The sequence below is a fragment of the Haliotis asinina genome, chromosome 1 (assembly GCF_037392515.1).
Source record: "Haliotis asinina isolate JCU_RB_2024 chromosome 1, JCU_Hal_asi_v2, whole genome shotgun sequence".
Classification (NCBI taxonomy): Eukaryota; Metazoa; Mollusca; class Gastropoda; order Lepetellida; family Haliotidae; genus Haliotis; species Haliotis asinina.
In genome coordinates, this window is record NC_090280.1 from 74813696 (window position 1) to 74885784 (window position 72089).

The following is a 72089-nucleotide window of genomic DNA, read 5'->3' on the forward strand; positions in this document are numbered from 1 at the left end:
GGAGTGACGGGTCATCGCGCTGACCATTAGACTAAAGCACCGCCCTAGATACTAGGCTTTTTTTCTTTGAGTTGTCATCTGTCTATAAGCCACAAAACCAATTCCGTCATCATCATAGGAAATGGACGCTGTGTTTCTAGTTGCAATAATAATGAAAAGATTTGATTTTGGCAGGATGAGGGTCAGATCGTATTATCCTGCAACCCCTCCTCCCGGATACCCGGGGTAGAATGCCCATGTGACGAACAGGGTTATATATAGAGCTGCATATACACCGTCAACGAACTTGTACGTACGACCCACATAGCTAGCCTTGTTCACACTGAGCTAGTTGTTGACAAGTGAAACTTAAAAGAAACGGGCACAGAGAGCGCCCTTGCTGTCCACCCAGCGCAGGATACAACCAAGAGGAGATATTGTATTGGCAGTTTGGCGTATTCCAAACGATGGCTGTGAGCAAAACGCTGAAGGACCTATGGAAAATTAGGACATTACTGATACTTTTTCTCACCCCAATTCTGCTTTTGCCTCTTCCAATATTGATACCTACGAGGGTAAGTATTATTCCATTATTTACTCGACCGATTTAATCAGTTCGATGTCAAGCGATGTCAGGAGTTAACATACATTTTCAATACGCGAATTTATAAACATGTTTCCTGTGTAGACTGTTTGTGTCATGTATGAGTATGCCCTTGTGTATATTTCGTAGGCCGGTGTATAGTTGTCATTCCTTTTGGAGGGTGACGCATAAGCCCTGTCTTTGTCACTCAAGCAATAACGTACAAGCAATAACGTGTTGACAGCATGGACAGATGTTGGATATTCATGTAGCATAGTTGAAAGTAAGCCCGTTTGAAGCCACGAATATATTTCTATTTGCCTCTTCTATGGCGATTTGTCTTTGGTGTTAACACTGTTGCGTTATATTCCGGGACTGGCAATCTATACTTTTGTCATCGCATTCTGAAGTACGCACAATACTAAACACAAATAATATAATGCATATTTATGAACACATTTAAGTAGGCTCTAATGAACAAAAGGTATGTTTGTGATCTACATTTATAAAATCATTCCTATCTGTTGGCTAGCAGATGGCAAAATGTATGTTGTGCGTCGACCAGCTGTTAGAAGCAACAGTGTTTGACGAGCGTAACATGGGTCTGCATAAAGTCTCTTTTTTGTTGTTCTTGTTTAAACGGCGATCGAGTAGATTGATTGTTGGCGTTTATGTCTGGCAACCGCTGATTATCCCGATCCAGACTTGATTATCACTCGCCACTTTGTAAATGTTTGGATGACGTGGATCAGCATTTAACATCAACCGTAAGATTCCACATCTGATTTATTCTGTACTGGGCAGAGTATGGTTATCCAGGCAATTGCTTTATGAATTTGTTTAATGCCAGATGACAATTTGCTACACGTTGGTTATTATATAAATCGCCTACTTGACTGTTAACTGAATAAAAATTGTTCAAGAAATGACATAGGGTTCGAGCGAACAGCCCTTTAACCACAGACTCTACCATGTACCACCTTCATTAACACTATACATCTGCGTCATTTACAGAGATTCATTTACAGAGAGGCAAAATTAAGATGTAAATCAATGCCGCAAAATTACTATAAAGATAATTTAATTCCAGATCGTGTGTCACATTATTCTCTGTTATCTACACACGCATTTAACTTCGGCGTTCAGTCAGCGTTATGCATAAATGTCTGACTCAGAGATATCGTAAACATCTGATGACAAAAGCTCGCTCTACCGTGAAGGAGCGTGTGTCCGGCTAGATTTGATAAAGAACTTGTCATGCTGTATTTCAGCTTTTAGTACTGAGGCTATAACAAGAAAGCGTGGTGTCTGAAAGCAACGAACCACATACCTGCGTAGGGTACTTATATTCAAAGCTTAGTGCTCAAATGAAACATCGTTTATGTCGAATGGAACATATGTGGGTAATAAAGGACTCATACATCTCCCGACCTTTACAATTCATGATCTTTGCACTAGGCTCTCAGCCTCTGATTTTATTCAGCTCATCGTTCACCGGATCAGATACGCTGAGATCAGAAACTTACCACGCTGGGGAACCTGTTACGTTTGATCAGATGTGATGTTAATTTGCCGTACGTGTAAAGTTTGAAGTCTTAACGAAATATGTTATTATCATTATTACATTATAGGATATTTATATATCGCACAAATCCACGCAACCAGTAACTAGTACATACTCAAGACGCTTCAGTGTTCCGTTGATCAACGGATTATTTTTGGCATTCTTTAAACGGACTCAACTCCCTGCGGAGTATTCAACTCATGCAGCCTGTTATAACTGTAAAAGTCAATCTGTTTATTACAAACCTTGTTTTTATCGTTGTTGCTAATTTTACAAGTTTGCGACATTTCGTCACGTTGACATAAGAACCTTATGTGTAAACACGTGTAAACTATTTTCCCAGAGCATAAATCTTGCACAGGTCAGACATGAACGTTTACGTATATTTCGACAGGCCCGAAGGAACTATTAAGAAGCACTTGACCTACATATCGTCATGTACATAAGGATACTTTATACTTTATCCTTTCGGCGTATAATGCAAAGTAAACATTGTTATATTCTGCCTGTGTACTATTCGCTTTTGGTGAAGGTTATTGTGACTCGGATGAGGACAAATAATGTCCTTGAACTTACCCGTGTTTTGAGATTAACGTTGTACAATGCAGCTGCATCGCTATGACCTTAGTTTGTGTATGTCTTCCGGCTCCCCAACATTTGGGACAATATTTGTCTTAAGGATCATGAATGGGTGCACATACATATTCACATACGCGCGCGGGCTCACATACACAGGTAGACAATTTTGTCTCGCGTGTTAGAGTCAGTGCATGGCTGTTTTAACACTTGGCAGCATGCATTAACTTGTACGCTACATCTCTACCTGTAACAGTTTCACCACCTGGCAGAGCATTAACATTACTTAAACATTACTAACGGCCTGCAGCAACTGTTCCCATTGTTTACTTCGTTGTTTGTGGTTGGTTGTAGTCGCTACATTTGCATTTTCTATTGTCTCTGCTATACATTATTCTCAGCAATATGGCAGCTAAATCACCATGGTGTGTGAATATTCAACAGGAACAAACTATCTGTTGACAACATCATTATAATTATACGATGACATATACAACAACAACCACCCGATCCTATTACCCCTGTGTTACAAGCATGAGCTGATGATTCTCCGCAACGCACTGGACGCAAACACACACCTAACACCACAAACACTTCAAAAAACCCACTACACGGCACTCAAACCTTCAAAGTCTGAGGTATTTGTTTTCTTTTCAAAACTGGTCTTTTGAGTCGCATATAAACGATTTGTGCTAACAAAACAAATATCAACCAAACGATCCCACAGTCCATCCCCTAACAACTAGCAAATTTCCAAATTCTAAAAAACGCGTCACAATTTAATTCTGGACTCACAAAAGTCCAGAAACTCTCAGCACTGTGGCCACCCTCTCACAAGGGATTTCGCAAAATTAAACAGGCAGCTGTTATGTATATGTGCTAAGGATGAAAAAATGAAAAATAAATTTTCGAAAACTCAAAATTTAAACTCGCTCGCCCATAGGCACGCCCATGGGCGAACATTGGCCAATGGGCGAAAGTGTTTAATTTCATCCAGAATAAATGTTTTGGAGGTTGTAAATGAATGAAAAAATGTTAATAAGTATCATGACACAAATTTCAGCGTGTTGTGACTTGACTCTGCTAACTGACAGCGATTTTTAAAAATCTCGCCCATGGGTGAAAAACATATTGGCCCATGGACGAGAATAATTAATTTAATTGAAACTACATGTTTTTTTCCAAGCTTTGCAGCTTTTCAATGAATGAACTTGTATTTATTATTGTCTTGACACGAAATTAAGCTTAGTTTGACTTAATTCGGCTAATTAAGAGTGATTTGGGCGAAAACCATTTGGCCCATGGGTGAGAATATTTACTTTTACTCAAAATACACCTTTTCCCATGTTTTGGAGGTTGTGAATGGATGAAAGTATGTTCATAAGTATCATGTCACAAAATTCAACTCATTTTGAATTAATTCCGTTAATTTAGAGCTATCTAACAAAATCTCACCCATGGGCGAAAAACATTTTGGCCCATGGGCGAGAATATTTCCTTTTACCCCAAACACATCGTTTCCAATATTTGGAGGATGTAAATGACTGAAAGTACATTTATGAGTATCAGGACAGAAATTTCAACTCATTTTGACTTAATTCCTCTAAATGAGAGCAATTTTGAAAACTCTCGCCCATGGGAGAAAGACATTTTGGCCCATGGGCGAGAATATTTGCCTTCACTCAAACTACATCTTTTCCTGTGGCTTGGAGGTGTAAATGAATTAGGATATATTTGTAAGTATCATGGCACAAAATCCAACTCATTATGACTTAATTCTGCTAATTGAGACCGATTTTCAAAAACATCTCGCCCATGGGCGAAAAACATCGGGCCCATGAGCGAGAATATTTCCTTTTCACTCCAAGTACATCTTTTCTAATGTTTTGGAGGATGTAAATGAATGAAAGTGCCATTGTGAGTATCATGACACAAAATTCAACTGATTTTGACTTAATTTTGCGAGTTCAGGAAGATTTTTAAAAAATATGCCAGAATAATCACTTTTACTCAAAATACATCTTTTCCTGTGTTTTGGAGGTTGTAAATGAATGAGGATATATTTGTAAGTATCATGGCACAAAATTCAACTCATTTTGACTTAATTCTGCTAATTTGTAACAAGTACAAGAATCTGGACTTCCACATAAATTTTCATAGGTTTTTTTATTGTCTCAGGGGTTGTAAATTTATAAATGAAAGTGTGTTTATAAGCATCACGACAAAAAAAAATGAAATCATTCCGGTCTTAATTCGACTAATCTCGCTCGCGGACGAAAATATTTTCGTTTGCTTGTTTTCTTTATTTTGCAAACATGTGGTTTAAAAATAGATGAAATTCTAATGACAATTCAGTTTAATTTCGTGAGTTTAGTTTTATGTCGCACTCAGCAATATCCCAGCAATATGGCGGCGGTTTGTAGATAATCGAGTTTGGATCAGACAATCCAGTGATCAACAGCATGAGCATCTACCTGCACAATTGGGAACTGATGACATGTGTTAGCAAAGGTCAGCGAGCCTGACCACCCGATCCCGTTAGTCACCTCTTACGACAAGCATAGTCGCCTTTTATGGCAAGTATGGGTTGTTGAAGCCCTCTTCTACTCCAGATCTTCACGGGTCCCGAACACAGAGCTTTACTTCCAGCAACATATACAGTACACTTAGAATACTAAGCCTTGAGATTCTTTTGAATTTAGGTATTCTATAAATATAACAAAATTCAACCTATATCTATGAAGTTGAAGTTATTTGTGAAAGCCCTAATCAACAGTGACCAAACTCCAGTGACTATGCTGGGACACATTAATAAACGGTTTTGTGAGATCAACTGTATTGAAATATGTCTTGCCAATTCCACTGACATTCGCCAAATGTACCTACCTAGTACTTTTAAGTGTACCTACCCAGTTTAGCATGTTTCGTTTTAATAGTGTCGTCTCCATTTTAGTAATTCCCGTTTGCCCGTCCCGGCTTTTCTTTGTCCGAGGTTTTATGGGGTATTCTCCTATTTGGCAGACCAGAAATTATCTACAACAGGGGTAGGTCAGTCGCTTGTTTTCTTTACCATTTGTACTAATTAGTATGCGCCTCCTCATGCTCCAATGCACACAGTGACCTGATTCGTCTCCATCGCAACTTAGGCTGCGTTTAACAGTACTTCAGCCAGTTTACTGTATCAGTCGAAATCTTACAATGAATGAATGAATGAATGAATGAATGAAGAGCAAGAAGTATATGTAAATGAATGAAAGAAATGATAAAAGAAAGAAGTGCATATGTGAATGAATGAGAAAGGAATAATAAAAGAAAGAAGTACATATGTGAATGAATGAAAGAATAAAAACATGCTAAAGAACGCAAAAGTATCGTTAGATCACATGTGTTAACATCAGCTTGTTATTGTCTCCCTGGTCAGACGTAACAATTGTCAGACAGGTTAAAACAACCAACTATCTGGTTGACTGCACAGCTGCCTGTTGACGTAGTATACCCACATCACCTACTTTTCCTGCGTAACCTTCATCTACATCACCATCCTTAATATATTGAGCAGAGAGCCCAGAAGGCCCTATAGCTGTAACCACTGAACCGTGGCGTCTCTCTGCTCCCAAGTTCCCAACTGGGGGGTGTCCTTTTCTACCTATTCCATTAATCTTTAAAACATCTAACAAGCTCAACGCATGCATTTTTTTACTCAAATGTGATGTTATAGATATCATAAGAGTATTTTTTATGTATTATTCAGTTGATGAATTATTATTGATGATACATACATGATACATATATGTACAATATTTTGCTTCGATTCTGTAACTACCCACATTATGACATTGAGACCATTCTGATTTATAGAGTAAAATACGATTGTATAGTTTTGAGTTTGAATCTTGGCATATTTTATCGGTTTGCCACTTTTGCACTCTGCCCTTTTAAAGGGGGCGTGCATATTTTGGTGGTTTTTAGTATTCCATCTATTCATTTGGATTTATTAATTTATTTGTTTTTGTTTTGTTTTGTTTTTTACTGCTAGTGGGTCTGTTAGTCTTCTTTGATAACTGTAAATTTATTCTGACGTTTTACGAGCGGAACATGAAGTGTTGTTATCATGTATGTTATGTAATTATATTATTGGTATGGAGCGGCAGTGATATGTATGTTTACGCTTGCCAATCCAGTCCCGATTACTTGACGGAGATTAGTTTAAACTATAGATTAACGTATCCATACTATTAATGTGTAATCATTATATCGGGCTATGAGGAATACGTAATGTAATCAAGATTGACTTTGCGTTTACTTTTCTATTTTTTAAATATATTTTCGCTATTTTTGCTACACTCGAAAAGATTTACTTTGGCTTTCGTGGTTGTGGTCTCTAAGTATTTTAGAAATTATGTTGTTGAGACAACTAGAACTGTTGATCTGCAGTCTTTCAAAATTCATTTTCACGAGATATATTCTCCCTTTTTACCACTTCTCAAAATGAACCTATAATCGTTTACACAAAGGTATCTTCCCGTAACACAAGTAGGACGAAAAGTGAAGTATAGCAGCGCATTTGCCATAACTGAAGTTGTTAAAATGATCCTGAAAAATGTCATTTTCAACATTCACCTTGCAAGCAATTTTATCAAGAAACTAAATAACTCATTACTAATGGAAGGAGTGAACTGAAAGCCCATTTTATTAACTGAAGACACTGATTGAACTCGCTAACATCGATTCACTTACATTCTGGTACACGTGTCTTATTTCGTATCCTGAGGACACACATTTTACTTTTTTTATGTAGAAAATCCGTGTCTAATCCCATAAAACAACACCGTTGTCACTACACCAAACGATTTTGACCTCGACCTAAAACAAAGGTTTAACTTACAGGACTACCTGTAAGATATCCCTTTCTTGATAACGAGTTTAACAGCTACGCCGAAATGCTGCTTACCTTATAAGAAGTTGTATATCCATAGAACTTTCGTGGTTTTTTTTCCAAATGATCATGACCTGAACAGATATTACTTTGTCAAAGATTCATGAGTGATTTTCAAGTTCTAATCTACACACAGATTTCCACTTTTTCATCATTTTGACTTTAATCTCAGTTTGTTGAGTATCTCAGCATAACTTGCAAAGACAATGGAAACTGAGCGGAACGATGACGCTTTCTGTTTCTTCCGCGTAATTTCCGCAAAGCGCCTACGACAATTTGCGCCGAAAAAGTCATGTCTCGTCCGCTGGTTTGTTTATTGGAGTAAAACAGCTGCCGCTTTCAAGTGTATTTTACTTGTCATATACAAAATTCATCCATGGATCACATTAGGTCATTAGGGGACACCAGCTTTGAAATGAACAGGTGTTCGTGAGTGTATATGGATGAAAAAGACTGATTGCGCAAGACGCGCAGCCAAATATCTCACATTCAAAGGAAATCTCGAATTGATTGTTTTATAAGGCGTCGAGCTGACCAGTTGGTTTTGGTGTTGTGTATAAACCTCCTTTGCAAGAACTTTGTCAAGCATACCTGCTTTGTCCTTTTGCAAGACCTGCACATATTAGTGTTTGAAAGACATTGACATTTATGTGCATGTGCTCTGGAAAACATTGTCCGGCACGATATTCCTTCCAATTTAGTTATTGTGTGCATGCTGCAGTTCAATTTTGGAAATGTGCTTAAAACATATTTTGATTCTCAAAGAATGTGGTTCGTTTAGCAAGTAAAATATTGCTTTGATTAACACTTCACCAGTACTATACAATATTACAGAATACACAAAACCGGATACACAAAAACGACAAATTATAGCATTGTGATTAGGGGTATATGGGGTTATAGGAGTCCCTTTTTATCCACCGAGACAAGCCCTACACATTGCTTCCGATAGGGCCGATGTGTTTCTGTTATTACCGCTAAACAACCGATATCGCTGCAATTGTTTCGCGAGTGGGCTGCGTTTGTTTACATTTGAGATGCAATTCCTTCAAATATGCTGTAATTCCTTCAATTTCTTAGGGGGGCCTGAAATAGATGGAATACTAGAAACCACCTAAATATTAGTATGCACGCCCCATTTAAAAAGATAGAGCGCTAAAGGCAAGATTCAAACTCAAAACTATTCAATCGTATTTTACTCGATAAATCAAAATGGTCTCAATGTCATAATGTGGGTAGTTACAGAATCAAAGCAAAATATTTTACATGTTTATGTACGATTTATTTAGCAAAGCCAGAAGAATCCCCGACAAACACGGCCGCTTCTCCTCAATATGTGGGTTTGTGAGAGGGTACTCCCTACAAGGCTCACTCCCATTAGTTAACAAGGCGTCCTCCCATTTTATGTATTTTTAACTCGATTGAAGGAATGACAAAACTCTGTGATAGATTAATGAGTGTCTTTTTTAAGCATTATGAAAATGGTAATGTTAAATTAGCACAAAATGCCCTAAACCTGTCCAGCGTGTCATATATATATACTGGGCTCTCTGCTCAATATATTAAGGATGGTGATGTAGATGAAGGTTACGCAGGAAAAGTAGGTGATGTGGGTATACTACGTCAACAGGCAGCTGTGCAGTCAACCAGATAGTTGGTTGTTTTAACCTGTCTGACAATTGTTACGTCTGACCAGGGAGACAATAACAAGCTGATGTTAACACATGTGATCTAACGATACTTTTGCGTTCTTTAGCATGTTTTTATTCTTTCATTCATTCACATATGTACTTCTTTCTTTTATTATTCCTTTCTCATTCATTCACATATGCACTTCTTTCTTTTATCATTTCTTTCATTCATTTACATATACTTCTTGCTCTTCATTCATTCATTCATTCATTCATTCATTGTAAGATTTCGACTGATACAGTAAACTGGCTGAAGTACTGTTAAACGCAGCCTAAGTTGCGATGGAGACGAATCAGGTCACTGTGTGCATTGGAGCATGAGGAGGCGCATACTAATTAGTACAAATGGTAAAGAAAACAAGCGACTGACCTACCCCTGTTGTAGATAATTTCTGGTCTGCCAAATAGGAGAATACCCCATAAAACCTCGGACGAAGAAAAGCCGGGACGGGCAAACGGGAATTACTAAAAATGGAGACCACACTATTAAAACGAAACATGCTAAACTGGGTAGGTACACTTAAAACTACTAGGTAGGTACATTTGGCGAATGTCAGTGGAATTGGCAAGACATATTTCAATACAGTTTAAAGATCTCACAAAACCGTTTATTAATGTGTCCCAGCATAGTCACTGGAGTTTGGTCACTCTTGATTAGGGCTTTCACAAATAACTTCAACTTCATAGATATAGGTTGAATACCTAAATTCAAAAGAATCTCAAGGCTTAGTATTCTAAGTGTACTGTATATGTTGCTGGAAGTAAAGAGCTTCAACAACCCATGCTTGCCATAAAAGGCGACTATGCGTGTCGTAAGAGGCGACTAACGGGATCGGGTGGTCAGGCTCGCTGACTTGGTTGACACATGTCATCAGTTCCCAATTGTGCAGGTAGATGCTCATGCTGTTGATCACTGGATTGTCTGATCCAAACTCGATTATCTACAAACCGCCGCCATATTGCTGGGATATTGCTGAGTGCGACATAAAACTAAACTCACGAAATTAAACTGAATTGTCATTAGAATTTCATCTATTTTTAAACCACATGTTTGCAAAATAAAGAAAACAAGCAAACGAAAATATTTTCGTCCGCGAGCGAGATTAGTCGAATTAAGACCGGAATGATTTCATTTTTTTTTGTCGTGATGCTTATAAACACACTTTCATTCATATATTTACAACCTCCAAGACAATAAAAAAAACCTATGAAAATTTATGTGGAAGTCCAGATTCTTGTACTTGTTACAAATTAGCAGAATTAAGTCAAAATGAGTTGAATTTTGTGCCATGATACTTACAAATATATCCTCATTCATTTACAACCTCCAAAACACAGGAAAAGATGTATTTTGAGTAAAAGTGATTATTCTGGCATATTTTTTAAAAATCTTCCTGAACTCGCAAAATTAAGTCAAAATCAGTTGAATTTTGTGTCATGATACTCACAATGGCACTTTCATTCATTTACATCCTCCAAAACATTAGAAAAGATGTATTTGGAGTGAAAAGGAAATATTCTCGCTCATGGGCCCAATGTTTTTCGCCCATGGGCGAGATGTTTTTGAAAATCGGCCTCAATTAGCAGAATTAAGTCATAATGAGTTGGATTTTGTGCCATGATACTTACAAATATATCCTAATTCATTTACAACCTCCAAACCACAGGAAAAGATGTAGTTTGAGTGAAGGCAAATATTCTCGCCCATGGGCCAAAATGTCTTTCTCCCATGGGCGAGAGTTTTCAAAATTGCTCTCATTTAGAGGAATTAAGTCAAAATGAGTTGAAATTTCTGTCCTGATACTCATAAATGTACTTTCAGTCATTTACATCCTCCAAATATTGGAAACGATGTGTTTGGGGTAAAAGGAAATATTCTCGCCCATGGGCCAAAATGTTTTTCGCCCATGGGTGAGATTTTGTTAAATAGCTCTAAATTAACGGAATTAATTCAAAATGAGTTGAATTTTGTGACATGATACTTATGAACATACTTTCATCCGCTCACAACCTCCAAAACATGGGAAAAGGTGTATTTTGAGTAAAAGTAAATATTCTCACCCATGGGCCAAATGGTTTTCGCCCATGGGCGAGGCGTTTTGAAAAATCACTCTTAATTAGCCGAATTAAGTCAAACTAAGCTTAATTTCGTGTCAAGACAATAATAAATACAAGTTCATTCATTGAAAAGCTGCAAAGCTTGGAAAAAAACATGCAGTTTCAATTAAATTAATTATTCTCGTCCATGGGCCAATATGTTTTTCTCCAATGGGCGAGATTTTTAAAAATCGCTGTCAGTTAGCAGAGTCAAGTCACAACACGCTGAAATTTGTGTCATGATACTTATTAACATTTTTTCATTCATTTACAACCTCCAAAACATTTATTCTGAATGAAATTAAACACTTTCGCCAATGGGCCTGCCCATGGGCCTACCCATTGGCCAATGTTCGCCCATGGGCGTGCCCATGGGCGAGCGAGTTTAAATTTTGAGTTTTCGAAAAAAATATTTTTTCATTTTTTCATCCTTAGCACATATACATAACAGCTGCCTGTTTAATTTTGCGAAATCCCTTGTGAGAGAGTGGCCACAGTGCTGAGAGATTCTGGACTTGTGAGTCCAGAAGTAAATTGTGACGTGTTAAAATCATACAAATCTAACCATACAGTCCGATCACCTTTCAAGTTGCCATATCTTATGATCAAGACATTCGCCACCCTCCTTTCGATCAAGCACTAAATGGCCTGGCGAGCCCGTGTGTGAAATTAGCTTAAATTTATGTATTATGTCGGAAAGCGCATGTTATATCTCCAAATAATCCTCAGGCCCGAGAAGATCCTTGGTGAAATAGGTCTTCAGAGTAGTTCTTGCCACGAAAGGCGACTATGCTTATCGTAAGAGGCGGGATCGGGTGGTCAGCCTCGCTGACTGGGTAGACGCATGTCATCGGTTCCCAATTGCGCACATTGTCTGGACCAGACTTGATTATTTACAAACAGCGCCATATAGCTGGACTTTTGCTGAATGTGGCGTAAAGCTAAACTCATTCTCTCCCCCCTCCCTCCTCGTCCTCCTCCTCACCGCCACCACCACCATCATCATCAGACCAAATCTGATCCGAATCACATACAAACATACCAGTGCAGCTTCCTTGAACACCTCGCGATCGCTAAATCTCGTCATGGTTCAAGGCACTTCAGGATGTACGTGAAATCAGGTACTATTAAGTCGTGATGTCGCATACTTTTCCCGGTAATGCAATTCATGATATTTCAATAAGGAAATTGCGAATATCTCAGTTGATTGGCTTGTTCGTGTTATCAGTCTAGTTGATATGACGTATTTGTAAGATTTCAAAGGGACGAGAACATTTTCCAGGCACCCAAGATCATCTAGAGGTAATAATACAATGTACAACGTAATTTAGATCGTGTTATGATAGGGCATTTTTGAGGAATATGTAGATCAAAGAGCAAAATAAAACAATTTCTAACGAAAGAATTATAGATTAAAGATGGATACAAATAAGATCATCAAAAATACTTTTAAAAGTTGCCAAACATATATCTTAGTTTGTGTCAACGCATTCATATGGTGCGTCGACTGATAATAAATTATTAACTCATGAAAGAGATGAACAATACGCTAACGAAGACGAAAGTTTAATTGATTTCAAACTTCTTTACCTTGCTCCACAAGACATGACATCAACAAGTGTACATGAATGGGATGAGCGGTGTTCCAGCTCAACCCCACGGGCATCTCCAATCTACAGCTATACATGTTTACAGTTTTTTGACCACAGTGGACAGGCAAAGACTCAACAATGGACAGATAGAGAAACAGTAGCACTTCCTTGTGCAGTAGATGTGATGACAGACACAGCCAAAGGGGATGACCAATAAAGGCCATAAATGTCATATACCATAATTAATGGAAGTGACAAAGTCGAACAGGGTGGTTGACAGCACAATGTACAATGCTGTAGTGATAAGAACTGGGAATGCAGATTAAATAATAAGAAATAAGCCCGATATGGGTCAAATTGATTACACGGGTTTTGATCTGTAGAAATATTTGAACGAAATGTCATGAATTAGACACAATAACATTAAATCATTTGTATTTTCAGGGATACTCTACAACAAAACCTGTATGTACTTAGGCTCCCTGGTATTTTCATGTTTTCATGCGATCGTGTAATGCCAGTCAAATGACAGCCTCGCTCTTTCCGCTCGTTCACGATTTGAAATGCGAAGATACATGTCACAGATCGAAGCCACATACAATTTGTCTACGATGGTCTATATTTTGAAAACAGTTAGCGACTTCCTGTTAAACATTCAGAAAAACGTTTATTACCCAATTACGTTCGTCTCTCAACGATACATGAGGACAAATTTCATTGCTTTAATGTGATTGACTGCCAAAGGTCACGTGCTTGACTCTGACCGGTCAAAAATACTGACAAGGTTACAATGATATTATCGATGTTCAGAGCTTTTGAACTCTGCATAACATCAAACGAATCTTCTCGGGGGTTAGTCATTCAATGATTCGGAAATGGAGACATTTCCCGTTGCTGACTCTCTTTACCATATGTCACCACACATATTATTGAAAAGGAAAATTATGATAACTTGTCAATAATACGAAATCATAACATGTTGGAGAGACTTTTTCGAAAAAAACGCCTTGATGTGTACCGGCGTTCACAGGCGTTCATTGTGTGATAGAAAGGCATTCTGACTTACGTGAATGATAGATAATGGAGGAATCACAATACAGACGACCTTTACAAAATGGTTTTGTCTACAAATGTAGCGGGACTTGATACATGTGTGTCAGCTAACAGTGGCGTTAAATGTGACATGACATGTCACGGTGACCTGTAAGAAGTATAGTTTGAAGCATAGGACATTGTCCCGATCGTCATGTTCTGTTGCTCAGGGACAACTGACGTGAACTTATCTGGGTTCCCTAAAGCATTGTAAACGTTTATAGAATGAGCTCCATTTGGACACGGTTACCTTCATGCTTGTATACGCTGTTATCAAGACGAACTAGGCATATTGATAATGAATAAAGAATCCTCCTGAATTTTTAAATACTGGCCAAAAATAGTTACGGATACATGTAAATTTTGAATTATGAATTATGAAATTATGAATAATGATGTATTTATTCATTGACATACTGATAAAATATCAATCATAAAAATACCAACATCCCTAAGGTATTTTGTCCAGTATATATACATATCACAATGGTGATTACACGTATAGTGCCAATAACGAGAGGACAGCGAAATCTGAGAGAAACGACGAAGGGGATCGGGTGGTCAGGCCCCCTGACTTGTTTGACAGGAAATCGTATTTGCGTGGAACAGTGCTCATGCTGTTGATCACAGGTTTGTCTGGTCCATTCAGCTGCCTTATAGCTGAAATACTGCAAAGTGCTGTCTTTAGCTAGGCAACAAACAAGGCGCATCATTATTAATTTGAATTGGAACAATATATTCAACTAAGAAAGATAAAGTAATTTATATACTTTTCAAGATGATTTCTGCATGTAATAGTTGGGTCACATGTCTAAGTGCTGTTACCTAAACAGTCAATCCGTGCTCAATCCGTACACGACCAGATTGGTGCACCAACTCCAGCGAATGCAAATGACGTTTATAATGGAAACGCAATGGCAACCACCAAGAAATCAACTGTAAAGACTCTTTCAAAAATGCCATAAAACCCTTCTGTTCATAATATCCCTTTCATAACCTTTCTTGCCGCTGAGCAAATACAAGTTGAAAATAGGCGCTATATCAAGTCATTATCATTATCATTGTCAAACTGCGCTCCATATTGACCATGGCAGACTCCCAGGTCCAACCACTGGAACCGTGGCAATTTGATTACACCACTGATGGTGTCATTCGTCCAGGGCCTAGATTTTCGAAGCTCTCTTAGCTCTAAGATAGTCAAATTATAACATTAACGTTAACAGATGGCACTTACGACCTTTTTAGCTCTGACAGAGCTTCGAAAGTCTAGGCCCAGCATCTTGTCCGACAACTTTTCTTATTTCCTGACGCACGTGCCCATCGTACCAGTTATTTGATATCGATCCTAGTCCACTAACATCCATAACATTACATGGACAGCACCCAGTCTACATATTTTCTAGAGTTGTAACGATGCATCGAACTGTCGATGCATTGCAATTGCCGAGTTCCAACTTCCAATAGCAATTAATCGACTGTAGAAACGACAGTATGTGTGACAATCGATAGTTCATTATCTGATAGATGCGCAGCGCAAAATATAAGGATTCGTTCACTTTGAAATAATTATGTTGTTTTGCATTTTTTATTGTTTTGGGAGCAGACTTGTAGCTTCAATGAGATAATGTTTTAACAGTTTACTTGCTTTGGGTTTAAATTTTCTTGGGGAATTTCAATAAGAAAAAAACTATTGCAATAGTAATGCAGTAGTTGGTCGCAATAGCTATGTCCCCCTCAATAGTCACCTTATTCTTTAGCCAACTGAACACGTCTCGAGGTAAATATTTCAGCGTTAATAATATATTTTATTATCCACCCACCACTTTCAGTGAACACGGAGCTGCTCTCACTGACGTGTGGGACAATGTGAATGGTCGATTCTAGAGAAACATGACAAATGGAATTCATGCTAACGCGAGTTCACACAATGTTTGACCTCCGAGTACCTGAACGACATAGTGTGCCAGTGTGTCATCAGGCGAGGTATCACAACCCATTTGTCTGATCAACACTCCTTAGCACATATGATCGTATCACTCCATCGTCAGTATCATTTGGATCAGAAGCCACGATGTGTGATGATTCCCGCTATACCCTGCTGTTTAGCATAGGCTATATTTGGGTCGAGTACAGCGGCAATTGAATAGTGGTCCTATCTCTTTGCAGTTATGTGAACCTTTCTCGGTTTCTAGCATACACCACATTAGGTCTTCACAGCTGAGCATTTACGAACTGGGTGGAGATACTGAGGCAACAAACCAGACTTCGGTAAGCACAGGTTCTAACATAAAGACTCCCACAATAGCTCCCATACAATATATGCACATACCATTCTATGGAAGAGTGTTAGAGTCACATTTTCAGGCTTTTGCGTCTACCTTGGAAGATCCTTTGCTTACACCTTCTTCAATGTATTCTTTCATTTACGTTGATGGAAGATGCTTTCATTTGGATAATGTTTTCTTCCACTTGCATTGATGGTACTTTCTGTTTCGTTTCGTAGATAATACTGTCAAGTGTGTAAATGACGTAGAAGATAGACGTAGAAGATAGTTTCTGTCTATTTTCATTTACGTAGATGACACTTTCAAGTGTGTAAATGATACTTTTATCGACGTAGAAGTTTCTCTCTACTTTAAGAATCTAAAATTAAAGTGAAATAAACAACTCTGTTTTTCAATGCGCCTTAAATAAACCTCCATCAAGACGTTAGCTTTTGTCATTCAGACGTTTTCAAATACTTTGAAATGATTTCAGTTGTGAAAATACAGACACGGCCAAATGAAAATGTACGACTGACACCCTCGTTTTGATATTGTTGCATGTAGCAATAAGATTGAGTGAGTTTAGTTTTACGCCGCACTCAGCAATATTCCAGCACTTGGCGGCGGTAAATAATCGAGTCTGGACCACACAATCCTATGATCAACAACATGAGCATCGATCTGCACAATTACATGTATCAACCAAGTCAGTGAGTCTGACCACCCGATCCCGTTAGTCGCCTCTTACGACAAGCATTATCGCCTTTTATGGCAAGCATGGGTTGCTGAAGGCCTATTCTACCCCGGGACCTTCACGTGTCTGTAGCAATAAGACCTTTTACTACAGGTTTTGTGTAGATGAAAATTTTTTCTACTTAATTTCTGAAATCAGTATAGCATGTGTCTCTATTACACTTCCTCGTATGAACGTACCGTTTACGAAGTGAGTGAGTGTTTTAAGATTAAAAGTTTAATAATCAATATTTCAGCGTGACTAAATCAAGCTATAGATTTATAATAAATAACAGTAAAGTATAAACATTTGTCAACGAAGGACAGTAAAAGTGGATCTTCAGAGACATAAAACCCAAAACAGTAACCAATCTAAAACAGTTTAAAACCAGGCTGTAGATCGCCAACAACTGAAAGAATAATTTACATAGATGTAAAGATTGTTTTAGACTGATGTGCTGATACTCTTCCACAGTGAAATCATCATCCTGATGAAGGAAGGTATCATCTACGTCGATAACTGGATTATCCACATGGATGTTAGTGTTTCGATGGTGGCGCAAATACGCTTCCGTACGCGTATCACCCTGTTTGTAAACACTGGTCGACAGTTTGTGTCTGTTACGCCTCCTTTAGACTACATTCATACTATATTTTATTCCATACAGCATAAAGGCCTACCTTTGAATATTGGGTATAACATTCAATACGTGTAACACATACTGAGATCAGTGTATGAATACTTACTCGGCGTTCAAGAGTATTTACATGGCGAGTCAACTTCATGCTGGAGGTTCACTTCGATCTGGCGTGAATGAGGGAGTGAGTATTAGTTTACGCCGCTTTTAGCAATATTCCAGCAAAATAATGACAGGGACACCAAAAATGGGGTACACACATTGTGTCCATGTGGGGAATCGAACCCGGGTACTTTAACCACTAGGCTACCCCATATCTATATATGCAGCTTCTGTGGTACGTATTGTTATGTGTACTAAATAAGGTCCCAGAATTACGACATGATAAAATCCTGGCAGTGACACTAGAGTCCAAATACATTAAAGTATATCAACATTTGCTCGATTACAGTGAAGATTTCTATAATATTGGTTAGGTTTGGATGCAACCACTGATGGTCAATAGTGGAGCCATAACTCCTGTGAATCACGTAGGAATTGACGTGAGTATTACTGATCCCAGGAATGTCTCCTAATCCGATATAATTCATAACAGATAACAGTCAGAGTGAGTGAGTAAGTTTAGTTTACACCACACTCGGCAATATTCCAGCTATATAGCGGCGGTCTGAAAATACCTGAGTCTGGACCAGACAATCCAATGATCATCAGCATGAGAATAGACCTACACAGTTGGACCGATTACATGAGTCAACGAAGTCAGCGAGCCTGACCACCCGATCCTGTTAGTCGCCTCTAACCATAGAGATGACATTTGGTTCAGCATTAATGTTTTAGACCGTTTAAATACGTATTCATTCTTTCTAGGTTAATGTGTCAGCCAGGAGCCTTGATCGTCCCGCTTATTCAGACCGATTTGGGCTGAGTATGTTTATAGGCATTATAGTAGAGATGTGATCCTTTTCGTACCTCATGTCTGACCATCTCCATCCAACATTCATTGTCACGTCAAGGACACAGCGTTTATACGGCATGGTACCGTTTGTGTGCACAGTAAACAAATCAGGTAAACACGTATGTCTCATGTATCCTGTATTATGTTTCCAGCGAGCCCTAGAAATTGGTCATGAAGCATCTCATCAATAAACAGACCCGTAGGAACGTTAGGGTTTGTGAGGGTGGTTGGGGTGGGTGGGGTTGGGATGTGTATTGTGTACACAGTTTGCGCGTAGAGTTCAGGTCACACATCAACCGAAATAGCAAAGTCGAATGCGGGGAGCTTTTGTATGGGTAGCCGTGTTTGGCAGCTTGACTCCTGAGAGTTTCTGGAAATTCAGACCTGCCCCACAATGAGGCACATGTGATACACGTGGTCTCACCTGAGGCAAGTCAGTTTGTTCAAGAGTGATTCTGTTCCCCCAGCAGCAAATAAAACCCGGTACCCGATTAGATACGCCATGTGGCTATTATCCTTTTAGCGCCCAACGGGCACTTTGGGTTTTCAGGGGTAATAATAATCAAAATCTGATGAGAGCATCCATTGAACAACTAGTTAGATGGATACTAGGCGTTGTATGAATGATTCATTATTGTGATCAAATATATTCTAAGCTCTAAGCTAGTAAGCTTTGACTAGAGGTGTCACATGTGACTGACCTGATTGTATGATTTTGTTCAAGAGAATCAAAACGATCTCACCTTTAAGTCATCAGCGTTATCTTTGACATCATCACCTACCTACTACGACGCCACATGGCGTAAACTACTCCCAGGGAGTACATCAAGTAAAACATAAGAGAGCATTATAAGAAATGTGAAGATATATGTATCTTTCTATGGTCTAGATATGTATTTAGCGTCTGAATAGCTATTGTGAAAGGTGTGAAGCGGATATGTCATTTTATGCCCTAATTGAATGCTGGTGGTAAAGTAATGTTCTTCTTCCTTCTTAATGGCTATTGTGTGGGATGTATTATAGAACCTTTCGAAACTGTTACTGTATGGAATGTGGTGCACAACATCTCATCTGTCTTTAAGATTTACTGTACAGAGAAAAGAGCAGCATATTTCAGTTGACGATATGGATTTTATAGCAACACATTTTTTCATCAGTTTAAAATGCGACAGTACAGAATGAAAAACAAGCCATCTCGTTATCTGTTCTAGATATTTAAACGAGTTTGTACCCGTGAAGATCCAAATTAGAATTGATCAGGAGCAGTCCATGCTTATCGTCAGAGGCGACAAACAGAATCGGATGGTCAAAGCTCGCTGCCTTGATGAACACATGTGATCGTATCCCAGTTGCGTAAATTCATACTCGAAATGTTGATCACTGGTTTGTTTGGTCCAGGCACGATTATATATAAAATGCTGTCATACAGTTGGTATACTGCTCAGCATAGCGTAAAACTACTAGCAAAGCAGATTCAGTCATCTGGGTGTCGTTGTACAAAACAATCTTTGGGCTATTTTAATCGTAGCTCCAATACCTCGACATAGACGTTCGACAGTAGTAGACCAAAGGTTGATTTGTTCAATGACACCTAGTTCCAGACATATACTAACGGAAAGGTTGGTTTCCAGCAGCTACAAGGCAGGCAATAACAGAACCTGCACGTTACTTTCCAGGAAGGACGATGTGCCTACGTTGTTATAATGATGGCGGTGTTCTGGATCTCCGAGTCGCTGCCAATCTCGGTGACGGCGCTGCTTCCAGTATTCATGTTCCCGCTCCTCAATGTAGTGGAGGCTAAAGTCATATCCAAGGCTTACATGAATGTGAGTAGAAGCAATTTACACTCCAGTGACTCAAATCTGTATTGATTATTTGGTGATTTCAGTGTATGTCTCATCTTGCAATGGTGCTTTGATACTAGTGTATCTAGAGTCCTTCAGCAAAAATCGATACAAACTAGTCTTGTTCAGTTAACAAACAGCTTTGCCCAAAATTATATTTGATTAGACGTATACTGGCTTTTTTTATTATATATGTTGTTTTTTTTATCATGAAGCATTCTGTTTCTGTAAAATATATTCATCTCAGAGACTAGTTATTACTCTAATAATTTGCATTAAGAAAGTGTGTATTTCTTCCTTAACTTTCGTACCCGTGATGTTCTGGGTTTGCACAGTAACCCATGCTTGTTGTAAGAGGCTCGGGTGGTCAGGTTCGCTGATTGGTGGACACACATGACGTTAGTAAACTGTTCCCAATTGCGCTGATCGATACTTTTGCTTTTGATCACTGGATAATTATCTGGTTCAAACAGGATTATTTTAGACACTGCCGCCACATAGCTGGAACATTGCTGGAGTGTGGCTTATAGGTGATCAGTCACTCACTTTCGACAACCATCATTCCAGCACAAATAAGCCTCAGGTGACTGATGATAGTATAAGTTGGTCATAATATGTCACATTTAATCAATGAAGATATCAAGATATATCTAGTAGGCATCCTTTTCAAGTTCTGGTGTATCAGTGTAGCAATATGTCGATGTTTGTCTATATGAGAAGCTATTGTACATTGGTGATCTATTCCTACAGGATACAATCATGGTTTTCCTTGGTGGACTGTGCATGGCTGTTGCTGTAGAACACTGGAACATTCACAGAAGAATCGCACTGCGCATTTTGATGTTGGTTGGGTCCGAACCAAGATGGTGAGGCACCTTAATACAGTCACATCCTGTTCTGAACAGACTCACGTCAATGTGAAGAAGAAAATTTTAAGTAGAACGAAATGCTATCCTGACATATCTCATGATGCTGCGCCAGTACTACATCTATTTCAAATAGTCACCAAATCCATAATGACATAATAGCCTTATACTGACATTAGAAATTTCAGCGGAGGATTTACATATTACACCTTTATGATATACTGGCAGATAATTATTATATGTTTTCCAGCTGAAATTCCCCTTGAGGTAAAAACTAAATATCGACGCTGTACAGAACATTCGGATAACAAGTATGTTCTGACAGCATGTTTATCCAAATCACAATAATTCTGTGCCGCTGCTCGTTGTAGTTGTGGCTTCGTGGCTTATTTAAGGTTTTTGGATGCTGCTCATAGTATCAACCACTGGGTTGGTCGCCATCGTGATTCAAGAAAAATCTTACAACAAAATACATTATTATTTTTAACAGGTTAATGCTTGGGTTGATGATAGCAACATGGTTTCTGTCGATGTGGATCAGCAATACTGCAACAACGGCGATGATGATCCCAATAGCCAACGCCATTCTCCTGCAGCTGAAGGATACGAAAGACCGGTCTAAAGACGATAGAGGTACGTTACACCTGTATTAGTCAGCCGACATTCTCCTGCAGCTGAAGGCAGGATATGAGAGACTGGTCTAAAGACCAGGGAGGTACGTTATATCTGTATTAGTCAGCCGATATTCTCCTGCAGCTGAAGGATATGAGAGACCCGTCTAAAGATCAAAGGCCCGTTTCACAAAGCTCTCGTAATCCTAAGATCTCGTAACTTTTCTCGTAATCTTACTACCTCCTATGCTACGAGGAAGCTTACGAGGTACTAAGCTTATTAAGCTATTAATATTTGTGAAACGGGCCCCAGGTAGGTTCGTTACCTACAGGAAAGATTTATCACCTGCACAACCCCTTTTCACTGGCTGTGACGCCACAGCGATTAGCCCGTGTCTAATCTTCGACCGACAATGGATGCTCGTGGATGCTGTTCTTCAGTCGGAAGTAGTTTCTAGACTGTTGCAGGAACCTATGCTTGTCGTATGAGGCAGCTGACGGCACCGTGTGGTCAGATTAGTTGACTTGGTTCGTGTATATATGTTCGTCATATCTTACCATCGATGCTCATTATGTCAATCACTGTGTTGTCTGTCCTAGACTCGAACATTTACAGACCGCCGTCCTATGGCTTTGTACGGCACAACACACTCAAACAAACAAAATATATTCTTCGGCAAATTTACTGACCCGAAAACTCTTTTGATGAGCAGTATTATGAATCACACATTCCCTGAAGTTATCTGACAGAAAATGCCCATCTTGACCGCTCTTCCTTCTTAAAGTTCACATAGATTCATGTCTTTTTGCATCACTAATTCAACAACGGATTAATATTAACTTGTGTTTCGAGAGACAACTGTACATGCCAGATAATTAAAGAGAAAAACCCTATCGAATTACCTACCAACGTCTTGTTCTCCAGTTGTCGTTAAAGTATTTCTCTTCGTGATCTTTGGAATCTTTCAAATTTGTTTTCCATTTGTGAGACATATTTTCCTTTTCAGAAATTGAAATGAATGGAAAAGAATCAAGTAACGATAAAAAGGCTGAAAAGGAAGAAAAGGAACCACCAGTGGAGAAATTACAAGTCCAACCGACGTAAGTTTATTGCCAGAATCTATTCCACCATATTTCAAGATTATGTCCTTTAGGTCGTGCTAAAGGTCCAGCCCACGTTACAGATGCTGATGGCCCAGTTGTTTGGGTTAAATACCTAACGTCGGTATGATCGTGGCTATGAATTCCTGGTTCATTCTCTCTATGTATTTTATGTTTATTTACACCATAGACATATACGTTGGTTTCAGCACATGGGAAACATGCATTACATCAGTTTTTCTTTTCCATGTCATTTTCCAAGAAATACAGTCCAAAGCTAATATTTCTAGTCTGCGTCTTGAATAGTAAACATCCGACACTGTTCCTGTGTCTTCTAGTGATTTGTTTCTTGTGTCTTCTAGTGATTTTTTTCATGTGTCCTCTAGTGATTTGTTTCTTGTGTCTTCTAGTGATTTTTTTCTCGTATCTTCTAGTGATTTGTTTCTTGTGTCTTCTAGTGATTAATACTTAGGACAACAGTTTCTGTCAACAACAATACTAGAGAAAATCAGTCATGACTACTGACCAAATGAAAAAGGTGACACAAAAATGACATATTGATGAATAAATAAAAGAACATCTGTGATGACAAATGCCCAAGAAATGCAGCTCCAAGAACGGGTCTATCTTCCCGTTCTTGCAAGGCATTTGGAAGTTGAACTCACATGAATACATGACACATTTTATGGATGAGAAATACAACTTATTAATACGACGTTTCAGAGATAATTCATTCTGCCTCACCATCATTCACCTGTTTAAGGAGTAAGAATTGGCCCTGAAATGTCGTATAAAGAATACAATGACGTTCTTGTCCATAAAATATATGACGTATTTAAATCTGCTAGTATCATGTATGGTAAACAGTGGACACTTGAGTCTTCTGTTGTTGCGCACTGCTTGGGACATTAACTTTATGTCAACACAAATAAAAGATAAAATCAGTCTGGATTATTAGCCCAAAGTAATAATATTGGGCGTAAAAGACAACATATAGGTGAATAGAGATTAATAATAAGTAATGAAACACCAGTGTTGAGAACATGGGTTCGCGATAAGGGTCAGTAAAAACGTGCCTTAATGTCATGTCGAACCAGTAGTTTGCCCGAGTTGTAATAAAAGTTTTAAATGTTTGTCAGTTACCTGGCGCCGCCCAGCATTTCGGTCATAAGGCGGCCATTTGTAGACGACCATTTAGTTTCATACAAATACTTTGAATCTTGACGAGTGACGGAACAGACAATCTTGACGCACAATATGGATGTTATCAGAGCTAAACCCGATCTGTCAATTTTGTCTTTCACCTGGTGCGTTCAAGTCGGTTATTCTTATGTTTGCTGGTTACAGGAATGGTTTCATTAATGTTCAAACCGTGTAATTAATTATGTAGTAAGTATTGTTACGCGTTGATTAGGATCTTGAAACTGAAACGATCCCAGTAATCAGTCCGTAGAGGAACTGGTCTCGAAACCAACAAACAGTTAAGAAATGTGTTGTAATTTAGAACTGCATTATAAAATTAACTAAGTTTACAAATCCATACAAATGTATCACGATGAAAGTACAAAATGGAGACACTGCAGGCAATGAAATGCTAAGATAGCGTATTATAAGAGCCGTGCTTATAGCGACAATATTCACCTCTAAGCCACACTAATCCAACTTCCGTTGGAAACAGGCTACCAAGTGGGAATTACATTAAAAGCGACACATCATAATGATGTATATCAATCAACATTCGTATGAACAAGACAATGCGATATTGTACGGACGTTTCATCTTACAAATACCTTTTTCAGCGACGGATCAGACATATCCGACGAAGCAGAGTTTACCCGTTTGAAGAAGGCTCTGTCTCTATGTATTGCATACGGGGCTAACTCCGGAGGCATCGCAAGTCTTACAGGAACTGGACCAAATCTCGTTCTGAAAGGGCAAACAGACGAGTGAGTGTAGAATGAGTGATATATACCTACAACATATGAGTGTATGTAGAATGAGTTATATATCTACAACAGATGAGTGAGTGTAGAATGAGTTATATACCTCCAATTTCCAGTCTTACAGAGTAAATGGGCGTGTACGACTATGATAAAGCAAGGCCAGTTTTCTATTTGTTTTGGGAGGTTGTTATTGTCCAAGGTCAAAAGAAAGCATGGTGTCAAGTTATGATTTTACTAAAAACGATCCAGTTTATCGAATTGCTGATTGGGTTGCATAAACGACAATTTTTAACGGTAATGGTATCACAATTCATGGTAACAACATACTGTTCCAGACTATACAACGACCGTGGTATTGAGTCCCCCGTCAACTTTGCCTCCTGGATGGCCTACGGATTCCCCTTGTCTGTTGTCGTCCTCATTGTCTGCTGGTGCTGGCTCAACATTCTGTACCTTAGATGCAAGTAAGAATATTTGGCTATTATTGTTTGTTTACGACGCACTCTACAATCTTCTATCTACATGACGACCGTATGGAAATAATCGAAATTGGGCAACACATGTCGGTGATTGACAAAATGGGCATCGTTCTATGCACTTGGGGTAGCATTACATGCATCAAGAGAGGCTGAAAACGCATTAGTCGCCCCCAAAAGACATCATGTCGTGCTGAAGACCAAGACCCAACGTGCTCAGTTATGTACATATACTGTTGGAATATTGTTAAGTGCAGCGTTAAACACCAAATCAACTATCCGACCTCTTTTATTATGATGCGACACATCACCACTCTCCCAGCACTAAATGTACCTCAAACACTCCTATAAATTATAGCATTTACTTTCTTTTTCACCATGTTTGGGTCAATAAATGGATACGATATATACGGAACGTGACAGTTAAAAATAGAAACATTGTTTAGCTAATAGTCTTTCATGCCATCGAAGAGGTGTCCTAATTTGGCACAAAGTATGATAGCTTTCGTCACTTGGAAATGCCCTACATTTCCTCTCAGAATGGAATAATGACTACCTGTTTAATTGCATGTTGCAGGGGTCTCTGCGCTTGCTTGAGCGATGACCCTTTAAGAAAGATCCAGTCCCAGAAAGTGAGGAATGTCATCGTGACAGAGTACAAGAAACTTGGCCCCATCACGTGAGCTTTCATTTTTATTACTCTCGGGTTCTGTTTCTTCCTGTAGGAAGTGTACAGCCACAGCAATTGTTCCAACACAACGTATTACACAATCATTTTATTGTGGGTTTGAGAAAAAGATAATAAAAAGACATCGGAATCAGCAAATGAAATTACCACATTTACGAAACGTATGGGTCTGGTGCAGATGTTTGCCTACAATTGAAGTAATAAAGTCGTCAACTAGTCCAGAACGTGCTATCAGCAAGCTTACCTTGCCTTGAGTTCAAGGCCGTTCAATAAAAAGGATTCTACTTTCTGATGTTTCTTGTACATAGTGGGTATTTCAGAAGACTGGTAAAATATTACAATATGCTGCATATTTTCCTGCAAATGTTTACTGCATTGTAATGTGCTTTGTCGTCAGGTACGCCCAGGCCAATGTCATGGTCTTATTTGTTCTACTGGTTATTTTCTGGGTCTCGCGAGATCTCGGAGGAGTTGGTGGCTGGGGAGATCTATTTGACCATAAGTAAGTTTTAAAACTGTAACGTAACGGTTTTTTTATTTCTTTTGAAAACACCATAAGAAGCATCTTAGTTATAACCACAAACCTGTAGAAACTGAACTCTATGGGACATTTTCAACAGCTCAAATTGACCCGCAAATACCGAATTTGAATAAAACCCCAAACATGAACTTGTAAGAGACATTTTCTTTGCAGCTTGGTAAAAGATTCGACCCCTGCAGTTTTCTTGGCAGTGCTGCTGTTTGTTTTTCCTTCTAAACTACCACGTGTCTTTTGTCTCCGGAAAAACTGTAAGTTTGGTTATGAAACACTGAACCTTGTCCATCACACTTTGTATCTCTGTAAAACAATCTTTGTATGTTTGAAATTGTAAATGATAGGCACTTACGGACACCTGCTTTAGGTAGATGTGGGCTATAACTTTCAAAATCTCCTTAGAGTCGAACAGTTTTTGGAGACGGAATGGGATTTTATCCGTAGAAAATACAGAAAACGATGAAAGTGCTTATGATTTGAAATGGGGCGCACCATGAAATAAGTAACAGTTTTCCAAGGAGTTTGTTTAAAAAATATAATTGTGCAGGTTTAATTTTATAAAACATTTGGTTTTGCAACTTTAGCTGAAAATGTCTGTAGACGCTGTACTAAACGCCAGCCCTGGACCTCCTTCAAGTGTACTTTTTTCTACAGCGTATGAAATGACTGAAGAAGAGAAGGTAGAAGCCGAGGCTCCAATCACACCATTACTAACGTGGAAGGTCCTCCACGAGAAGATGCCATGGGCACTCTTCCTCCTGCTAGGAGGCGGATATGCTCTTGCTAAGGGCTGTGAGGTAGGATCTTTATTGTCAAAGATGCATGTTTGTTTGCTTGGACACATATATAATGCTTGGTAAGGGCTGTGATGTAGGATCTTTATTGTAAAAGACGCATGTTAGTTTGCTTGGACACATATAATGCTCTCTCTAAGGGCTGTGAGGTAGGATCTTTATTGTCAAAGATACATGTGTGCTTGCTTGGCCACATATAATGCTCTTGCTGAGGGCTGTAGGGTTGGATCGTTATTGTCAAAGATGCATGTTTGTTTGCCTGGCCACATATACTACTCTTGATGAGGGCTGTAGGGTTGGATCGTTATTATCAAAGATACATATAATGATGCTCTTGCTAATGGCTGTTGGGTAGGATCTTTATTGTGCAAGACGCAAGTGTGTTTGCTTTCGACAGATATAATGCTCTTGCGAAGCCTGGATGTAAAAAAAGCGTTGCTCTTTACGGTGAAGGCGGGTTCGATTCCTCACATGGGTACAAAGTGTATGTCATTTCTGGTGTAATTTGCTGGGGCTTTTGTTTGTTTGCTTATTGTTTTTTTAACGTATAAAGCATAAAGCGGCGTAAAACCATACTCGCTCTGGATACTGCATAACAGAAAAGTAACTAGTTCTACTTTGTGTTCATTTCAGGAGTCGGGCCTGTCTTACTGGATAGGTACTCAGCTGCAGGTGATGAAGGGCCTGAATCCGTGGCTGCTGCTTCTGATTATCTGTTACGTGTGTGCTGCAGCAACAGAGGTCACCAGCAACACAGCAACAGCAACACTCGTTATGCCGATCCTGTCCAACCTGGTACGCTACATGTTTGTGTTTGTGTTTGTGTTTTCGTCAGTGGCGTAGTGTGTAATATAAATGACGTCATAGCCCATAATTGGTTTATCAGGAATTAAGAAAGCTGACTACAACATGTGTCCATGTAATCATTATACAAATGGGACTGTACAAATTCAATAAAATGACTTAAAACAATTTCATTTCACTGATTCACGATTTCCTTCACACGAAATCAAAGAACTTTACGAAGTTAAAAGCTTTCCCTTATGTGATGTTTATTTGATAATATTCCAGATATTCATGTTCAAACTCAGTATTCATACGAATTGAATTTCATTTTAGTGTGTAAATGTTATCCAAATGTAAGATGTTTGTATTTACCGCATAAGTTCTATCAAATCCCACCATTCATAAGTTTAATATGCTTATGTCAATTGGCAATCAAGGTATTTATATACACCATGGAAGGAAACTTACAGATTCACCCTTCTTCCAATAATGTCAGATTTTCCTTTGTATATTTTGTAAATCAGTTTATCTGTTGAACTTTATATTCACACAAGTACCGCTCTGTACTGAAATATAGCCTAGGCCTATGGCCTCCACTACCAAGAAATATAGAAAGACTGATTGTATAAGAATAATGACAAGCAATGTCATTGTATACGAGGGACGATAGGGTAGTCTAGTGGTCAGTGGTCCGATTCCCCACTAGGGTGCAATGTGTGAAGATCACGTCTGCTGTCAGCCGCAATGATGTTGCGGGAATATTGATAACAGCGATTACAAAACAAATTCATTCACCATTTATACGAATGACGTTTTATATGCATCCTTAAGTATTCACAGATCAGTGAAGGTCAAAGGTAAAATAGGCGCTTTCCAATGCTTGCCATAATAGGCGACTAAGCGTGTCGTAAGAGGCGACTAAATGGATCGGGTGGTCAGGCTTGGTGACATGGTTGACATATGTCATCGGTTCCCAATTGCGCAGGTCGATACTCATGCTGTTGATCGCTGCATTGTCTGGAACAGACTTGATTGTTTGCAGACTGCTGCCATATAGCTGGAATATTGCTGAGTGCGGCGTAAAACTAAACTTACTCACACTCACTTAAGTATTCACAGATGATGTTTTCCTGGACTAAACAAACCCTGCTTTCCATTCTACAGGCTATTGGAACTGGAGTGAATCCGTTGTTCTACATGTTCCCGGCAGCCCTCTCTGTTTCATTTGCATACATGTTGCCCGCTGCCACGCCCCCAAATGCCATCGTCTTTGGCTACGGCCACATCAAAGTGTCCGACATGGTAAGCGTATATACTTGATACACACATTTTGCATTGTATATTCGATAAATGTCGGGATTACTTGAAGACAATATACGATCAACCAGATCTTACATAAACAAGTGTAATTTTACCATTTCTCAATATTTCTTTTTCATTATTGATGGTGTAGATAATCATAAGTGTTGATGGATGTGTCCTCGAAGGGGCTGTAGTACCGTAGAAGTATTCAAATGACAAAACTTTAGGGAGGATTAACTTTTCACAACATCGACGTTTCGGTATAGCTTCTTATACCGTTTTCAAGCAACCAACGTTTACAGCGCCACTCCAACAAAAAAAAAATAGAATTATTATCAAAAGAGGTTGCCTAGGACCAGGTCTTTCAAAGTGTATTTATTTCTATCCTAATATTAGTCAGGGACAATGTCTACCATTGAGACACATTTAGCGTCCAAACAAGACATGTAACTCCAGCTTTGGTCCACGCTTGTAGCAAAAGCAAACGTCCCAATTGCCAATACTATGGTGAGCTGTCGTTGGCGATTGCGATCTATGGCCTGTTTCATGTTGTAAAGTTTCATCATGATATGTGATAATCTAGTCATTTCAAAGTCATTTGACGACAGGATAATATGACAACATTAATTAATCATGTATGCTAAACTCCTGTAGTTATCGCAGAAGTTCTGCCGATGTAACTAAATTTTAACTCACTCACTCATTATTACTTTCAGGCGTCAGCTGGAATCATGATGAACATTTTGGCCGTACCTCTGTTGCTCATGGCAACTGCCACATGGGGAAACGCCATTTTCCATTTTGATGTTGTCCCAGAGCCCTTCAGACTTAACGCAACCCTTCCGGTGAACATCACTTCTTCTTAGGCTGATACTGCAGCTACCCGTGATCCTTTGATACACCCTAGCGTCATCACTTCAGAGTTTATGGAAATTTCTTATCTCTGTAAAACCTGCTTTAGGTCACACTTTTATCACTTCTACCTGGATCACATTTTCCACGGGCGCCGTAAGATAAAGTGATCTACGATTTTCTGTCTGATTTCTATGAATCCTGGATGACCACGGCTTGCGACGTTTGTGTTCACATTGTCTACGGGCATCGTGCGATTCCGTTAGGGACAGGCCGAGGCAAACCTGCATGAAGGCTGCACAGGAATCGTACGGAGATTGTATGAAGATCTTACGGAGGCCGATGATCTTGCATCAGCCGTGCGGTTATCACACGGTCTCTAACTTTTCCATTAAAGGTTTAACGCCGCAGTCAGCAATATTCCAGCTACCAAGAATGTATATGTAGGCGGTCTGTAAATATTCGAGTCTGGACCAGACAATCCAGTGATCAACATGAAGATCGATTTACGTAACTGAGATTCGATACATTCGTCAATCAATCAGCGTGGGTTGCTGAAGATCAACATATTATAAGTTATCACATCGTCCCGATTAAGGTTGTATTACTCGGGACTGACATACAACCTTACGAGGGACTGATAAAACCCCGTATTTCCCTCGACACGATGTGATAACACATTTATCTAGCTGAATGTTTTCACTAAATCAAAACAAAACAACACGCATTGAATCGACTTGCCGACATGTTGACACCAGCTGATCGTTTGACCTCAATGCACCGCACGTTACTAAAGGCTTGTCGATGCACGCTTTTCTCACTTCTCGCGTCGTCACTGAGGCGTAGCGGGAGGATATGACTTTCACAGCGGGAGTATAAAAGTCGTGTACTCCCGCTGGCGGATCGTGATGGATGTACATGGTATTTTATCAGAGTCACGTGGACCAACCAAAACTCGACATTCTTACATGAGGCTGGATAAAGGACGTTTGCAATTGTACAGGAATACGTGTCTGGGAAGATCTGTCTCTTGAAACATTTTATTCGTCATCCGTGTCAGGTTCATTTTCAGCAGAATTGGCCTTCTGCAACCAATGCTTGTCGTAAGGGGCGACAAACGGGAGCAGGTGGTCAAGCACGCTGACTTGGTTGATGCATATCATGGTGTCCTAATTGTGCGGATGGATTGTCACCGCTTCAGCCACTGGTTTCTCCGGTTTAGACTCGATCTGATAGTCGGAATATTGCTTCAACAACTCACACCCAGGTTATCCGTCGATAATATCTATCTATATCAGTAAGTTGTTTTAGACGTTCGCCAAACTGCAGATCATACTTTCATTTCAAAAATTCTATCAAATTCTAATTCTTCAAACACTGTTTTTCCTATAACCAGAAAATAATGTGCTACTGACATAACTGCCATTTGTCTGTTCTTCCACTTGTGTTTCTTTCTAAAACATCTTCATTTCGTCCGACGAAAAAGTCAAACGTCGTCCTGACGAGCAACAAAGGTAATTCGAGTAACCTCCTTTCCTTATAGAAAATGTGTGCTGTCGCTCATTGTGTCAGAACGCCCAGATATTGAGTAATGAGTATATCAAATCGCTTGGTTAAATTATCTCAGCAAACGCATGGTAGTGTTTTTGTTGGATTATGTTTCACGTTTCCAGACGAAAATCTTTACGTAAGATTATTTATAGTGTGTTTGGAAAATATTTATAACATAACATGCTCTCCGTTTATCGGTACCATTCATACTTGTTCTCCAGACCGTAAAGTATATATTACAAACGGAAGAGAGCTTTATTTGGGAATTTTTGAAATTTCTAAACCGGCTCAGACTTTTAATTCATCTGTGCATCTCTATGGTCTACTTTTGTCGCTTTGTTGACTTGTTCTGTTTGTCTTATATTATTTTTTTTATTATTGATGGCGTTGGGAAATAGATTTAGGAAAATCTAAAGACCATCAAATGACAAGACTCGGTGTATTTAGCCCCGTTCTCTGCTCAGCTATTTTGTCTCATGATCATCCCGAAGGAGATGGCTAAAAAGGCAACAAAGATGGTGTTTATCAACTCCTCGCCAACCACACGTTCCAACACCGAATGTGTAAAGATGTGTACATACCCTATAGTCCCCAGCAGCCCAGTGACGAGGAGTGACCTTAGTTTGACGCTGCTTTTAGCAATAGTCCGGCAATATCACGGCGGGGGAACACCAGAAATGGGGTTCAAACATTGTACCCATGGGGGGCATAGAACGCCTAACAACCAGACTACCCCACCGCTCCCTGAGACAGTATCACCATGGTTGTAACGTATTGATTTTCCACTATGATAGTCATCTTTGGTTTGTCTATACCATACACCATAGAAAAGAATGTTTAAAAAAACGTTGGGATAGCCTAATGGTTAAAGTCCCCCCTCGTCACGCTGAAGACCCTGGTTCGTTTCCTCTCGTGGACAATAAATGATGCCCTTTGTTGTAAAATTTTGTTATTGCTGGGATGTTCATTAAAAGATATTCTGGAGTTACCCATTCTACCGATTCAAGTATGTTTACGTTTGCCTTGATACTGCATATGTTTAATCAGAACAACGTTAAGTGAGGGCGTGGTACTGTTATACGGTACATCTGATTGGGTATTTGGTAATGTAGAAACAAGAATAAAGATAAAGTTTGTATTCGCTTTGTTGTCTGTTTTGAAATCACCAGTCGACAAGGAAACCTTTGCAGCAGGAAGTGCGTTCGGTAATGCCTGTGAGTCGTAACAAAAGATAGAAGTGCGTCTTACTGACCTAGAGTCCCGAACAATGCAGGAACTGCAATAAAAGGGAGATTGCCATGTTTGTCTGTTGTTTCTCAACAATATTCTAGTAAAGAACGGCGATCTGTAGATATTCCAGTCTAGACCAGACAATGCGGTGATCAACACCTACAATGTGCATTATCTGTGCAAGTGGGATTTAATGACATGTTCAACCAGGTTCGTGAGCCCGATCTCGTTAGTCGTCTCTTACGAAAGGCGCGGGCTGCTGAAGACCAATTCTAACCACGAGCATGCAAAGCATAGACCGGACGGTGACAGCTGTTGATTTCCTTATCATGAAATATGTTGTACAGAAATCTTCCCATTTTTTCACTTGCCATTGTACCTCTGAAGATCAGCGTTAGAACTGATTGCAGCAGCCAAAGCTTGAGAGGCGACTAACGAGATTCTGTGTTCTGGATCTGACACATGTCATCTTATCCAGATTATGCAGATCGATGTTCATGTTATTATCACTGGATTGTCTGCTCACTGGATTGTCTGCTTTCAGATCACCGCCACACGAGCCGACGTTTGACCTCAACTACAACATATAGACACCAAGGGAGTGTTCTGGTGTATAACGGAATCATATGCATGTGAACAGACATGAACTCTACGCATGTGCTCAGGTGTCCGCTTTACGCATTTGTAGAGATGTGCGCTCTACCCATGTGTTCCCATATGCGCTCTATCCATGTATACGACCCGTGAAGGTCCCGGGGAAGAATAGACCTTCAGCAACCCATGCTTGCCATAAAAGGCGACTATGCTTGTCGTAAGAGGCGACTAACGGAATCGGGTGGTCAGGCTTGCTGACTTGGTTGGCACATGTCATCAGTTGCGCAGATCGATGCTCATGTTGTAGATCACTGTATTGTCTGGTCCAGGCTCGATTATTTACAGACCGCCGTCATATAGCTAGGATATTGCTGAGTGTGGCGTAAAACTAAACTCACTAACTCACTCACTCACCACCCATATATACACATGTGCGCGCCATGCCTGTGGACAGATGTGCACTCTATGCACGTGCACAAACGTGCTTTTTATGTATGTGTACAGATGTGGACTATGTACGTGTGTGTACAGATGTGCACTGAGTGCATGTGTACTAATGTGCTTTCTATGCAAGTGTACAGATATGCACAGATATGCCCGTGGACAGATGTACGCTCTATGCATGTGTACTGATATACGTTCTATGCATGTGCACCGATGTGCGCTCTGTGATTGTGTACATATATCTACTCTATGTATTTGTACAGATATACATTCTATGTATGTCGACAGATATGCATTCTATGTATGTCGACGGATATGCACTTTGTATTTTAGTCTTGACAAAAGCCACTGTCCAAAAGAAAAGTACGTGGCCAACAGCCTATGATTTTACGGGCGAGGGACATACTCCAAAATTTCAGCATAATAACATTTTGTATGACAGTATTTGTAGATTGTTTACGTTCTACTCCCAAAACGGACAGTCGACAAAGCATCATAATGGTGCATAATAGCCTGGATATATATGACACTGTGGTGTGGTAAAAGAGCGACACTAAGCTATTACCACTTAGCATTTTTTGTCAAAAAATATTTGCAAACATTTCACACACGTAGGATTTTTACGGCTGACACATTAATGTGAAAATTCTTTAACTTGTTTTGATAAATTTCTTCCTACAGTCAGATTTGTGTGGAATACACTTACATCAGCAAATGCAATTTGCATGGACTGTCGAACAAAGAATCAACTTTGCATTATGGTTGAACGTCGTCAGAGGTTACTGTCCAAACACAAGCGATATGGAACCATTCTCCTCTCAACACTCTGTGTTCCATGGATAAACGTGGTTTGATGAATCAGTTTCAGCAAAGGTGACGGGCACAGTCACACAAAGAAGTCATACAACACTATCGTACTTCCCTATACTCAAAATGCCACCGAAAGAGAAACCTGTTTCAACGTACTTTCCGATACTCTTTCAACTCCATGGGGAACATACAGCTATGCTGCAGGTTAAGCGCAAGGAACTAAACACTCACATTGCCCGCACATCCTCGTGGGTACCAATTTTACAGCTGAGTCGACTGAGACAATGTGGATCTAAGTATCTTCCCCAAGGATACTATGCAAATGTGCCCACCTCGCGACCCGAACCTAGGTCCCTCCACCGTGGATCGAACCCAGGTCTTCAGCGTGATAGGCAGACGCCTTACCACAGTACTATTGCTCTCTACAACATTAATGCCTATGTAGATGACTTCCTGCATGTTCCTCTATGTTTTTGTACAATTGTGAACTCAACATTAATACAGATGTATATGGCATCCTGTATGCTCCTCTTCCACGAGGCATTGGCTGATTATCGTTTTCTAGAATGAATTTTCTAGTTTCTCCACATGAATGAAGTTTCTCCACATGCATTCAAAACATCTTGCCTGAAAATATTTAAGTGTTTTATCAGAGGACGGTTACAGTTGTTCCTATTGTAGTACAAACTGGCCACTGATCGATTTTATCATCTGTCTTTTTTAAATTTCTCACAATAGTTCAGTTGAACCATTTTTTCCATGTCAGCACCAGACTGTATTCCTAATAGTTGAAAATTGTTAAGAGATTACCAATCCAAATTCCAATCTGTACATAGCTTATATCGAATATCGACACCTTTTCTTTGAGTCTATGTATAACAGAAGTTTTCTGCATGAACTTTCAGTCCAGAGAACCTTGCAAAAAAGACAGGGTATTTAATCTATATAATCTGTTCAAAGCGTATAATTCACAGTTTCGAAACTGTTTTTCATATTGTTAATCTTCTTTTGTTATATCACGCCACGTTATTTGGTGAATCTTTAGCAAAGACATTTATATTTATGGCCGACAGGATGCAATCTGGACACTAGCTGTCACATGTGACCTGAATTTACCATAACTTGTTCAATTTTTCTTTTCCTTGGTTTGAAAGAAAGAAACAGCGGGCGACTCGCCAAATTATTACTGACTTTGCAATGTATGGATATATTCATAAACTGTTACATTTCGCTAAACTGGACACACATAATACAATTGCAATACAATTCAATTTAATAAATTGAAATTAATGGTATATTAAGTTACCATGTCTCATCGAGTTTGATATGAATATTTATCATATGTCCGAGTTAAATATCGAACGAGAAAGTAGTTCGATTTTGATATCTAACTTGGGTGAGTGATAAATCTGAATATTTGAATATCACAACGAACTGACGAAACTGAGAATTTCGACGGACATGACAGCGAACGTGGAAACATGTCTCCATCAAATTCATCCGGGCGTGACAGAACCTCATGGGTGAGTATGGAAGGATGGTTTCCAACATAAACACAAAGTACTAAGCAGAATATAGCATAAATGGAACATTTAAAACCACCATCAAAACTGTAATTTCATACAGATAATTTAGCAGAAATTTGGAACACACGGAAACAAAGGATGGGCTTATACTTGAAACTAGGCACGCCAAAGGCAAATGAAGAGGAAACATCTAATGCGTTCTTGTATATTATAGGACAGGACGGTAGAGACATTCATAACACTTTACATCTGAACAGTCGGAAGTCAACAAGACAGATGCTTTAGAAACCAAGTTTCGTGAAAATTGTACTCCAAAACAAAACGTGACCACTGAAAGATATAAGTTCCAAACAGGATCTCAAAGAGGGGAAGATATTGATATTATATTAATTCCTTCCCAAGTAATTCCTGCTAGATATTAATTTGCAATATATCATATGTTTTCTTTAACACGGTTTAACTAGTTATTTAATTATTTTGTGTTTAGATGTTATGCCATAAAGAGGGACGATTATAGATGCCATATGTGACGATGTTTTAGAGCATGATCCTTCATGAAGAACATCGTGGTCACGTCAACACCCATAATTCCCCCTCTATGTGTGAATGATGACGATGTAGAGTTGTATTAGCAGACATGTAATTTGCAATGTATCATATGTTTTCTTTAACACGGTTTAACTAGTTATTTAATTATTTTGTGTTTAGATGTTATGCCATAAAGAGGGACGATTATAGATGCCATATGTGACGACGTTTTGGAGCATGATCCTTCATGAAGAACATCGTGGTCACGTCAACACCCATAATTCCCCCTCTGTGTGTGAATGATGACGATGTAGAGTTCTATTAGCAGACAAGTATGAATACATATTATTAAGGAAAGCCTTCAGTCAAGCTTTGGGAGAAGCAAATTATATCCTCCCTCTATAATTTGAACAGAGAGCAGGTTCACTTTATGGTTCGATTTATTCAAAGGCCATTGTGAAAAAATATCACGAATAAACATTTTATGTTCTTTCTTTGAATGGCTTTTTACACCTTTATGGATAACAATTTCTTCTGTATCGAATCCTCTCAATCTCGTAATAGGTAAGTTGTTATTCATAAAGTTTGTCTATTTCATGTTCCACCGCTGGTGGCGGGAACTGTCTGGGGCGTCACCGCACACGTTTGCATACCATTTGTACTCTTGTCAAAGGACAAGAGGAATAGAATATAACCCCTGTAACCTGAAACAAAGATACAAATATTTGTTACAACCATCAGAGCCCAAATCGTCCATTTTAACGTTTTAGAGTTTGCATTCATATTGGATTTTTAAATATGGTTCAGTTACGGCTACCTTCCGAAGAATACCTTATACACAGTTTAATGTTGTGAACTTTCCGCGCACTGTTTCATATACACGTGCTGCGCTGTGTTTCCATGATCATACTAGAACTTTAAGATCGATCTATAGAAAAGGAGTAAAAGGGTTTGAAATATAGTGTTGCATCATTGCCAACACCAGTAGAGATGACTACTTTTCGTGACGGCATCAACTGAAGCCTTAACAAATATAGTGAGTAATAATACAGTATATCTAGAGGCAAGAAAACCCGATCCTCAAGATTTGTTTTTAATTGTAATTACGTTTCGAATCCACGGTAGGATGAAACATAGACGACCTGTTAATGCTTATATGCTCCTGCAAAATGCCCCTTTCTCCAACATATAATTGGCAGCTAATGATTTCATATGTTCTGTGTAATATTTTTTTTTATATAACTCACTGGCATGTCCTCTCCAGGGTCAGGATTGGGATTCATCATCTACCCAGAAGCCATCTCACATCTTCCTGTGTCTCAGCTGTGGGCAGTCCTGTTCTTCATCATGCTAATAACCCTGGGGATGGACTCGCTTGTACGCAATGCCTTTTGCATCTTAATATTCTGAAAAAATAGTCGTTATTTTAAATCAATACGCATCAGACATTTTGAGATGAGTGGGTGCGTGATTATGGGTTTTATACCACTTTCAGCAATATCAAGGCGGTGACCGAATGAAAAAGGACAAGTTATCTGTCCTGAAAATAGGAGGATTGAAATGGTCAGGTCCAATACTGTGAAAGTTCAGTTTGTAAAGGTGAACATTTGCAACTGTGACACCATATATTATCTTCTAGCTCCATTATCAGGCATGCATTTTCTTATAGCCTAAATGGTATATGGAATATTTGCAGTTTCGTCCGATGGAAACGGTTCTCGCCGGAATAGTAGACGCATATCCCAAATACCTCCAGCCCCGTAGAATGTATGTCACTGCTGGTGTCTGTCTCTTCTGCTTCCTGATGTCCGTTCCCTATGCCACCAACGTGAGAACACCTTACACCAAAACATTTCATTTTGGGATTGGGGTATGCCAGGAAAGGGGGTGAGGGGGGGATCTCCAGAGAGTTAGTATTCACAATATCGAATAAACTAAACTCTGATTTACCCCACACGTGATGATTAACATACCAGGATAGTTCTGGTGAGTGTATAAGTGATGGTTAGAATTTGTTTTGATGGTTATTATTTACTTAATGAGTGTTCTGTTATTATATATTTTTCATGCCAGTTATTTTGAACGAGCTTTGAGTCAACAACACATAGGGTAAACTAGACTTGTTCTTTGGCATGGTTTATTGTGTGTAATAGGACTATAGTTAGTAATGGACTGCTTGAACTAAGCTGGAATATCGCTGGAGATAGTATTTACAATGACTCATCACATTACATATATCCATAAATATCCGTCGTAGCCGATGAGCATTCAGTCATATCTTTTTCACTTAATATGTATATCACTAATGATATTAATGATACAGACACGGTATGTTTCGTGGCAATTATATCCAGATAACAATTACCGGTTCAGTCGCTATGTCCCTTCAATTTAATCACTTCTGTCTGAAATCTTACTTTGTACACGAGGATAGACACTAAACTATTTGCTGTGCAAACCAGAGATAAATGAAAGAAAGCGAATATCCCCGGTGTATCTAATGACATCCGTAAACAGATGCATTGCAAGTATGAATGATAGGTACCCAAGAAGGCTATCTTATTGCAGACCTGATCTTTTTAACACTTTGCCATTGATTTGATAGCAAAATGTAAGGGTGTGACACTACAGCTCTCTTTGGGCAGCATCGAGTATTGTTTACGTCAGGATTGCCTACAGGGTACGTTCGTTTCTTTTGAATGAACCTGATTTTTCACCTTCAGACTTTGTACCCGTGGTGGGAATCAAACCAGGGTCTTCAGGGTGACATGCGGAACGCTTTAACCATAGCTGTTAGAGCTCATTTAAAATTACATCACTTTCTGAAGTATTAATTCCTTGTACAGGGTGGAATCTACCTCCTGCAGCTGCTAGACTGGTATAACTCATCATTCAGCATTCTGCTTATTGGCTGCCTCGAGTGTATTGTTATCAACTGGATCTACGGTAAAACTCAGTTGTAGAATCTGATGCATGCAGTGTTGCAAGGATTGTAAACTGTGTTCCCACGGAGCAGCTTACCTTAAAAGATCAGGGACCATTAAATAAGAATATAGAAGTAATAGAAAACATGTTCATAGTTCACAGTTTTATTTAGCAGCTGCAGAATGCACTCTTAGTGATCAAGAACCAAATTAATACTGGCAAGAATCACTATCGCATATTAACAAAGTATGTGCGGATATAGCCACCTTGATCAGCTCGGGAAGGGTATAACCGACATTAGCCAAGAAAACTCTTCAATAAGTCAGTTCCCTTGATGGTATAATAAGGCTGTGAAACACCATTCCCACGTTTAGCTCCTAACACCAGAAGTAAGTCAGTCTAAGAATAAAGCCAGAGAGTCCCGATACAGAGTGAAAGCCAAAGTTATATCCGTTCGTTATTCCATGGCTCCTTAGAGGGCACGTAAGTCGCGAAAGTTTCTAGATATATTTAAACTTACCAATTTTTAAACATGGTATTATTGTTATTTTATAATATGGCTACATGTTCCCACAATAGCCAGCCGCTGATGGGATGGTGTAAATCCAGATAGACCTATGCAGTTAGCAATAGTACTGTAAGTCCGTCCCCGTGGTCCCAAGTATGGTAATCTACCTTCACATGTTGGCGACATATAGCTCGTATTTTATATTCAGGTTCCCCTAAGTAACGGAAGGGACTACGGCAAATTTGAAAGAATTGCATCTCAAATGTAAACAAACGCAGGCCCCTCGCGAAACAATTGCAGCGATATCGGTAGTTTAGCGGTAATAACATAAACACAACGCCCCTATCGGAAGCAATGTCGGTAATGCTTGAAGGCTTCCGATGTTCATACGTAAACAACCTCCAGGGGCATGACTTATGCCGCTCTCTTGCAGTGACGATCTATTCCTAAAAACTAATTTTTGGCTCCGACAACACCTCATACCTCAACGCATTCAACACGGGTGGTCAAAGATGGATAATTACAAAAATGACAACTGCAGAAACTAAAAACAAAACTCACCGAGACGATCACTCCTTCTAGTGACGCCATGTATAGATGTGTGAGTTTCAGGACGCGACTGAGAAATCACGGAACGGAGCCGAGAAATCACCGAAGATGGCCGAGCGTGTTTCATGTTTTACCGACATTACTTCCTATAGGAGCATTGTGTTTATGTTATTACCGCTGAACTACCGATATCGCTGCAATTGTTTCGCGAGGGGCCTGCGTTTGTTTACATTTGAGATGCAATTCTTTCAAATTTCCCATTTGCGCAGATCGATGCTCATGCTTTTGATCACTGTATTGTCTGGTCCAGACTCGATTATTTACAGATGGAATATTGCTGAGTGCGGCGTAAAACTTAACTCACTCAGTCAGTATCATTAATGAGGCTTTCTTTAATGAAGAACATGGCTCTCTGAATAACAAGTTCTAAATCTTCCCTCTATGCAGTTGTTATAGTGTTTACTTCAGGACTGCCATTTCCAAATATGTCTAAAGACCAAAAGCTATGTAGCCAGATTTAGTTATTACTATTCAATCTGCTTTCCTAATCTTTATCACTACCGCAGAGTACCCTGCTCCTCTTTGTCACTCCCATTAATTACCGTATATGAAATTGATGACCTTTATTGGTCATCCTCCTTGACTGTGTCTGTCATCACATCAACTGTAGAAGGAAGTGCTATGACTTCTCTATCTGTCCATTGTTGAACCTTTGCCTGTCCAGTGTTGTTAAAAACTGTATATATATGTATGCTCACATCTATACTGAATATGAGTGTGGAGTCCGGTATTCCGACTGTCTTTGTAGGGACGACCGCGAGCAGGATTATGCCGCTCGAAGGAAAGGCCCTGGTGTTGGGCTAGAAGTCCACTCACCTCATTCGTGTATACTTGTTTGTCATGTCTTGCGAAACCAACTAAAGTATTTTGAACAACTAAACTATGCCTCCAACTTCATCAACGTATTCATTTGTCTTCGTCAACGTAATGTTCATCAAAATCATGTGCTAATTCTCCAGTCACCCTATCCATGCGCCGATCCCCAGTCAACGCACCAACCACATATGAACGCGCTGACACAATAAACAGGACGTTCTTAAAATTGTATCCTTAATTGCTCATTCATCAACAGACAGGGTGATTACTCATCAGGGTTTGTTCACGGGTGGCCCATTGTCTCGATACACCCTGCATCGGGTACACCGGCAACTATTTTCTGATCAGTGATTGTCATTATCAGATTATTCGGATCAAAAAATAGTTTTCATGTCTAAATAAAGCATCGCCACCATCAATGGTAGGCTCCCATTTCCTCACTTTGGTTGTGCTCTCAGATTTGCTACCTATGTTTAATATCTTTAATAATTACCCCCGTGTAATATGTTTTATTCAACATTCTAAACTCCACTCGTGGTATTCAGATCGCTCTTCGCCTCCATTACCCCTGCCAGCTTCCGGTTGAACGAAGTCATCTGCTGTTGATCATTGGATTATCTGGCCAAGACTCGAGTATTAACATACTGCTGCAATGTAGGTGGAATACTGCTGAGTGCCAAACCAAAAATCGAAACAAACCGTACACACTGGCACAAGAACACTCAGTGTGTGAGACTATGTAATAATCAGAGACAATGTTCAAGAGAGTTAGTAATAATAAGAATATTTATAACCAGCCTAGATATTCTTCTAAAAGCGCACAATCTGATCATAATTACCTGGTAGGCGCTTGATGGTTGATAGTCTCACGACATATTTCATCGGGTGCCCATTTTCTACTGGGTGAACAGAAGCAATTTTGAACAAAGTCACTGCCTAAGGTGAAACCACACGTATCACGTGTATTTCAGAGTTGGAGAAAATATTAAAATAACAGATCAGACATCCAGCAATAACATGGTGAAAAATCTATTTCAAGGAGTATTTAAAAATCAAGATGTTACAATTCCGCTTGCAGTTTCTCACTTTGGCCACAGACGCAACGTTCATGGAGCTGTACCGACTTCACAGTCCTTGTGGATGATGTATTCTGCCATCAGGCCTGACAGTACGTCCCCACAAAACATAATGTGGAGGAGAAAGACAACGAATAAATAAGTGTTCTTGTATAGCGCACAAATCAAACTGCAAGGCAATTTCTCTAGGCGCTAAAGTATTTTTCCCTCGATCACCGGATGTCAATCTCAACAGCACATTGTATTTCAGTCTCAACTCCCTGGGGAGTATACAACTCTTGCTGCCACTAGGCGCACCGAGTTTATTGTGGCTCTCTCATCCTAACGAGGTACCCAGTTGACAGCTGGGTGGACTGGGACACATAGTCACAGCACTTTGTCCAAGTTTACTGCACGTTGCTGTACCCGCAATTAGGTGTATGCACGTGTTCATGTGGCCACCATCTGGTCATATACCAACGGATTCGTGGGTTCTTTTAAGTGCACAGGGTTGTGTACTGTACACTAGGGGTTGTGACAACACTGAGAGAGTCTGCACACAAAGTTGACTCCAAGGTTTTTTACACCCGGTCACAGGTGGGCTCGATCCCGAAACCGAAACCTCGCTGGATCACTAGCCTGGCGCCTTAGTCAGCTCGCCCACCATGCCCCCCTGAAATATAGCCAGCTCGCCCACCATGCCCCCCACCATGCCCCCCTGAAACAACTAGATATATACAGATAGGTAGGTGTAAACCTATACTTAGGTAACTACTACTTGACAAGTATTAGATGAGCCAGCGCTGTGAACGCGCTTGTTACAAACAGGCGGGGCAAGTAATCCGGACGAATACACTTGGTTGCTGCAGGTAGATTGGCGATTAGGCACGTGCAATACATGCTGACCGTGGCGTGAAAATCAATACCGTTACTGTTTAACACGTGTCTCGTAGAGCGATTTAGTTCAGCAAGACACTATCACGACACGATTTGCACGAGAAATTTGAACTTTTCAATATTTAGACGACAACCTGTTTCCCTCTTGTTTCAAATGGAATGTTCTGACGGGCGTCCCTAAATATGCAAATTGGGGTCATTTGTCAGGTCATGGCTCATCTAATATTTGTCAAGCAGTACGTAGGTAAGTAAACGGTAGATAGTACATACGTAGATGGTGGGCGAATACATGGTTGAGAAGTTTAGTTTTACATCGCCTGTAGAAATATTCCAGCAACATCACGACAGTGACACTAGAAATAGTCCTCACACATTGTACCCATGTGTGGAATCGAAAATGCGTCGTAAAACCCCTGCAAGTTACGAATGAAGAAATATTGCTCTAATGTGCAGCTCGAAGTGTTACACAGAAGCTGTGATACAAAAGAATTCATGCTACAAGGTTTCCTTGACATTTTCATGTAAACAGTCTGTCCTTTCCAGTTATCTGTTCTTTATGGCCATGTTCCAGCAATACTCTTGACAACCAGTCGGTGACTGATATCATGAGTATGGTGCACTCGCCGTCATGAACCAGGTCACGAAGCGCATGAAGACACATATGACCAAGCGCATTGTGATAGTACAAAACGATATAGCGATATCACAACATGCCATAGGGATAGTGTAATACGATATAGCGATAAAACCACACGATATAGCGATAGCACAACACGAGACAGCGACAGTTCGACACGATATATCGATAGTACAACACGGTATATATCTATAATACAACACGATATATCGAAAATATAATACGATATATCGCGATGATACAGCACGATATATCGATAGTACAACACGATTAGTGATGTCGGTGACACCAAACTGAAATTCCTACGAGTCATCAACAACTGCTTTCATGTATCGAATCACTAACTACGAATGTTCGTTATATATCCCAAGTCGACCTATGTGTAGGGGCCATGCGATACCCTGTGGATAAAGCTAAACTCACTCACACACCCATTTGACCTATAGAAATGCATCGATCAATGCTGTGGCAAAAGCATTCACAATCTCATTTGAAACGCCTTCTAAAATGTATACATTGGAATGAAACACAATTAACCGTATCAAACAGGTCAGCAATACCTCATATTATTAACAGCACCAAGCATACGGTATACATAATCGCAACAGCTGCCATATATATATGCAAATGTATTGCACAGATCATTCTCCTCGTTTGCTGAAACATCCCAAATAGACCGTTGACTGAATGGAATGAGAAGGCGGAATGGTGCGAAGTTGTGTTCTGAACGATGCTTTTATTATAACCCCGAGTGTTCCTCTGAGTCTTAATACTGTGGAGAAGGAAAGTGATACAGGTATGTGACGGTACCCGTGAAAATGGAGCAGACAAACCCAGAAGCATAATCGGGGCTAACCGAAATTCGGATCTTCACTGACGTGTTTCTCAACTCTCAACAACGAACTACAGGACCTTGGTAGACGTCACCCAAGTGTAACGAAGCATAAGGTTGAACACGTGACCACGGCAGGACACCACGAATGGGAGTGACGGGTCATCGCGCTGACCATTAGACTAAAGCACCGCCCTAGATACTAGGCTTTTTTTCTTTGAGTTGTCATCTGTCTATAAGCCACAAAACCAATTCCGTCATCATCATAGGAAATGGACGCTGTGTTTCTAGTTGCAATAATAATAAAAAGATTTGATTTTGGCAGGATGAGGGTCAGATCGTATTATCCTGCAACCCCTCCTCCCGGATACCCGGGGTAGAATGCCCATGTGACGAACAGGGTTATATATAGAGCTGCATATACACCGTCAACGAACTTGTACGTACGACCCACATAGCTAGCCTTGTTCACACTGAGCTAGTTGTTGACAAGTGAAACTTAAAAGAAACGGGCACAGAGAGCGCCCTTGCTGTCCACCCAGCGCAGGATACAACCAAGAGGAGATATTGTATTGGCAGTTTGGCGTATTCCAAACGATGGCTGTGAGCAAAACGCTGAAGGACCTATGGAAAATTAGGACATTACTGATACTTTTTCTCACCCCAATTCTGCTTTTACCTCTTCCAATATTGATACCTACGAGGGTAAGTATTATTCCATTATTTACTCGACCGATTTAATCAGTTCGATGTCAAGCGATGTCAGGAGTTAACATACATTTTCAATACGCGAATTTATAAACATGTTTCCTGTGTAGACTGTTTGTGTCATGTATGAGTATGCCCTTGTGTATATTTCGTAGGCCGGTGTATAGTTGTCATTCCTTTTGGAGGGTGACGCATAAGCCCTGTCTTTGTCACTCAAGCAATAACGTACAAGCAATAACGTGTTGACAGCATGGACAGATGTTGGATATTCATGTAGCATAGTTGAAAGTAAGCCCGTTTGAAGCCACGAATATATTTCTATTTGCCTCTTCTATGGCGATTTGTCTTTGGTGTTAACACTGTTGCGTTATATTCCGGGACTGGCAATCTATACTTTTGTCATCGCATTCTGAAGTACGCACAATACTAAACACAAATAATATAATGCATATTTCTGAACACATTTAAGTAGGCTCTAATGAACAAAAGGTATGTTTGTGATCTACATTTATAAAATCATTCCTATCTGTTGGCTAGCAGATGGCAAAATGTATGTTGTGCGTCGACCAGCTGTTAGAAGCAACAGTGTTTGACGAGCGTAACATGGGTCTGCATAAAGTCTCTTTTTTGTTGTTCTTGTTTAAACGGCGATCGAGTAGATTGATTGTTGGCGTTTATGTCTGGCAACCGCTGATTATCCCGATCCAGACTTGATTATCACTCGCCACTTTGTAAATGTTTGGATGACGTGGATCAGCATTTAACATCAACCGTAAGATTCCACATCTGTTTTATTCTGTACTGGGCAGAGTATGGTTATCCAGGCAATTGCTTTATGAATTTGTTTAATGCCAGATGACAATTTGCTACACGTTGGTTATTATATAAATCGCCTACTTGACTGTTAACTGAATAAAAATTGTTCAAGAAATGACATAGGGTTCGAGCGAACAGCCCTTTAACCACAGACTCTACCATGTACCACCTTCATTAACACTATACATCTGCGTCATTTACAGAGATTCATTTACAGAGAGGCAAAATTAAGATGTAAATCAATGCCGCAAAATTACTATAAAGATAATTTAATTCCAGATCGTGTGTCACATTATTCTCTGTTATCTACACACGCATTTAACTTCGGCGTTCAGTCAGCGTTATGCATAAATGTCTGACTCAGAGATATCGTAAACATCTGATGACAAAAGCTCGCTCTACCGTGAAGGAGCGTGTGTCCGGCTAGATTTGATAAAGAACTTGTCATGCTGTATTTCAGCTTTTAGTACTGAGGCTATAACAAGAAAGCGTGGTGTCTGAAAGCAACGAACCACATACCTGCGTAGGGTACTTATATTCAAAGCTTAGTGCTCAAATGAAACATCGTTTATGTCGAATGGAACATATGTGGGTAATAAAGGACTCATACATCTCCCGACCTTTACAATTCATGATCTTTGCACTAGGCTCTCAGCCTCTGATTTTATTCAGCTCATCGTTCACCGGATCAGATACGCTGAGATCAGAAACTTACCACGCTGGGGAACCTGTTACGTTTGATCAGATGTGATGTTAATTTGCCGTACGTGTAAAGTTTGAAGTCTTAACGAAATATGTTATTATCATTATTACATTATAGGATATTTATATATCGCACAAATCCACGCAACCAGTAACTAGTACATACTCAAGACGCTTCAGTGTTCCGTTGATCAACGGATTATTTTTGGCATTCTTTAAACAGACTCAACTCCCTGCGGAGTATTCAACTCATGCAGCCTGTTATAACTGTAAAAGTCAATCTGTTTATTACAAACCTTGTTTTTATCGTTGTTGCTAATTTTACAAGTTTGCGACATTTCGTCACGTTGACATAAGAACCTTATGTGTAAACACGTGTAAACTGTTTTCCCAGAGCATAAATCTTGCACAGGTCAGACATGAACGTTTACGTATATTTCGACAGGCCCGAAGGAACTATTAAGAAGCACTTGACCTACATATCGTCATGTACATAAGGATACTTTATACTTTATCCTTTCGGCGTATAATGCAAAGTAAACATTGTTATATTCTGCCTGTGTACTATTCGCTTTTGGTGAAGGTTATTGTGACTCGGATGAGGACAAATAATGTCCTTGAACTTACCCGTGTTTTGAGATTAACGTTGTACAATGCAGCTGCATCGCTATGACCTTAGTTTGTGTATGTCTTCCGGCTCCCCAACATTTGGGACAATATTTGTCTTAAGGATCATGAATGGGTGCACATACATATTCACATACGCGCGCGGGCTCACATACACAGGTAGACAATTTTGTCTCGCGTGTTAGAGTCAGTGCATGGCTGTTTTAACACTTGGCAGCATGCATTAACTTGTACGCTACATCTCTACCTGTAACAGTTTCACCACCTGGCAGAGCATTAACATTACTTAAACATTACTAACGGCCTGCAGCAACTGTTCCCATTGTTTACTTCGTTGTTTATGGTTGGTTGTAGTCGCTACATTTGCATTTTCTATTGTCTGCTATACATTATTCTCAGCAATATGGCAGCTAAATCACCTTGGTGTGTGAATATTCAACAGGAACAAACTATCTGTTGACAACATCATTATAATTATACGATGACATATACAACAACAACCACCCGATCCTATTACCCCTGTGTTACAAGCATGAGCTGATGGTTCTCCGCACCTCACTGGACGCAAACACACACCTAACACCACAAACACTTCAAAAAACCCACTACACGGCACTCAAACCTTCAAAGTCTGAGGTATTTGTTTTCTTTTCAAAACTGGTCTTTTGAGTCGCATATAAACGATTTGTGCTAACAAAACAAATATCAACCAAACGATCCCACAGTCCATCCCCTAACAACTAGCAAATTTCCAAATTCTAAAAAACGCGTCACAATTTAATTCTGGACTCACAAAAGTCCAGAAACTCTCAGCACTGTGGCCACCCTCTCACAAGGGATTTCGCAAAATTAAACAGGCAGCTGTTATGTATATGTGCTAAGGATGAAAAAATGAAAAATAAATTTTCGAAAACTCAAAATTTAAACTCGCTCGCCCATAGGCACGCCCATGGGCGAACATTGGCCAATGGGCGAAAGTGTTTAATTTCATCCAGAATAAATGTTTTGGAGGTTGTAAATGAATGAAAAAATGTTAATAAGTATCATGACACAAATTTCAGCTTGTTGTGACTTGACTCTGCTAACTGACAGCGATTTTTAAAAATCTCGCCCATGGGTGGAAAACATATTGGCCCATGGACGAGAATAATTAATTTAATTGAAACTACATGTTTTTTTCCAAGCTTTGCAGCTTTTCAATGAATGAACTTGTATTTATTATTGTCTTGACACGAAATTAAGCTTAGTTTGACTTAATTCGGCTAATTAAGAGTGATTTGGGCGAAAACCATTTGGCCCATGGGTGAGAATATTTACTTTTACTCAAAATACACCTTTTCCCATGTTTTGGAGGTTGTGAATGGATGAAAGTATGTTCATAAGTATCATGTCACAAAATTCAACTCATTTTGAATTAATTCCGTTAATTTAGAGCTATCTAACAAAATCTCACCCATGGGCGAAAAACATTTTGGCCCATGGGCGAGAATATTTCCTTTTACCCCAAACACATCGTTTCCAATATTTGGAGGATGTAAATGACTGAAAGTACATTTATGAGTATCAGGACAGAAATTTCAACTCATTTTGACTTAATTCCTCTAAATGAGAGCAATTTTGAAAACTCTCGCCCATGGGAGAAAGACATTTTGGCCCATGGGCGAGAATATTTGCCTTCACTCAAACTACATCTTTTCCTGTGGCTTGGAGGTGTAAATGAATTAGGATATATTTGTAAGTATCATGGCACAAAATCCAACTCATTATGACTTAATTCTGCTAATTGAGACCGATTTTCAAAAACATCTCGCCCATGGGCGAAAAACATCGGGCCCATGAGCGAGAATATTTCCTTTTCACTCCAAGTACATCTTTTCTAATGTTTTGGAGGATGTAAATGAATGAAAGTGCCATTGTGAGTATCATGACACAAAATTCAACTGATTTTGACTTAATTTTGCGAGTTCAGGAAGATTTTTAAAAAATATGCCAGAATAATCACTTTTACTCAAAATACATCTTTTCCTGTGTTTTGGAGGTTGTAAATGAATGAGGATATATTTGTAAGTATCATGGCACAAAATTCAACTCATTTTGACTTAATTCTGCTAATTTGTAACAAGTACAAGAATCTCGACTTCCACATAAATTTTCATAGTTTTTTTTATTGTCTCAGGGGTTGTAAATTTATAAATGAAAGTGTGTTTATAAGCATCACGACAAAAAAAATGAAATCATTCCGGTCTTAATTCGACTAATCTCGCTCGCGGACGAAAATATTTTCGTTTGCTTGTTTTCTTTATTTTGCAAACATGTGGTTTAAAAATAGATGAAATTCTAATGACAATTCAGTTTAATTTCGTGAGTTTAGTTTTATGTCGCACTCAGCAATATCCCAGCAATATGGCGGCGGTTTGTAGATAATCGAGTTTGGATCAGACAATCCAGTGATCAACAGCATGAGCATCTACCTGCACAATTGGGAACTGATGACATGTGTTAGCAAAGGTCAGCGAGCCTGACCACCCGATCCCGTTAGTCACCTCTTACGACAAGCATAGTCGCCTTTTATGGCAAGTATGGGTTGTTGAAGCCCTCTTCTACTCCAGATCTTCACGGGTCCCGAACACAGAGCTTTGCTTCCAGCAACATATACAGTACACTTAGAATACTAAGCCTTGAGATTCTTTTGAATTTAGGTATTCTATAAATATAACAAAATTCAACCTATATCTATGAAGTTGAAGTTATTTGTGAAAGCCCTAATCAACAGTGACCAAACTCCAGTGACTATGCTGGGACACATTAATAAACGGTTTTGTGAGATCAACTGTATTGAAATATGTCTTGCCAATTCCACTGACATTCGCCAAATGTACCTACCTAGTACTTTTAAGTGTACCTACCCAGTTTAGCATGTTTCGTTTTAATAGTGTGGTCTCCATTTTAGTAATTCCCGTTTGCCCGTCCCGGCTTTTCTTTGTCCGAGGTTTTATGGGGTATTCTCCTATTTGGCAGACCAGAAATTATCTACAACAGGGGTAGGTCAGTCGCTTGTTTTCTTTACCATTTGTACTAATTAGTATGCGCCTCCTCATGCTCCAATGCACACAGTGACCTGATTCGTCTCCATCGCAACTTAGGCTGCGTTTAACAGTACTTCAGCCAGTTTACTGTATCAGTCGAAATCTTACAATGAATGAATGAATGAAGAGCAAGAAGTATATGTGAATGAATGAAAGAAATGATAAAAGAAAGAAGTGCATATGTGAATGAATGAGAAAGGAATAATAAAAGAAAGAAGTACATATGTGAATGAATGAAAGAATAAAAACATGCTAAAGAACGCAAAAGTATCGTTAGATCACATGTGTTAACATCAGCTTGTTATTGTCTCCCTGGTCAGACGTAACAATTGTCAGACAGGTTAAAACAACCAACTATCTGGTTGACTGCACAGCTGCCTGTTGACGTAGTATACCCACATCACCTACTTTTCCTGCGTAACCTTCATCTACATCACCATCCTTAATATATTGAGCAGAGAGCCCAGAAGGCCCTATAGCTGTAACCACTGAACCGTGGCGTCTCTCTGCTCCCAAGTTCCCAACTGGGGGGTGTCCTTTTCTACCTATTCCATTAATCTTTAAAACATCTAACAAGCTCAACGCATGCATTTTTTTACTCAAATGTGATGTTATAGATATCATAAGAGTATTTTTTATGTATTATTCAGTTGATGAATTATTATTGATGATACATACATGATACATATATGTACAATATTTTGCTTCGATTCTGTAACTACCCACATTATGACATTGAGACCATTCTGATTTATAGAGTAAAATACGATTGTATAGTTTTGAGTTTGAATCTTGGCATATTTTACCGGTTTGCCACTTTTGCACTCTGCCCTTTTAAAGGGGGCGTGCATATTTTGGTGGTTTTTAGTATTCCATCTATTCATTTGGATTTATTGATTTATTTGTTTTTGTTTTGTTTTGTTTTTTACTGCTAGTGGGTCTGTTAGTCTTCTTTGATAACTGTAAATTTATTCTGACGTTTTACGAGCGGAACATGAAGTGTTGTTATCATGTATGTTATGTAATTATATTATTGGTATGGAGCGGCAGTGATATGTATGTTTACGCTTGCCAATCCAGTCCCGATTACTTGACGGAGATTAGTTTAAACTATAGATTAACGTATCCATACTATTAATGTGTAATCATTATATCGGGCTATGAGGAATACGTAATGTAATCAAGATTGACTCTGCGTTTACTTTTCTATTTTTTAAATAAATTTTCGCTATTTTTGCTACACTCGAAAAGATTTACTTTGGCTTTCGTGGTTGTGGTCTCTAAGTATTTTAGAAATTATGTTGTTGAGACAACTAGAACTGTTGATCTGCAGTCTTTCAAAATTCATTTTCACGAGATATATTCTCCCTTTTTACCACTTCTCAAAATGAACCTATAATCGTTTACACAAAGGTATCTTCCCGTAACACAAGTAGGACGAAAAGTGAAGTATAGCAGCGCATTTGCCATAACTGAAGTTGTTAAAATGATCCTGAAAAATGTCATTTTCAACATTCACCTTGCAAGCAATTTTATCAAGAAACTAAATAACTCATTACTAATGGAAGGAGTGAACTGAAAGCCCATTTTATTAACTGAAGACACTGATTGAACTCGCTAACATCGATTCACTTACATTCTGGTACACGTGTCTTATTTCGTATCCTGAGGACACACATTTTACTTTTTTTATGTAGAAAATCCGTGTCTAATCCCATAAAACAACACCGTTGTCACTACACCAAACGATTTTGACCTCGACCTAAAACAAAGGTTTAACTTACAGGACTACCTGTAAGATATCCCTTTCTTGATAACGAGTTTAACAGCTACGCCGAAATGCTGCTTACCTTATAAGAAGTTGTATATCCATAGAACTTTCGTGGTTTTTTTTCCAAATGATCATGACCTGAACAGATATTACTTTGTCAAAGATTCATGAGTGATTTTCAAGTTCTAATCTACACACAGATTTCCACTTTTTCATCATTTTGACTTTAATCTCAGTTTGTTGAGTATCTCAGCATAACTTGCAAAGACAATGGAAACTGAGCGGAACGATGACGCTTTCTGTTTCTTCCGCGTTCACTTACGTAATTTCCGCAAAGCGCCTACGACAATTTGCGCCGAAAAAGTCATGTCTCGTCCGCTGGTTTGTTTATTGGAGTAAAACAGCTGCCGCTTTCAAGTGTATTTTACTTGTCATATACAAAATTCATCCATGGATCACATTAGGTCATTAGGGGACACCAGCTTTGAAATGAACAGGTGTTCGTGAGTGTATATGGATGAAAAAGACTGATTGCGCAAGACGCGCAGCCAAATATCTCACATTCAAAGGAAATCTCGAATTGATTGTTTTATAAGGCGTCGAGCTGACCAGTTGGTTTTGGTGTTGTGTATAAACCTCCTTTGCAAGAACTTTGTCAAGCATACCTGCTTTGTCCTTTTGCAAGACCTGCACATATTAGTGTTTGAAAGACATTGACATTTATGTGCATGTGCTCTGGAAAACATTGTCCGGCACGATATTCCTTCCAATTTAGTTATTGTGTGCATGCTGCAGTTCAATTTTGGAAATGTGCTTAAAACATATTTTGATTCTCAAAGAATGTGGTTCGTTTAGCAAGTAAAATATTGCTTTGATTAACACTTCACCAGTACTATACAATATTACAGAATACACAAAACCGGATACACAAAAACGACAAATTATAGCATTGTGATTAGGGGTATATGGGGTTATAGGAGTCCCTTTTTATCCACCGAGACAAGCCCTACACGCCCTGGGGGGTGGGGTGGGGGGGGGGGGGGGGGGGGGTGGGGGGTAACGGAGGAGATGACCAAAACACACGTACTCCATACGCTATCATGGTCTTCCTTACTGCTTGAAGATCGACCTTTTTCTCACTGTGGTCTATGATGACTTCGGTGAACGGAAAAGAACTTATTCACTGTGAAAACCAGAAAATAGTTGAATCCATCCACGATTTTATCATAAAACACAAAGCTTGATTTTTAATTTTTTAACAGGAAACTAATTAACTTGTCAAAAACCTTCTCACAAATGTTCAGTGTTTCAAACAATTGAAGCGATATCGGTAGTTTAGCGGTAATAACAGAAACACATCGGCCCTATCGGAAGCAATGTCGGTAATACTGGAAACACTCTCGGCCATCTTCGGAGATTTTTCGGTCGCGAGCGGAAACTCACGCAGCAAAACATGGCGTCGTTGGAAGAAACAACCGTCTCGGTTAGTTGTGTTTTTAGTTCCTACTATTACAGTTTTATACTTATCCATCTTTGACCACCCGTGTTGAATGCGTTTAGGTATGAGGTGTTGTCGGGGCAATATCTTATGTTTTTAGGAAAAGATTGTCACTGCAGAATAGTGTCACAAGTCATGCCCCTGGAGATTGTTTACACCTGAACATCGAAGTCGTGCCGATGATTACGAACATCATGAACGTGCGCCATGAAGAAGTTTATGAGCCATAATTTTTCTTTCTATGAAGTGCAATTGACAAATTTAAACACATTTTACAAAAAAAATAAATGATGTTATATCTAGCGCACGAGATGGCCGAGAGTGTTTCCAGTATTACCGACATTGCTTCCGATAGGGCCGATGTGTTTCTGTTATTACCGCTAAACAACCGATATCGCTGCAATTGTTTCGCGAGTGGGCTGCGTTTGTTTACATTTGAGATGCAATCCCTTCAAATATGCTGTAATTCCTTCAATTTCTTAGGGGGGCCTGAAATAGATGGAATACTAGAAACCACCTAAATATTAGTATGCACGCCCCATTTAAAAAGATAGAGCGCTAAAGGCAAGATTCAAACTCAAAACTCTTCAATCGTATTTTACTCGATAAATCAAAATGGTCTCAATGTCATAATGTGGGTAGTTACAGAATCAAAGCAAAATATTTTACATGTTTATGTACGATTTATTTAGCAAAGCCAGAAGAATCCCCGACAAACACGGCCGCTTCTCCTCAATATGTGGGTTTGTGAGAGGGTACTCCCTACAAGGCTCACTCCCATTAGTTAACAAGGCGTCCTCCCATTTTATGTATTTTTAACTCGATTGAAGGAATGACAAAACTCTGTGATAGATTAATGAGTGTCTTTTTTAAGCATTATGAAAATGGTAATGTTAAATTAGCACAAAATGCCCTAAACCTGTCCAGCGTGTCATATATATATACTGGGCTCTCTGCTCAATATATTAAGGATGGTGATGTAGATGAAGGTTACGCAGGAAAAGTAGGTGATGTGGGTATACTACGTCAACAGGCAGCTGTGCAGTCAACCAGATAGTTGGTTGTTTTAACCTGTCTGACAATTGTTACGTCTGACCAGGGAGACAATAACAAGCTGATGTTAACACATGTGATCTAACGATACTTTTGCGTTCTTTAGCATGTTTTTATTCTTTCATTCATTCACATATGTACTTCTTTCTTTTATTATTCCTTTCTCATTCATTCACATATGCACTTCTTTCTTTTATCATTTCTTTCATTCATTTACATATACTTCTTGCTCTTCATTCATTCATTCATTGTAAGATTTCGACTGATACAGTAAACTGGCTGAAGTACTGTTAAACGCAGCCTAAGTTGCGATGGAGACGAATCAGGTCACTGTGTGCATTGGAGCATGAGGAGGCGCATACTAATTAGTACAAATGGTAAAGAAAACAAGCGACTGACCTACCCCTGTTGTAGATAATTTCTGGTCTGCCAAATAGGAGAATACCCCATAAAACCTCGGACGAAGAAAAGCCGGGACGGGCAAACGGGAATTACTAAAAATGGAGACCACACTATTAAAACGAAACATGCTAAACTGGGTAGGTACACTTAAAACTACTAGGTAGGTACATTTGGCGAATGTCAGTGGAATTGGCAAGACATATTTCAATACAGTTTAAAGATCTCACAAAACCGTTTATTAATGTGTCCCAGCATAGTCACTGGAGTTTGGTCACTCTTGATTAGGGCTTTCACAAATAACTTCAACTTCATAGATATAGGTTGAATACCTAAATTCAAAAGAATCTCAAGGCTTAGTATTCTAAGTGTACTGTATATGTTGCTTGAAGTAAAGAGCTTCAACAACCCATGCTTGCCATAAAAGGCGACTATGCGTGTCGTAAGAGGCGACTAACGGGATCGGGTGGTCAGGCTCGCTGACTTGGTTGACACATGTCATCAGTTCCCAATTGTGCAGGTAGATGCTCATGCTGTTGATCACTGGATTGTCTGATCCAAACTCGATTATCTACAAACCGCCGCCATATTGCTGGGATATTGCTGAGTGCGACATAAAACTAAACTCACGAAATTAAACTGAATTGTCATTAGAATTTCATCTATTTTTAAACCACATGTTTGCAAAATAAAGAAAACAAGCAAACGAAAATATTTTCGTCCGCGAGCGAGATTAGTCGAATTAAGACCGGAATGATTTCATTTTTTTTTGTCGTGATGCTTATAAACACACTTTCATTCATATATTTACAACCTCCAAGACAATAAAAAAAACCTATGAAAATTTATGTGGAAGTCCAGATTCTTGTACTTGTTACAAATTAGCAGAATTAAGTCAAAATGAGTTGAATTTTGTGCCATGATACTTACAAATATATCCTCATTCATTTACAACCTCCAAAACACAGGAAAAGATGTATTTTGAGTAAAAGTGATTATTCTGGCATATTTTTAAAAATCTTCCTGAACTCGCAAAATTAAGTCAAAATCAGTTGAATTTTGTGTCATGATACTCACAATGGCACTTTCATTCATTTACATCCTCCAAAACATTAGAAAAGATGTATTTGGAGTGAAAAGGAAATATTCTCGCTCATGGGCCCAATGTTTTTCGCCCATGGGCGAGATGTTTTTGAAAATCGGTCTCAATTAGCAGAATTAAGTCATAATGAGTTGGATTTTGTGCCATGATACTTACAAATATATCCTAATTCATTTACAACCTCCAAACCACAGGAAAAGATGTAGTTTGAGTGAAGGCAAATATTCTCGCCCATGGGCCAAAATGTCTTTCTCCCATGGGCGAGAGTTTTCAAAATTGCTCTCATTTAGAGGAATTAAGTCAAAATGAGTTGAAATTTCTGTCCTGATACTCATAAATGTACTTTCAGTCATTTACATCCTCCAAATATTGGAAACGATGTGTTTGGGGTAAAAGGAAATATTCTCGCCCATGGGCCAAAATGTTTTTCGCCCATGGGTGAGATTTTGTTAAATAGCTCTAAATTAACGGAATTAATTCAAAATGAGTTGAATTTTGTGACATGATACTTATGGACATACTTTCATCCACTCACAACCTCCAAAACATGGGAAAAGGTGTATTTTGAGTAAAAGTAAATATTCTCACCCATGGGCCAAATGGTTTTCGCCCATGGGCGAGGCGTTTTGAAAAATCTCTCTTAATTAGCCGAATTAAGTCAAACTAAGCTTAATTTCGTGTCAAGACAATAATAAATACAAGTTCATTCATTGAAAAGCTGCAAAGCTTGGAAAAAAACATGCAGTTTCAATTAAATTAATTATTCTCGTCCATGGGCCAATATGTTTTTCTCCAATGGGCGAGATTTTTAAAAATCGCTGTCAGTTAGCAGAGTCAAGTCACAACACGCTGAAATTTGTGTCATGATACTTATTAACATTTTTTCATTCATTTACAACCTCCAAAACATTTATTCTGAATGAAATTAAACACTTTCGCCAATGGGCCTGCCCATGGGCCTGCCCATGGGCCTACCCATTGGCCAATGTTCGCCCATGGGCGTGCCCATGGGCGAGCGAGTTTAAATTTTGAGTTTTCGAAAAAAATTTTTTTTCATTTTTTCATCCTTAGCACATATACACAACAGCTGCCTGTTTAATTTTGCGAAATCCCTTGTGAGAGAGTGGCCACAGTGCTGAGAGTTTCTGGACTTGTGAGTCCAGAAGTAAATTGTGACGTGTTAAAATCATACAAATCTAACCATACAGTCCGATCACCTTTCAAGTTGCCATATCTTATGATCAAGACATTCGCCACCCTCCTTTCGATCAAGCACTAAATGGCCTGGCGAGCCCGTGTGTGAAATTAGCTTAAATTTATGTATTATGTCGGAAAGCGCATGTTATATCTCCAAATAATCCTCAGGCCCGAGAAGATCCTTGGTGAAATAGGTCTTCAGAGTAGTTCTTGCCACGAAAGGCGACTATGCTTATCGTAAGAGGCGGGATCGGGTGGTCAGCCTCGCTGACTGGGTAGACGCATGTCATCGGTTCCCAATTGCGCACATTGTCTGGACCAGACTTGATTATTTACAAACAGCGCCATATAGCTGGACTTTTGCTGAATGTGGCGTAAAGCTAAACTCATTCTCTCCCCCCTCCCTCCTCGTCCTCCTCCTCACCGCCACCACCACCATCATCATCAGACCAAATCTGATCCGAATCACATACAAACATACCAGTGCAGCTTCCTTGAACACCTCGCGATCGCTAAATCTCGTCATGGTTCAAGGCACTTCAGGATGTACGTGAAATCAGGTACTATTAAGTCGTGATGTCGCATACTTTTCCCGGTAATGCAATTCATGATATTTCAATAAGGAAATTGCGAATATCTCAGTTGATTGGCTTGTTCGTGTTATCAGTCTAGTTGATATGACGTATTTGTAAGATTTCAAAGGGACGAGAACATTTTCCAGGCACCCAAGATCATCTAGAGGTAATAATACAATGTACAACGTAATTTAGATCGTGTTATGATAGGGCATTTTTGAGGAATATGTAGATCAAAGAGCAAAATAAAACAATTTCTAACGAAAGAATTATAGATTAAAGATGGATACAAATAAGATCATCAAAAATACTTTTAAAAGTTGCCAAACATATATCTTAGTTTGTGTCAACGCATTCATATGGTGCGTCGACTGATAATAAATTATTAACTCATGAAAGAGATGAACAATACGCTAACGAAGACGAAAGTTTAATTGATTTCAAACTTCTTTACCTTGCTCCACAAGACATGACATCAACAAGTGTACATGAATGGGATGAGCGGTGTTCCAGCTCAACCCCACGGGCATCTCCAATCTACAGCTATACATGTTTACAGTTTTTTGACCACAGTGGACAGGCAAAGACTCAACAATGGACAGATAGAGAAACAGTAGCACTTCCTTGTGCAGTTGATGTGATGACAGACACAGCCAAAGGGGATGACCAATAAAGGCCATAAATGTCATATACCATAATTAATGGAAGTGACAAAGTCGAACAGGGTGGTTGACAGCACAATGTACAATGCTGTAGTGATAAGAACTGGGAATGCAGATTAAATAATAAGAAATAAGCCCGATATGGGTCAAATTGACTACACGGGTTTTGATCTGTAGAAATATTTGAACGAAATGTCATGAATTAGACACAATAACATTAAATCATTTGTATTTTCAGGGATACTCTACAACAAAACCTGTATGTACTTAGGCTCCCTGGTATTTTCATGTTTTCATGCGATCGTGTAATGCCAGTCAAATGACAGCCTCGCTCTTTCCGCTCGTTCACGATTTGAAATGCGAAGATACATGTCACAGATCGAAGCCACATACAATTTGTCTACGATGGTCTATATTTTGAAAACAGTTAGCGACTTCCTGTTAAACATTCAGAAAAACGTTTATTACCCAATTACGTTCGTCTCTCAACGATACATGAGGACAAATTTCATTGCTTTAATGTGATTGACTGCCAAAGGTCACGTGCTTGACTCTGACCGGTCAAAAATACTGACAAGGTTACAATGATATTATCGATGTTCAGAGCTTTTGAACTCTGCATAACATCAAACGAATCTTCTCGGGGGTTAGTCATTCAATGATTCGGAAATGGAGACATTTCCCGTTGCTGACTCTCTTTACCATATGTCACCACACATATTATTGAAAAGGAAAATTATGATAACTTGTCAATAATACGAAATCATAACATGTTGGAGAGACTTTTTCGAAAAAAACGCCTTGATGTGTACCGGCGTTCACAGGCGTTCATTGTGTGATAGAAAGGCATTCTGACTTACGTGAATGATAGATAATGGAGGAATCACAATACAGACGACCTTTACAAAATGGTTTTGTCTACAAATGTAGCGGGACTTGATACATGTGTGTCAGCTAACAGTGGCGTTAAATGTGACATGACATGTCACGGTGACCTGTAAGAAGTATAGTTTGAAGCATAGGACATTGTCCCGATCGTCATGTTCTGTTGCTCAGGGACAACTGACGTGAACTTATCTGGGTTCCCTAAAGCATTGTAAACGTTTATAGAATGAGCTCCATTTGGACACGGTTACCTTCATGCTTGTATACGCTGTTATCAAGACGAACTAGGCATATTGATAATGAATAAAGAATCCTCCTGAATTTTTAAATACTGGCCAAAAATAGTTACGGATACATGTAAATTTTGAATTATGAATTATGAAATTATGAATAATGATGTATTTATTCATTGACATACTGATAAAATATCAATCATAAAAATACCAACATCCCTAAGGTATTTTGTCCAGTATATATACATATCACAATGGTAATTACACGTATAGTGCCAATAACGAGAGGACAGCGAAATCTGAGAGAAACGACGAAGGGGATCGGGTGGTCAGGCCCCCTGACTTGTTTGACAGGAAATCGTATTTGCGTGGAACAGTGCTCATGCTGTTGATCACAGGTTTGTCTGGTCCATTCAGCTGCCTTATAGCTGAAATACTGCAAAGTGCTGTCTTTAGCTAGGCAACAAACAAGGCGCATCATTATTAATTTGAATTGGAACAATATATTCAACTAAGAAAGATAAAGTAATTTATATACTTTTCAAGATGATTTCTGCATGTAATAGTTGGGTCACATGTCTAAGTGCTGTTACCTAAACAGTCAATCCGTGCTCAATCCGTACACGACCAGATTGGTGCACCAACTCCAGCGAATGCAAATGACGTTTATAATGGAAACGCAATGGCAACCACCAAGAAATCAACTGTAAAGACTCTTTCAAAAATGCAATAAAACCCTTCTGTTCATAATATCCCTTTCATAACCTTTCTTGCCGCTGAGCAAATACAAGTTGAAAATAGGCGCTATATCAAGTCATTATCATTATCATTGTCAAACTGCGCTCCATATTGACCATGGCAGACTCCCAGGTCCAACCACTGGAACCGTGGCAATTTGATTACACCACTGATGGTGTCATTCGTCCAGGGCCTAGATTTTCGAAGCTCTCTTAGCTCTAAGATAGTCAAATTATAACGTTAACGTTAACAGATGGCACTTACGACCTTTTTAGCTCTGACAGAGCTTCGAAAGTCTAGGCCCAGCATCTTGTCCGACAACTTTTCTTATTTCCTGACGCACGTGCCCATCGTACCAGTTATTTGATATAGATCCTAGTCCACTAACATCCATAACATTACATGGACAGCACCCAGTCTACATATTTTCTAGAGTTGTAACGATGCATCGAACTGTCGATGCATTGCAATTGCCGAGTTCCAACTTCCAATAGCAATTAATCGACTGTAGAAACGACAGTATGTGTGACTATCTATAGTTCATTATCTGATAGATGCGCAGCGCAAAATATAAGGATTCGTTCACTTTGAAATAATTATGTTGTTTTGCATTTTTTATTGTTTTGGGAGCAGACTTGTAGCTTCAATGAGATAATGTTTTAACAGTTTACTTGCTTTGGGTTTAAATTTTCTTGGGGAATTTCAATAAGAAAAAAACTATTGCAATAGTAATGCAGTAGTTGGTCGCAATAGCTATGTCCCCCTCAATAGTCACCTTATTCTTTAGCCAACTGAACACGTCTCGAGGTAAATATTTCAGCGTTAAAAATATATTTTATTATCCACCCACCACTTTCAGTGAACACGGAGCTGCTCTCACTGACGTGTGGGACAATGTGAATGGTCGATTCTAGAGAAACATGACAAATGGAATTCATGCTAACGCGAGTTCACACAATGTTTGACCTCCGAGTACCTGAACGACATAGTGTGCCAGTGTGTCATCAGGCGAGGTATCACAACCCATTTGTCTGATCAACACTCCTTAGCACATATGATCGTATCACTCCATCGTCAGTATCATTTGGATCAGAAGCCACGATGTGTGATGATTCCCGCTATACCCTGCTGTTTAGCATAGGCTATATTTGGGTCGAGTACAGCGGCAATTGAATAGTGGTCCTATCTCTTTGCAGTTATGTGAACCTTTCTCGGTTTCTAGCATACACCACATTAGGTCTTCACAGCTGAGCATTTACGAACTGGGTGGAGATACTGAGGCAACAAACCAGACTTCGGTAAGCACAGGTTCTAACATAAAGACTCCCACAATAGCTCCCATACAATATATGCACATACCATTCTATGGAAGAGTGTTAGAGTCACATTTTCAGGCTTTTGCGTCTACCTTGGAAGATCCTTTGCTTACACCTTCTTCAATGTATTCTTTCATTTACGTTGATGGAAGATGCTTTCATTTGGATAATGTTTTCTTCCACTTGCATTGATGGTACTTTCTGTTTCGTTTCGTAGATAATACTGTCAAGTGTGTAAATGACGTAGAAGATAGACGTAGAAGATAGTTTCTGTCTATTTTCATTTACGTAGATGACACTTTCAAGTGTGTAAATGATACTTTTATCGACGTAGAAGTTTCTCTCTACTTTAAGAATCTAAAATTAAAGTGAAATAAACAACTCTGTTTTTCAATGCGCCTTAAATAAACCTCCATCAAGACGTTAGCTTTTGTCATTCAGACGTTTTCAAATACTTTGAAATGATTTCAGTTGTGAAAATACAGACACGGCCAAATGAAAATGTACGACTGACACCCTCGTTTTGATATTGTTGCATGTAGCAATAAGATTGAGTGAGTTTAGTTTTACGCCGCACTCAGCAATATTCCAGCACTTGGCGGCGGTAAATAATCGAGTCTGGACCACACAATCCTATGATCAACAACATGAGCATCGATCTGCACAATTGGGAACCGATGACATGTATCAACCAAGTCAGTGAGTCTGACCACCCGATCCCGTTAGTCGCCTCTTACGACAAGCATTATCGCCTTTTATGGCAAGCATGGGTTGCTGAAGGCCTATTCTACCCCGGGACCTTCACGTGTCTGTAGCAATAAGACCTTTTACTACAGGTTTTGTGTAGATGAAAATTTTTTCTACTTAATTTCTGAAATCAGTATAGCATGTGTCTCTATTACACTTCCTCGTATGAACGTACCGTTTACGATGTGAGTGAGTGTTTTAAGATTAAAAGTTTAATAATCAATATTTCAGCGTGACTAAATCAAGCTATAGATTTATAATAAATAACAGTAAAGTATAAACATTTGTCAACGAAGGACAGTAAAAGTGGATCTTCAGAGACATAAAACCCAAAACAGTAACCAATCTAAAACAGTCTAAAACCAGGCTGTAGATCGCCAACAACTGAAAGAATAATTTACATAGATGTAAAGATTGTTTTAGACTGATGTGCTGATACTCTTCCACAGTGAAATCATCATCCTGATGAAGGAAGGTATCATCTACGTCGATAACTGGATTATCCACATGGATGTTAGTGTTTCGATGGTGGCGCAAATACGCTTCCGTACGCGTATCACCCTGTTTGTAAACACTGGTCGACAGTTTGTGTCTGTTACGCCTCCTTTAGACTACATTCATACTATATTTTATTCCATACAGCATAAAGGCCTACCTTTGAATATTGGGTATAACATTCAATACGTGTAACACATACTGAGGTCAGTGTATGAATACTTACTCGGCGTTCAAGAGTATTTACATGGCGAGTCAACTTCATGCTGGAGGTTCACTTCGATCTGGCGTGAATGAGGGAGTGAGTATTAGTTTACGCCGCTTTTAGCAATATTCCAGCAAAATAATGACAGGGACACCAAAAATGGGGTACACACATTGTGTCCATGTGGGGAATCGAACCCGGGTACTTTAACCACTAGGCTACCCCATATCTATATATGCAGCTTCTGTGGTACGTATTGTTATGTGTACTAAATAAGGTCCCAGAATTACGACATGATAAAATCCTGGCAGTGACACTAGAGTCCAAATACATTAAAATATATCAACATTTGCTCGATTACAGTGAAGATTTCTATAATATTGGTTAGGTTTGGATGCAACCACTGATGGTCAATAGTGGAGCCATAACTCCTGTGAATCACGTAGGAATTGACGTGAGTATTACTGATCCCAGGAATGTCTCCTAATCTGATATAATTCATAACAGATAACAGTCAGAGTGAGTGAGTAAGTTTAGTTTACACCACACTCGGCAATATTCCAGCTATATAGCGGCGGTCTGAAAATACCTGAGTCTGGACCAGACAATCCAATGATCATCAGCATGAGCATAGACCTACACAGTTGGACCGATTACATGAGTCAACGAAGTCAGCGAGCCTGACCACCCGATCCTGTTAGTCGCCTCTAACCATAGAGATGACATTTGGTTCAGCATTAATGTTTTAGACCGTTTAAATACGTATTCATTCTTTCTAGGTTAATGTGTCAGCCAGGAGCCTTGATCGTCCCGCTTATTCAGACCGATTTGGGCTGAGTATGTTTATAGGCATTATAGTAGAGATGTGATCCTTTTCGTACCTCATGTCTGATCATCTCCATCAAACATTCATTGTCACGTCAAGGGCACAGCGTTTATATGGCATGGTACCGTTTGTGTGCACAGTAAACAAATCAGGTAAACACGTATGTCTCATGTAACCTGTATTATGTTTCCAGTGAGCCCTAGAAATTGGTCATGAAGCATCTCATCAATAAACAGACCAGTAGGAACGTTAGGGTTTGTGAGGGTGGTTGGGGTGGGTGGGGTTGGGATGTGTATTGTGTACACAGTTTGTGCGTAGAGTTCAGGTCACACATCAACCGAAATAGCAAAGTCGAATGCGGGGAGCTTTTGTATGGGTAGCCGTGTTTGGCAGCTTGACTCCTGAGAGTTTCTGGAAATTCAGACCTGCCCCACAATGAGGCACATGTGATACACGTGGTCTCACCTGAGGCAAGTCAGTTTGTTCAAGAGTGATTCTGTTCCCCCAGCAGCAAATAAAACCCGGTACCCGATTAGATACGCCATGTGGCCATTATCCTTTTAGCGCCCAACGTGCACTTTGGGTTATCAGGGGTAATAATAATCAGAATCTGATGAGAGCATCCAGTGAACAACTAGTCAGATGGATACCAGGCGTTGTATGAATGATTGATTATTGTAATCAAATATATTCTAAGCTCTAAGCTAGTAAGCTTTGACTAGAGGTGTCACATGTGACTGACCTGATTGTATGATTTTGTTCAAGAGAATCAAAACGATCTCACCTTTAAGTCATCAGCGTTATCTTTGACATCATCACCTACCTACTACGACGCCACATGGCGTAAACTACTCCCAGGGAATACATCAAGTAAAACATAAGAGAGCATTATACGAAATGTGAAGAAATATGTATCTTTCTGTGGTCTAGATATGTATTTAGCGTCTGAATAGCTATTGTGAAAGGTGTGGAGCGGATATGTCATTTTATGCCCTAATTGAATGCTGGTGGTAAAGTAATGTTCTTCTTCCTTCTTAATGGCTATTGTGTGGGATGTATTATGGAACCTTTCGAAACTGTTACTGTATGGAATGTGGAGCACAATATCTCATCTGTCTTTAAGATTTACTGCACAGAGAGAAGAGCAGCATATTTCAGTTGACGATATGGATTTTATAGCAACACGTTTTTTCATCAGTGTAAAATGCAACTGTACAGAATGAAAAACAAGCCATCTCGTTATCTGTTCTAGATATTTAAACGAGTTTGTACCCGTGAAGATCCGGGTTAGAATTGATCAGGAGCAGTCCATGCTTATCGTCAAAGGCGACAAACAGAATCGGGTGGTCAAAGCTCGCTGCCTTGATGAACACATGTGATCGTATCCTAGTTCCGTAAACTCATACTCGAAATGTTGATCACTGGTTTGTTTGGTCCAGGCACGATTATATATAAAATGCTGTCATGCAGTTGGTATACTGCTCAGCATAGCGTAAAACTACTAGCAAAGCAGATTCAGTCATCTGGGTGTCGTTGTACAAAACAATCTTTGGGCTATTTTAATCGTAGCTCCAATACCTCGACATAGACGTTCGACAGCAGTAGACCAAAGGTTGATTTGTTCAATGACACCCAGGTCCAGACATATACTAACGGAAAGGTTGGTTTCCAGCAGCTACAAGGCAGGCAATAACAGAACCTGCACGTTACTTTCCAGGAAGGACGATGTGCCTACGTTGTTATAATGATGGCGGTGTTCTGGATCTCCGAGTCGCTGCCAATCTCGGTGACGGCGCTGCTTCCAGTCTTCATGTTCCCGCTCCTCAATGTAGTGGAGGCTAAAGTCATATCCAAGGCTTACATGAATGTGAGTAGAAGCAATTTACACTCCAGTGACTCAAATCTGTATTGATTATTTGGTGATTTCAGTGTATGTCTCATCTTGCAATGGTGCTTTGATACTAGTGTATCTAGAGTCCTTCAGCAAAAATCGATACAAACTAGTCTTGTTCAGTTAACAAACAGCTTTGCCCAAAATTATATTTGATTAGACGTATACTGGCTTTTTTATAATATATATATATATATATTTATTTAATTTAAATATTTTTTTTCATTCGACAAAAGATATAACGTCAGCATTTATAGTAAAGTAGCCCTGGAAACATCATATGAAAGGATCGCCGCAAATCGCCAAACATACATAACTTGCTGGTCAGTCTGAAACAAATACATACAAGTCTAGATTTCCATAGTCTCAGTAAACGAAGAAAGTCTCAGGACTCCATTTCATTATATGTTGGTTTTTTTTATCATGAAGCATTCTGTTTCTGTAAAATATATTCATCTCAGAGACTAGTTATTACTCTAATAATTTGCATTAAGAAAGTGTGTATTTCTTCCGTAACTTTCGTACCCGTGATGTTCTGGGTTTGCACAGTAACCCATGCTTGTTGTAAGAGGCTCGGGTGGTCAGGTTCGCTGATTGGTGGACACACATGACGTTAGTAAACTGTTCCCAATTGCGCTGATCGATACTCTTGCTTTTGATCACTGGATAATTATCTGGTTCAAACAGGATTATTTTAGACACTGCCGCCACATAGCTGGAACATTGCTGGAGTGTGGCTTATAGGTGATCAGTCACTCACTTTCGACAACCATCATTCCAGCACAAATAAGCCTCAGGTGACTGATGATAGTATAAGTTGGTCATAATATGTCACATTTAATCAATGAAGATATCAAGATATATCTAGTAGGCATCCTTTTCAAGTTCTGGTGTATCAGTGTAGCAATATGTCGATGTGTGTCTATATGAGAAGCTATTGTACATTGGTGATCTATTCCTACAGGATACAATCATGGTTTTCCTTGGTGGACTGTGCATGGCTGTTGCCGTAGAACACTGGAACATTCACAGAAGAATCGCGCTGCGCATTTTGATGTTGGTTGGGTCCGAACCAAGATGGTGAGGCACCTTAATACAGTCACATCCTGTTCTGAACAGACTCACGTCAATGTGAAGAAGAAAATTTTAAGTAGAACGAAATGCTATCCTGACATATCTCATGATGCTGCGCCAGTACTACATCTATTTCAAATAGTCACCAAATCCATAATGACATAATAGCCTTATACTGACATTAGAAATTTCAGCGGAGGATTTACATATTACACCTTTATGATATACTGGCAGATAATTATTATATGTTTTCCAGCTGAAATTCCCCTTGAGGTAAAAACTAAATATCGACGCTGTACAGAACATTCGGATAACAAGTATGTTCTGACAGCATGTTTATCCAAATCACAATAATTCTGTGCCGCTGCTCGTTGTAGTTGTGGCTTCGTGGCTTATTTAAGGTTTTTGGATGCTGCTCATAGTATCAACCACTGGGTTGGTCGCCATCGTGATTCAAGAAAAATCTTACAACAAAATACATTATTATTTTTAACAGGTTAATGCTTGGGTTGATGATAGCAACATGGTTTCTGTCGATGTGGATCAGCAATACTGCAACAACGGCGATGATGATCCCAATAGCCAACGCCATTCTCCTGCAGCTGAAGGATACGAAAGACCGGTCTAAAGACGAGGGAGGTACGTTACACCTGTATTAGTCAGTCGACATTCTCCTGCAACTGAAGGCAGGATATGAGAGACTGGTCTAAAGACCAGGGAGGTACGTTATATCTGTATTAGTCAGCCGATATTCTCCTGCAGCTGAAGGATATGAGAGACCCGTCTAAAGATCAAAGGCCCGTTTCACAAAGCTCTCGTAATCCTAAGATCTCGTAACTTTTCTCGTAATCTTACTACCTCCTATGCTACGAGGAAGCTTACGAGGTACTAAGCTTATTAAGCTATTAATATTTGTGAAACGGGCCCCAGGTAGGTTCGTTACCTACAGGAAAGATTTATCACCTGCACAACCCCTTTTCACTGGCTGTGACGCCACAGCGATTAGCCCGTGTCTAATCTTCGACCGACAATGGATGCTCGTGGATGCTGTTCTTCAGTCGGAAGTAGTTTCTAGACTGTTGCAGGAACCTATGCTTGTCGTATGAGGCAGCTGACGGCACCGTGTGGTCAGATTAGTTGACTTGGTTCGTGTATATATGTTCGTCATATCTTACCATCGATGCTCATTATGTCAATCACTGTGTTGTCTGTCCTAGACTCGAACATTTACAGACCGCCGTCCTATGGCTTTGTACGGCACAACACACTCAAACAAACAAAATATATTCTTCGGCAAATTTACTGACCCGAAAACTCTTTTGATGAGCAGTATTATGAATCACACATTCCCTGAAGTTATCTGACAGAAAATGCCCATCTTGACCGCTCTTCCTTCTTAAAGTTCACATAGATTCATGTCTTTTTGCATCACTAATTCAACAACGGATTAATATTAACTTGTGTTTCGAGAGACAACTGTACATGCCAGATAATTAAAGAGAAAAACCCTATCGAATTACCTACCAACGTCTTGTTCTCCAGTTGTCGTTAAAGTATTTCTCTTCGTGATCTTTGGAATCTTTCAAATTTGTTTTCCATTTGTGAGACATATTTTCCTTTTCAGAAATTGAAATGAATGGAAAAGAATCAAGTAACGATAAAAAGGCTGAAAAGGAAGAAAAGGAACCACCAGTGGAGGAATTACAAGTCCAACCGACGTAAGTTTATTGCCAGAATCTATTCCACCATATTTCAAGATTATGTCCTTTAGGTCGTGCTAAAGGTCCAGCCCACGTTACAGATGCTGATGGCCCAGTTGTTTGGGTTAAATACCTATCGTCGGTATGATCGTGGCTATGAATTCCTGGTTCATTCTCTCTATGTATTTTATGTTTATTTACACCATAGACATATACGTTGGTTTCAGCACATGGGAAACATGCATTACATCAGTTTTTCTTTTCCATGTCATTTTCCAAGAAATACAGTCCAAAGCTAATATTTCTAGTCTGCGTCTTGAATAGTAAACATCCGACACTGTTCCTGTGTCTTCTAGTGATTTGTTTCTTGTGTCTTCTAGTGATTTTTTTCATGTGTCCTCTAGTGATTTGTTTCTTGTGTCTTCTAGTGATTTTTTTCTCGTATCTTCTAGTGATTTGTTTCTTGTGTCTTCTAGTGATTAATACTTAGGACAACAGTTTCTGTCAACTACAATACTAGAGAAAATCAGTCATGACTACTGACCAAATGAAAAAGGTGACACAAAAATGACATATTGATGAATAAATAAAAGAACATCTGTGATGACAAATGCCCAAGAAATGCAGCTCCAAGAACGGGTCTATCTTCCCGTTCTTGCAAGGCATTTGGAAGTTGAACTCACATGAATACATGACACATTTTATGGATGAGAAATACAACTTATTAATACGACGTTTCAGAGATAATTCATTCTGCCTCACCATCATTCACCTGTTTAAGGAGTAAGAATTGGCCCTGAAATGTCGTATAAAGAATACAATGACGTTCTTGTCCATAAAATATATGACGTATTTAAATCTGCTAGTATCATGTATGGTAAACAGTGGACACTTGAGTCTTCTGTTGTTGCGCACTGCTTGGGACATTAACTTTATGTCAACACAAATAAAAGATAAAATCAGTCTGGATTATTAGCCCAAAGTAATAATATTGGGCGTAAAAGACAACATAAAGGTGAATAGAGATTAATAATAAGTAATGAAACACCAGTGTTGAGAACATGGGTTCGCGATAAGGGTCAGTAAAAACGTGCCTTAATGTCATGTCGAACCAGTAGTTTGCCCGAGTTGTAATAAAAGTTTTAAATGTTTGTCAGTTACCTGGCGCCGCCCAGCATTTCGGTCATAAGGCGGCCATTTGTAGACGACCATTTAGTTTCATACAAATACTTTGAATCTTGACGAGTGACGGAACAGACAATCTTGACGCACAATATGGATGTTATCAGAGCTAAACCCGATCTGTCAATTTTGTCTTTCAACTGGTGCGTTCAAGTCGGTTATTCTTATGTTTGCTGGTTACAGGAATGGTTTCATTAATGTTCAAACCGTGTAATTAATTATGTAGTAAGTATTGTTACGCGTTGATTAGGATCTTGAAACTGAAACGATCCCAGTAATCAGTCCGTAGAGGAACTGGTCTCGAAACCAACAAACAGTTAAGAAATGTGTTGTAATTTAGAACTGCATTATAAAATCAACTAAGTTTACAAATCCATACAGATGTATCACGATGAAAGTACAAAATGGAGGCACTGCAGTCAATGAAATGCTAAGATAACGTATTATAAGAGCCGTGCTTATAGCGACAATATTCACCTCTAAGCCACACTAATCCAACTTCCGTTGGAAACAGGCTACCAAGTGGGAATTACATTAAAAGCGACACATCATAATGATGTATATCAATCAACATTCGTATGAACAAGACAATGCGATATTGTACGGACGTTTCATCTTACAAATACCTTTTTCAGCGACGGATCAGACATATCCGACGAAGCAGAGTTTACCCGTTTGAAGAAGGCTCTGTCTCTATGTATTGCATACGGGGCTAACTCCGGAGGCATCGCAAGTCTTACAGGAACTGGACCAAATCTCGTTCTGAAGGGGCAAACAGACGAGTGAGTGTAGAATGAGTGATATATACCTACAACATATGAGTGTATGTAGAATGAGTTATATATCTACAACAGATGAGTGAGTGTAGAATGAGTTATATACCTCCAATTTCCAGTCTTACGGAGTAAATGGGCGTGTACGACTATGACTAAGCAAGGCCAGTTTTCTATTTGTTTTGGGAGGTTGTTATTGTCCAAGGTCAAAAGAAAGCATGGTGTCAAGTTATGATTTTACTAAAAACGATCCAGTTTATCGAATTGCTGATGGGGTTGCATAAACGACAATTTTTAACGGTAATGGTATCACAATTCATGGTAACAACATGCTGTTCCAGACTATACAACGACCGTGGTATTGAGTCC

At 39.3% G+C, this 72089-nt stretch overlaps 2 protein-coding genes across 2 annotated transcripts in view; both read left to right on the forward strand.

Annotated features, from left to right (window-relative positions):
- The first annotated feature begins 283 nt into the window (after positions 1-283).
- LOC137297140 (Na(+)/citrate cotransporter-like) lies at positions 284-33186 on the forward strand. The gene is made up of 14 exons (XM_067829160.1): positions 284-554; positions 20376-20525; positions 21294-21409; positions 21900-22042; positions 23028-23121; positions 24921-25067; positions 25400-25528; positions 26118-26219; positions 26626-26730; positions 26923-27017; positions 27418-27560; positions 28191-28352; positions 29508-29645; positions 30362-33186. The coding sequence occupies exons 1-14, from the start codon at positions 447-449 to the stop codon at positions 30509-30511; spliced, it is 1782 nt and encodes a 593-aa protein (XP_067685261.1). The 5' UTR covers positions 284-446; the 3' UTR covers positions 30512-33186.
- A 12715-nt stretch (positions 33187-45901) lies between these two features.
- Positions 45902-72089, forward strand: part of LOC137297151 (Na(+)/citrate cotransporter-like) — a 33918-nt gene continuing 7730 nt past the window's right edge. Inside the window, exons 1-7 of the mRNA XM_067829171.1 lie at positions 45902-46164; positions 66818-66967; positions 67956-68071; positions 68562-68704; positions 69690-69783; positions 71583-71729; positions 72062-72089. The exon at positions 72062-72089 is cut by the window's right edge and continues 101 nt beyond it. Coding sequence (XP_067685272.1) covers positions 46057-46164; positions 66818-66967; positions 67956-68071; positions 68562-68704; positions 69690-69783; positions 71583-71729; positions 72062-72089 — 786 coding nt within the window. The 5' untranslated portion in view covers positions 45902-46056. The remainder of the gene's footprint in view (positions 46165-66817; positions 66968-67955; positions 68072-68561; positions 68705-69689; positions 69784-71582; positions 71730-72061) is intronic.

What these genes read in the sequence shown, in the direction of transcription:
- LOC137297140 (XM_067829160.1), top strand. Translation starts at nt 447, where the DNA reads ATGGCTGTGAGCAAAACGCTGAAGGACCTATGGAAAATTAGGACATTA. An exon ending in GTTGGGTCCGAACCAAGATG is followed by an intron (nt 21,410 to 21,899) that starts GTGAGGCACCTT and finishes TATTTTTAACAG; the next exon opens with GTTAATGCTTGGGTTGATGA. An exon ending in CTCTTGCTAAGGGCTGTGAG is followed by an intron (nt 27,561 to 28,190) that starts GTAGGATCTTTA and finishes TGTTCATTTCAG; the next exon opens with GAGTCGGGCCTGTCTTACTG.